This window comes from Megalobrama amblycephala, linkage group LG2, assembly GCF_018812025.1.
Source record: "Megalobrama amblycephala isolate DHTTF-2021 linkage group LG2, ASM1881202v1, whole genome shotgun sequence".
Classification (NCBI taxonomy): domain Eukaryota; kingdom Metazoa; phylum Chordata; class Actinopteri; order Cypriniformes; family Xenocyprididae; genus Megalobrama; species Megalobrama amblycephala.
This window is the reverse complement of record NC_063045.1, coordinates 37940457-38012545: the sequence shown is the minus strand read 5'-3', so window position 1 is coordinate 38012545 and position 72089 is coordinate 37940457. Positions and strand designations below refer to the sequence as shown.

At 36.7% G+C, this 72089-nt stretch overlaps 2 protein-coding genes across 10 annotated transcripts in view; one reads left to right on the top strand and one right to left on the bottom strand.

The window, feature by feature from the left end:
* The window catches only part of ptbp3 (polypyrimidine tract binding protein 3), an 82634-nt gene extending 62330 nt beyond the window's left edge, over positions 1-20304 (top strand). For 8 of the 9 annotated variants that reach the window (XM_048174567.1, XM_048174598.1, XM_048174599.1 and 5 more), the window contains 7 exons: positions 6949-7023; positions 8543-8691; positions 11530-11563; positions 12009-12101; positions 12641-12857; positions 13396-13473; positions 14406-20304. In XM_048174567.1, coding sequence (XP_048030524.1) covers positions 6949-7023; positions 8543-8691; positions 11530-11563; positions 12009-12101; positions 12641-12857; positions 13396-13473; positions 14406-14538 — 779 coding nt within the window. In that variant the 3' untranslated portion in view covers positions 14539-20304. The remainder of the gene's footprint in view (positions 1-6948; positions 7024-8542; positions 8692-11529; positions 11564-12008; positions 12102-12640; positions 12858-13395; positions 13474-14405) is intronic. The other variant, XM_048174577.1, reaches the window with a different exon arrangement.
* Positions 20305-39664: 19360 nt separating this feature from the next.
* ugcg (UDP-glucose ceramide glucosyltransferase) lies at positions 39665-71036 on the bottom strand. The gene is made up of 9 exons (XM_048174491.1): positions 70813-71036; positions 61012-61153; positions 48066-48168; positions 46294-46395; positions 45984-46096; positions 45222-45400; positions 44092-44178; positions 43569-43755; positions 39665-43263 (listed from the first exon to the last, which is right to left on the bottom strand). Exons 1-9 carry the CDS (start codon positions 70908-70910, stop codon positions 43093-43095), a joined length of 1182 nt encoding a protein of 393 aa, XP_048030448.1. The 5' UTR covers positions 70911-71036; the 3' UTR covers positions 39665-43092.
* Between the last annotated feature and the right edge of the window lie 1053 nt (positions 71037-72089).

Here is a 72089-nt window from a genome sequence, read left to right as displayed (position 1 = left end):
ACTTTACAGTGTTGCAATGACCATTTTTTTGTCAGTGCTTCACCTCTCAAAAGTTTAATGAGGGGGGGGAGGGGTAAGGGGCATACAGCGTCGTATATGGTTATTTTCAGACTTGCTGATGATCACAACATGTAATTTCCAGGAATTACTTCAGTTTATTGCTGTTGTTGTGGCAGTTAACAACAGCACAGCTTAACCATGCACTCATTTTCATTTTAAGTACTGTTCAAAAAGATTTGATTAATTTAGTCACTTTTCTTACCATGTTTTAAAGGGTTAGTTCACCCAAAAATGAAAATAATGTCATTAATTACTCACCCTCATGTCGTTCTACACCCATAAGGCCTTCATTCATCTTCAGAACACAAATTAAGATATTAAATCTGATGGCTCAGTGAGGCCTGCATTCAAAGCAATGACATTTCCTCTCTCAAGATCCATAAAGGTACTAAAAACATTTTTAAAATAGTTCATGTGAGTTCAGTGGTTCTACCTTAATATTATAAAGCAACAAGAATATTTTTTGTGCACCAAAAAAAAAAAAAAAAAAGACTTTTCAACAATATAGTGATGGGCGATTTCAAAACACTGCTTCAGAGCTTTACAAATCGAATCTGTGACTTGGAGCGCCAAAGTCACGTGATTTCAGCAGTTTAGCCGTTTGATAGGAGATCCGAATCACTGATTTGATTCGTAAAGCTCCAAAGCAGTGTTTTGAAATCACCCATCACTATATTGTTGAAAAGTCGTTACTTTGTTTCTTTGGCGCACAAAAAAACTGTATAATATTAAGGTAGAACCACTATACTCACATGAACAATTTTAAATATGTTTTTAGTATCTTTATGGATCGAGAGAGGAAGTGTCATTGCCTTGAATGCAGGCCTCACTGAGCCATCAGATTTAATATCTTAATTTGTGTTCTGAAGATGAATGAAGGCCTTATGGGTGTAGAACGACATGAGGGTGAGTAATAAATGACATTATTTTCATTTTTGGGTGAACTAACCCTTTAACAATGGGTTCCTATGGAGACAGGAACAGGACAGCATCCTAACGGAAGTTAGAATCCATCATGGCGACGCTCATCATTTACTCAGGAAAAAGGTTCTATATAGAACATTAAAGTTTCTGTCAGGTGCTTCATACTGTATATAAGATTTTAGGGCTTCCCATCATTTTATGCATTTAATTTTAATCAATTTTGTTTTAATTAATTTTTATTTTTGTTACATTTTATAAATGAAAATGTATCACTATAAAAAATTTAAATAAGCCATTATACATGGAAGTATGCAGTCATACAAGACATTTCTCCTTATATAGACCTTATTCAGAGCAGCGCCACGACAGATATGAAAGCGAGGCTATGAGGGATAGACTTACAATGTTTTCAATGGCATCTGCTGTAAAAGCTGTATAAACCTCCTAAATCACTTATAATTTTCCTCAGCTCATGTTGTTTTTTTTGTCTACTGATTTTTTGGAAAGATATTTTTTGCAGTGTTTCATCAGCAGAACAATTAAAAAACACATTAAATAACAGTACAACCCACTGAAGAGATGTATGTCTATCCATCACAGCCTCGTTTTCATTCCCCTTAAAAAAAAAATGGCGCTGCTGTGAATGAGGTCTATAGAACCTTTTTTTGCATAAAGTGTTCTTTAAAATAGTCAAGAACCTAACCTTAGAGTTCTATATAGAAGCCCACTATAGCTTTTTTCTAAAAGGAAAATACTATGTTGAGTTTTGAAGATGTTGAAAAATATATTTGTAATAATTTAGTATTAATGTCAATAATATGTAATTTTTTAAAATAATAATCAATACTTTCCTCAATACTGCTGTCATTACAATGTAAGACTGAAATATGTTATTACTAGGGATGCCACAATTCTCAATATAATATTGAACCGTTCGGTACGACATCCACGGTTCAATACGCGCTTGTGAATTGCGTTTTTTTCGGTTTTACGTTTAAATAATTTATGTGCGTTTTATTTCTCTCCGAATTGACTGTTTGTGTGTGCCTGTAAGTCTACGAGTACTCCTCCCCGCGAGTAAATATTCAATCACTGTGCTCTAAAGTTAGGGGGTGCTGAACCATCATTCCACACTTTAACATGGCGAGCGGCGGGGAAGTGAGGCTACAGTACGAGGAAGCGCCGGCGTCTTTCAAATCCGTGGTGTGGAGACATTTCGGTTTTGCCGTTGAGTATAATCAAAGACTATAGAATAACACAAGACGCGTCACTCGTATTGTTTTGAATGGGAGAAAGTGAAACGCGCAATATGGTGGAATAAGTCCCGCCTTCTAAATAAGAGCCAATCGCTGACTGATAAAGTCATCGCGTCACTGCAGCGGCCGTTAGAAGCACCGGTTTCTATAGAAACAGCCAGACGAGTGTCTCCGAAATGAGGCACAAGAGACGCGCATTTAGGTCTGCGCATGCGCATTAGCTTGATCCAGCCTGAAAAGTACAGATTTTTTGTCATGATTCCAGCGTTTGAGAAAAAATAAAAAATAAAATGAGGCAGTTGTTGTCAGATTTTATTGGTGATTTCAAATATTAAATTTAATCGAAAGCTTGGTAAACAGCTTTGGAGAATTTGTTTGTACAGTTTGTACATGGGCTACCAACAGTTGTGAGATGTCAGTGTTAATTTTAAAATAAAAAATTATTTTATATTATACAATACACTAGAAACTAGTGGACTTTTCTTTGCTTTTAAATAAAATAAAGGAGTATTGCAATAAATCGTTTTTACTTTTTCTACTAACCTCTTACTGTTCCTATTGCCTAAGCATAGAATAACAAACTGAACCGAACCGAACCGAAAACCGTGGTTAAAAAACTGAGGTATGTATTGAACCGTGGGCTAACTGTATTGTTGCATCCCTAGTTATTACCATCACGCACAATACCAAAATACACAATATCCCACAATATACCAAAATTCACTTGATCAAGGCCACATGATCATAGACGACATATTTTAAATGATTTTATTTTTTCAATAAAAAATTATATTGGTCAAAAAGGTATATTCTGGGTTAAAAACACCTTAACAATGGCATGAAATGAAAGTTGTGATACTCTTTTCTTCTCTATTGTGACGTATATATCTGAGTGAAACGGCTTCTCAGTCAAGAAGAAATGTAGGGCGGAACTTGAAATTGTCCATGACGAATTGATTGGATGGTTGTGGTTTGCGATTGGTGGATCTCATGTGAGTGACAGGTTGTCCCACCCTCAAGCCGGTAAACACATCATCAGAGAAGGGTGAGAGGAACTTATTTTGATGAAAGATTACGGGGCACATGAATTTAAAAACATAATGATGAGCGCACGGAAATCATTTATAACAAATACTGCAATATTCCATATAAAAATAAGAATTGTCGATTTTGATTTCATGGTGACTTTATGCTTTGTTGATATTTTAACCCGGAATATCCCATTAATTTTTGTCCGTGTGTATACTGACATTTAGTTTTTTAATCAAACATGTCCATTCATCTAATAAATTTCTATAAGAAAAGATTGAAATCCCAGTGTAACCCAGATATTTTCCTCACTTCCTCATTACCTGTGCGATCCTTGTGTGTTTGCGTGTGTGTTTTATTATAATGCTATCTATTCTTTGCTTGCACACTATCAAAGGGCACACCTTATCGCACATGCACACAAAGTTATGTGGGCCGGACAGCATTTGCAGAGCAGATTTATTGTGTGTGTGATTGTCAGAGAGGGCAGCAGATAACTCTGACTACCCATCCACGCATCTAGTTGTCTCAGGCTCGGTAAATCACTTGTGCTGTTTAGAGCAAGAGGCAGTGTGGATACTGATAAGCCGAGTGTGTGTTCTTGTGTGTGTGTTTGTAAATCAGAGCTGATGAATTGTTTCTGGGTGCGGGCAGGAATCTCAGGGGCGCTCTGTGACGTCTTCAGACACCCGCTAAAACAATAAAAGGAGTTAAAATGGCAGCTTTTATTAGACCACTGCCCTTTTGTCGGTCTTCTACCGCAACACCCCTCGTGAAAAATGTTTTATTGTTGTCAATATGGCTGTTTTAAAATGTATGCACCCAGCTTGTTTTGAGCTCTATTCTGGTTTACATCTCAAATAGGCTGAATAAATCCATTTTAAACAATGGTGTCACACTTAAGCCCGTCCCACTTGGGAATTCGAGATATTAGGCGAGAAAATTGTGCATTACTTGAACGTGCATGTCTCAGCAAGCCATATTCAGCTTGAAATCAGCTGATGGTGATAAAACAGTGATTCATATAGGGAGAACAAATCAAATGTGCGTGCCCCTTTTTTATTGATTGTGCTGCTATATAATTTATTTCAGGCTCATACAGGGTTAGTGATTTTATGGTATGTTATTTTATAAAGCAAATTTATTAAGTGGATCAATGACAAATAGAGTGTCTACTACAGGAAAGAAAAGGAAACATATTTAAAAAATCTAGTTTAAAACACGTGCCAAGTTCTTATAAATGTATTGTTTGTGTTCACGTTTGTTTTGTATGCTTTTGAAAAACTTTTGTGCCATTTTCAAGAAAAGTTATTATTTAATGACTCAAAGGCCCTGTTTACACCTGGTATTAAGATGTGTTTTGGTCGAGGGAGACACGTTCCTGTTTACATCTGGTGTTTTAATCCCTCTTTTGTCCACTTCTGTCCTGGTTTCTTCGAGGACAAGGTCTATGAGCAGGTAAATGTATGGGCTTTTTCAGATCTTTCGAATCTAATGGACGAAATAAGCTCATGCAATTTGCATATGAATACAATAAGAGAGCAGCAGCTTTCGTTTTTGCTCTGATAGCCTCAAGCCCACGCCAAACACTGCGAGTGTGTGTTAGAACATTGTGCTTGGTACATTTTTCATCTTCAAACCAAACTTGGGTCTCAGCCAACAAAGTTTCAATCCCGCCTGGCTAACGCACTTTCCATAATGTTTACGCAGTAGGTCAGTAGCAGAGAGTAGGTGGTCTTTTGTGGCTGTTCGAATGTATTCGACACATAAACATTACACTACTACACTACATACACTACGAAAGAAATCCAGTCGAATGCGTTTTCGATTAACTCTAGAAGAGGTTGAAAATGGGCAAGCTCAAAACGATTTGGAGCCCATTTACACCTGTATTTAGCATCGTCCACTTGTGATCCAATCGACCAAAACGCATCTTAATACCAGGTGCCTAAAATGTCATGTGGTGTAACCATCAAATACAAATAAAAAGTAATAATAAAGTAATAATTTCCTTTACGCCTTGAATATATGCAAGTTGTTATTATTATTTGAAAAAATACATATATTTTCAAGGTAAAAAGTAGTTTTTATGAATACATTTATTAATTTATAAATTGTGTTTTTGGGGAGTTGCACCACATGACAAAATGCAGTAACCTTGCCATGTCATAACTGTCATAAATTTTCTGAAATTTTAAGAGACTTACGGTATGTCATGAGGTCATTGGATCTTCTCTATGAAATCATTTCCTGTATGTTTTTTTTTTTTTTTTTAATATGAATCTGTTGGTCACACCATATGATATGACATTTTTCAAATATTAATAATATTAATATTAACAAAATAGGTTTTTTAATTCTTATATTTGTTATATTTTTTCCATGAAATGATAATAAAAGATTGTGTAAAACTACTTAAAGGTGCCCTCGAATGAAAAATTTAATTTATCTTGGCATAGTTGAATAACAAGAGTTCAGTACATGGAAATGACATACAGTGAGACTCAAACTCTATTGTTTCCTCCTTCTTATATAAATCTCATTTGTTTAAAAGACCTCCGGAAAACAGGCGAATCTCAACATAACACCGACTGTTACGTAACAGTCGGGGTGTACGCCCCCAATATTTGCATATGCCAGCCCACGTTCCCAACATTATCATTATGAAAGGCATTAGACAAGGGCAGAACGTCTGGATGTGCACAGCTGAATCAACAAACTAGGTAAGCAAGCAAGAACAACAGCGAAAAATGGCAGATGGAGCAATAATAACTGACATGATCCATGATATCATGATATTTTTAGTGATATTTGTAAACTGTCTTTCTAAATGTTTCGTTAGCATGTTGCTAATGTACTGTTAAATGTGGTTAAAGTTACCATCAGTTATTACTGTATTCACGGAGACAAGAGAGCCGTCGCTATTTTCATTTGCAGTCTGTATAATGCATAAACACAACTTCATTCTTTATAAATCTCTCCAACAGTGTGTAATGTTAGCTTTAGCCACGCAGCATAGCCTCAAACTCATTCAAAATCAAATGTAAACATCCAAATAAATGCAATACTCACATAATCTGACGCATGCATGACGAACACTTTGTAAAGATCCATTTTGAGGGTTATATTAGCTGTGTAAACTTTGTTAAGGCACTGTTTAAGGCAAGCACGAGCTCTGTGGGCGGAGAGCACGGGATTTAAAGGGGCCACAGCATAAATCGGCGCGTTTATAATGATGCCCCAAAATAGGCAGTTAAAAAAATTAATAAAAAAAAATCTATGGGTATTTTGAGCTGAAACTTCACAGACACATTCAGGGGACACCTTAGACTTATATTACATCTTTTAAAAACATAATCTAGGGCACCTTTAATGATGTTTATTTTTCATGAATTTCATCTTTGTAATGAGGCTTTTATCTTCATTATGATATCGGAACAGATGTATAACCATGACATGTACAGTATCATTTTATACCCCCAAAGAAATTCACATCTTTTGCCTCACGAATAGGTGTTTCAAGTCATTTTATGAATCATAAATACTAGACTTTTCTTTTTTTAGTTGGGCAGATACACACACACACACACACACACTGCTATCAGTATCCTGTTATGTGGTTGTGGTCTCATCTTTTAAATCATTTGTTCATTGTTGGCGACCTTGTGTGTGTGTGCAGGGGCTCCTGGGATCATTTCCTCTCCATACCCCGGGGCGGCTGGTTTCGCCCCCGCTATCGGTTTTCCTCAGGCAGGTAAGCTTTCAGTCACATTCACACTCACAACACATCTCAGTAATGGAGGCAGTGTCGTGCGGCTCATGCCAGCATTCAGACTGAATAATTGGAGGTATTACGGTGTCATCACCCGAGCCACTTGCAAGACACATCTTTAGATTGACACCAGCAAAGTGAGCAAAGTGAAGAGGGAATGAACACAAACACAGAAGTATTGACTTCACATTAGAACAGATTGAGCATTGTGCGCAGTTAAAAAGCTTTGCATTTTGAATTGGCTACTGATTAGTTTGCAACCTGTTTTGATCTATATGATCAGTTAATCGAATTTAAGTGTTCCTGGTGTCATACTGCTCTTCAGTTACTTATTTCATCACTGAAATACTATTTAGTAGCTAAAGGTTACTGTATTTAGAGCTTCTTATAGACAATGTGGAATATTATTTACATAATATAAGAGAAATATGTTGAATATTATTTATATTTAACATTTTAATGTTAAATAACATGTACACTACTTTTAAATAGTTTTTGAAAAAAATTTCTCTTCTGCTCATCAAGGATGCATTGATATGATCAGAAATACATTAAAAACATTAATATTGTGAAATATTACTACAATTTAAAATAACTGTTTTCTATTTTAATATATATTATAATGTAATTTATTCCTGTGATCAAAGCTGAACTATCAGCTTCATTACTCCAGTCTTCAGTGTCACATGATCCTTCAGAAATCAATTCTAATATGCTGAGCTGATGCTATATCTTTTTATTTGAAATCGATATAAATACATTATAAATGTCTTTACTGTCTTTTGATCAATTTAATGTCCTTGCCGAATAAACTTTTTAATTTCTTTCTGAAAAAAAATAATAATTTATAAACAGTAGTGTATTATTTAACATTTATTTTCTTAAAGGAATAGTATACATAAAAGTGGTAATGTCATCATTTACTCACCCTCATGTTGTTCCAATAGAAATAATTTTCTCCACCTCTGACACAACAGTTATTTTCTGGTAAAATAATCAAAGCCTCGCAGTCAAATAATAGTACCATTTAATATTATTATAGCAAATATATCAATATTTTAAAATCAAATCTCAGTGTACAAAGGTCCCGCCCTACGTTACTTTGCGCAGATTTTTTAAAAACATTTTGTTCTTCACATATTAAGTGTGTTTTGAATGCTGTTTCATGTTGTCTTTAACTCCCAAGCTTGGGCTTTGTTTTCACACTCCTGACCCTAATCTTCTGTGCTGGCTTTATTTAAACCTCTTACTACCCTGACCATCCAATTCAATGTTCATTTGAACTAAAATTACCCAGCATGCCTGAACATGTTTAATAAGCTATTACAAGAAGACCTTACATAGTTTATTTGAAAAAAAGAAAAAAAAAAAAAAGAAAAAAAACATCAACAGGTTGTAAAAATAGATGATTGTTCTAGAGCATTCCCTTCCTTTCTCTTACTTTCCTCTCTGTTACTTCCTGTCTCCCGTCTACCCATCCCATCTGCCCTCTTCCCACCGGTCTGGTCAGGTCTGTCTATGCAGGCGATGCCTGGTGCTCTGGGACCTCTCACCATCCCTTCATCAGCAATGACAGGACGGATGACCATCCACGGCATGACCCCCACTACCATCCACTCCGTGCTCCTCGTCTCCAACCTCAACCCCGACGTGAGTTTCCACCCCTACCCTCAATACCACCTTCCCATGAGGGCCAAGCCACTCATCTTGCAACCAAACTGTCAACATTAGTGACTAATCTCTGTGATCTAGGCATCTACAACAAATATACAATTGATTTGGCATAAAATTGATGATGTCTGTAGGAAATAGTTCAAATTTAAATAAATTTCAGGATGCCTACATGCAAGTACATACACTTAATATGAAGTGGGTCCGAATTTACATTTCCAAGTGCCCTTCAAAATGCATTTGCCCTTTTTTAGACCATAGTGGATTTTCAAAATCAAGAGTCTGAGCCTCAGACCATTTCACAGAGTATTTTCAAGGGTGGTCTATTATTGTGATATCCTTGATTTCCAGTAAACGGCATGAAAAAATGAACTGGACAAATATGCTGCAGGATAAACCAGACTTTAAATCGATTAATTCTGCTCTGCGAGACCTTTGCATCCCTACTTAATAGTATTATAACTAAAACAAATTGTTTTGTTTTTTTTCCCTCCACAAAAGAAGGGTTTTTATATGTTGACTTCAGTATGATAATGAGTATGATTTAGCTGATACTGAAAATGGTTGTGTGACACTATGAATTTAAAGCACCACATTACTTATTAGGGTTTTGGGGACTGTATAGTGCAGCTTCATATAACATGGTGAAATTTTAAGGGTTTAGGTTTTTATTTTTTTTAGGGGGCTCAAGCATGTAGCGCCGAAACACTTTTGTAATTGTTTGAATTTCCAAGGATCAGCATTCTCCCCTAAAAGTGATTGGGCAGACCAAAACGTAAGTTGTAGAGACTTGAAACTTTAAGGGATGGTAGTATCCATCCCTGGAGTCAATAATATATATATATTATATTGTATATGTGAATCGAAATTTTATAAAGTCAAAATTTCGATTCACGTCCACCACGGGACACCAAAACGTTTGAAGTGGGCATGGCCACTTTTACTAAAACTGGGGGGGATCCAACCCAACCCTGTCTATTGACTTTGTATTGCGTGAAGCTGCCTCCTTGTCATTTCTTGCTTCTAACTAAAGACAGAAAAATACCTAAAAGCTGCTGTCTGACAGGGTGTACAACAAACAAGCTAAAAAACCCCGAACTAAGTTTTTATAAGCTATGGAACCGTAAAAGCCAGCTTTTAAGGAGACAAAAGTGGATACAGGCAATAAGACATGAAGCATCAGCAGGAAGAATGGGTAAATGTGGGTAAATTTTAGTTTCTCAATATATCTCCTCCTCTCAGGTTCACATAGGGTGTGGTGAAATAATCCTTTGACATGGTTAAAAATAAGTTATGTTTTTATTTATTTATTTTTTTTAGCATATCCTGTCACCGATTTTGTTCCCTCCAGTGGGCGTAGTTCTCAGAGTAATATGACACGTTGCGCTCTGTCTCAATTGCTTATAAAAACTTAGTTCTAGTTTTTTTAGCTTGTTTGCTGTACACCCTGTCACATAGCAGCTTTTACACATTGTTCTGTTTTTTGTTATAAGTCAGAAATGACAAGGAGGCAGCACAATACAAAGTCAAGCCCTAGAGGCCTGTGAGAAATTCAAAAGAAATCGGCCACCGGGGGGCACCTTCGCGTTTTTCACGTGCGTAAAGGATTGTATATTGCGCCATTTTTCACACGTTCACAAAATTCATACCACATGCTAGAACTCCTCACTCCTCATATTGGAGATTATTTCAAAAACCTACTTTCATGAACTAGTCCTAGGTTTTTGGCTCAATCTAACTGTTAAAAAGCTTTAAAACGCATATTTCCTTAGTAAATTGCCTGTTTTGTCTGTAAATGGGCTTTGTAAATGATCTGTAAATGATCTAGGTGGTTACCCGCTTGCTAAATAAAACATAATACATTTTTACACATGCTTAAAGGCCTTCCCCGTTAATTGCTGTATATTTGTGTTTACTCTTTGTTGTGTCTGAGCTACTAATTAACCCACAATGATTTTTGATAGTAGGCCTATAGTTGCTGATCTAAACATTGGCATCCAGAAAAAAGTATATATAAAAATTCTAATATATATCTTATGGGTCATATTTCTTTCCTAGCCATCTACAAATCATTTTTCCAATTATAATATTGATTATTATGAAATGCTCTTTACATGTATATATTAATAATGTTAAATGTTGATGGAAAAAAACGTCGTTACAAACCTGGTTTGAACGTTCAGAGACATATAGGTATAACAGAGAAAACTATATTTGCTGCTTTCACGATTTCTACTGAAAGTATCAATCTATGTTGCTGCTCTACTGTTGTTAAAACGCTTTACGTCTTTAGCGGGAGAGAGAAGCAACATGCACGGCGTGAAAAGGGCTTGAAAGCATGTTTGGCTCTACATAAAAATATTAGAGGATGTTGCTCCAAAAGACCCTGGTCTGGTTGGAACCAAGCCAGGGTCAGGAATCGGACCGCGGTCTGCAATTTGAGGATGCCTGATATATATTTGGTCTGCTATTTGAGGATGCCAGATATATATGCATACACTGATGTGTAATAGCATTGGCCTCATACTGTATATCAGTGCTGTCTTTAAAATGATTCTTTTCAGTCCTTTGTTTAAGCCGTATGAGCTAATCCAGAGCTATAATCATGCTTCTTTATTCAGTCAGTCTCAGCAGCTGATGTCACAAGATACTTTCTTCATTTAATTCTGCAGCATTAGTGGTCAGCATGTAATGTTGAAGTGTATCAATCTGTTTTCGTTTCTTGATACATTTTACACTTACTCATTTAACCTTATTCCAGCGCTTTTTACATTTTAGTACTGAGTCATGTCTTTGATAATGTTTCATCTCTTGCAGAGTATATCACCACACGAACTCTTCATTTTATTCGGTAAGGACAAATTTATTACTCCTCCTGTAGATTAGATGTGCAGACGGCTGTTTTCATGAAGGCAGTAGAGGATAGAGGGTGAGCGATGAGGCCATTTCCTTACAAATACACAGTCGGGAGATTATTTTCAGATTGTGTGTTGTGTTTCCTATCATACGAATGGTAGAAATTTTCAGTATTACACACACGCGCGCGCACTCAGTGTGTGTCATCGCTATTGTCCTCACAATTTAATAACTGTCAACATCAGAGACAGACCTTAGTGTGACTGATATGCTTTAAAATCACTATGTTTGCCCACTCTATGAGCATGTGAGGGGTTACTGACGCCCTCTGCCTTCAATAATGAAACACTGAGATCTGCAGATAACGTATTATTTGCTGTAAATTGTGTTCACACCATGTTTTAGCACAAAAAAAATATACATCTCTTTTATCCCGGCAGGAGTCTACGGAGATGTTCACAGAGTCAAGATTCTGTTCAACAAGAAAGAGAATGCCCTAATACAGATGGCAGATGCCACGCAAGCCCAGCTCGGTACGTCAGGCATTACACAGAAATCCTTTTCATCTTGATATATCGTCTTCATCCTTTGATCAGTTCCCTTTATCTGTGTATTCTGTGTTTGTATTAGACTTACATACTTATCTTTGGTGGATGTAGCTGGTAACATGAATGAAATATTTATAAAGATAACGTTTTTCTGCCTCATAATGTCTCATAATAATTCCTTTTGTAGATACGCAGAACTATTCTGATGAAATTTTTGCAGCATTTTATAATAGATTGTGAAATAGAGCGAGGAGAAATAAAAAGAAACTTTGAAGGGACACTTCGCACTGCTTGTTACATAAATGATACAAAATGTGTGTACAAAATGCACTCAGAAAATGAGTGACATATTTAGAGGCAGTGGGCATGTGCGCAAAATTTGTTTGTTGAAAAACTGAATAAAAAAATCTTATGCTTGAGGTTTTGTTGTTCAAATGTAAGAGAAAGATTTGTTCAGTGTAAGAGTGTAATATGATGTGTCTCAGCTTATCTTTAACACATTATATCATGGTTTATTTGTTAAGCGATGAGCCATTTGAACGGTCAGCGTCTGTATGGTAAGGTGATCCGTGTGACCATCTCAAAGCACCAGACGGTGCAGCTCCCCAGGGAGGGTCAGGAGGACCAGGGCCTGACCAAAGACTTCAGTGGGAGCCCGTTGCACCGCTTCAAAAAGCCCGGCTCCAAGAACTTCCAGAACATCTTCCCCCCCTCCGCCACCCTGCACCTCTCAAATATCCCGTGAGTGACTGGCAAACACCCAGTTTGTTACAAAAAATACACGGTTTGGTCAGATGTTGCAACAAAAAACTGACCCCATTTTTCTAATTTCTCACTATTAAAACGTAGAAAGAATCATTGCTTATTTATATTATTTAATTTTATTAAATTAAACTATATTAAATAGTTGTTTTAATTAATTTTTGAAATAAAAACTTTATTTAAGCTACTCCAGTTGTCACTTGAAAAATAAACATTGATGTGGTCATATAAAACTATATGATATGTATTATATTAGTTATAGTATTAAATTGCATATGTTTATTTTCCAGAAAAAGAAACCGTATTGTGATGCATATTATTAGAGTGATGTAAAATTACTCATACCATGATATATGATTATTATTCATATCAACCCACCATTGTTATATGATATATCGGTTGTTTCACTCCATGAGAAGTCTTCCATTATTCTTTGAATTATTGTTGGCATCAGATAAGGTGCTATTTTTTGTCCTTTGTAAACGTTATATTTTTGTTCCTTTCCTTCCACCCCCAGTCCCTCCACCACAGATGATTTTCTGAAAGACCTGTTTGCCAGTTCTGGATACACAGTCAAGGCCTTCAAGTTTTTCCAGTGAGTTCTCTTCACATTTGTTTATTTTGTTATCACATAGGGAATAGTCTGCTTGTACCTTTCTTCCAAGACAACATGGCCGATAAGGAAAACACAAAACTCATGTGTTATAAACTATGTCTATACCATCTGCTAGAAAGAGGCAGAACCTGATTTCACCAAGTACAACATGTTCCAGGATCAACAAAGATGTTGATCCAGGAACATGTTGTACTTGGTGAAATCAGGTTCTGCCTCTTTCTAGCAGATGGTACAGACATTCCAGTCAACCAATCAGATTTGAGGGACAAGCTTATAGTCTATGTCAAGTTGCATCTAATTCAGCAAAATCAGGACATGCTAGAAAGAGAACAAGGATTTTAAATTTACATTGAATAAAATGTGAACATATGTGTAGCTAAACTCTGGAAGAAGGTGGCCCTCTAGAAGTAGGAAAGGATGCCCTCCATTTTACATTGACTGAAGTTGTGTCTTTTGTAAAGAAATTATGAGATATACACTGCCGTTCAAAAGTTTGGGATTACTGCTGTTTTTTCTTTTTTCTTTTTTTTTTTTTTTATCAAATAAATGCAGCCTTGGTGAGCAGAAGAGACTTCTTTTAAAAACATTCAAAATGTTACCAATCCCAAACTTTTGAATGGCAGTGTATATACTTCATAGTTAAATCACATAACATTTTTAGAGTCATTAAACTTTAAACTTTTGTTGTATAAATATTTTTCAAAACCATATGAAACCAACATGAATACAAAGAGTACATCTCTAAGGACTTGGCACCTGTGTTTTAAGCTAGTTTCTCTAAATATTTTTGAACTATTTATGTCATTGTCCTTATGTCCAGCTGATCCTAAATCAGGGCTTGCGATTTGGCACTTGATCTTGTTTCATGATCACCCAGTGTCTGATTTTCACTATCCATATGTGATTAACAGAAAGGACCGCAAGATGGCGCTGATCCAGCTGGGTTCGGTGGAAGAAGCCATTCAGGCTCTTATCGTCCTCCACAACCACGACCTGGGAGAGAACCACCATTTGCGAGTGTCCTTCTCCAAATCCACCATTTAGCATCCCCTTCACTACAAATGCACCCTTTCCCCATCCTCCCCGTTCCAGCCCTTCTACCTTCAGCAGTCTGACTGTTTCATTCAGAGAAAAAGACTGACTGACAAACTCAAAAAAAAAAAAAAAAATTACAGATATTCATGGGGTAGTTTTAGAAATTTTCCCAAAAAACAAAAAAAACAAAAACAAAAAAAAACAAGCAAATAAGAGACTACTGCAGAACCTTTAGACAGTCTGAGAGTGTGTTTTACTCTCACGACACCAGGGCTGGAGACACATGGGATATCCATGACAATGTGACGTTTCTGGGAACTTCCGTGTCGAGGAAGTAGGACTCCCTCTATGGTCTATTGGTGAGGACTTTGTTGATGTGAAACGCAAACTAACATGAGGTGAACATTCTCAAAAAAAAAGTCAATGCTGAGGAAGTTTCTTCACCGCACACTTGCCGATTACATTGGAGACTGACACTCCTGTAGCCCAATGGCCTTGTTACCCCAGACCCCAGTGAGGGCGGAGTCTCTTCTGTGCCTCCCCCAAAACCCACACCTTCATTCTCATTTGCTGTTTTAATGGAGAGCCCCATTTCCTGTGGGATGTTTTGGACGCACGGTCACCGTCGTTGAATGTCGCTGACATCATCATTAAGGTGCTGCTGGAAAAAAAAAAAATCTGTAGCGATGGCCTCAAACAATAGGCTTGTGCTTTTCTTCTGAGTAGCATTAAAATAAGACTGCTATGGATTCAAGAATGGGTGCATTTAAAATTCAATTGCAGCTGTTTCGGCTTACAAACCTTTTGTTTCTCGGCACTTTGATTGATTTGAATTGAAGACAGGCACCGTGGGGAATGTTTGGCATCCTCATATCTGTTTACTGTGCAAAGATGTATAGCCAGATGGTAGGCATCTGTGAATAGATAGTGAATGGCGTGATGTTTTTTTTTTTTTCTTGTATAATGGAAATTTTTTATTGGACAGACCAGCCTTTCGTGGGCTCTCTGCACCTGCAAAGCTGTCAGAGAACATCTGCGTGCAATGGCGCACAATGTCGTTGTCCAGTCGATCGGGTTCCTCTGAACCGGGGCGACTGTTTTCAAACATGCACGATCATTCCGGAACACTTACGGCCAGCTGTCAACCCTACTGGAACGCTCCAATCAGCAACGCCCAGCCTGATAGGAGGCTCCGCCTCCTCCTAAGTGAAATTCTCAATGTGAATGGTATAGCCCGTGATCTCGATGGGAAATTGACGATTTCCTCCATTCTGTTCCCCTTCTTGCTCTTAGTTGAGTCTTTTCTTTTCGTTCTACTTATTTTCTATCTTTCCACACAGGGGCAGAAGGTTCTATCCTCTGTTCTTTCACTCCTCGGCTCTGTCCACAGGTGTGAGAGTTTGCAGCAATGGGCACTGTAGAAACCGTAGTGAAGCCCATTTAGTCACAGCAAAAAAAGAGGGCGGCACTCTCTTTTGCCTTGCAGTCCCTTACTAAATGCCTCTGCATCTGAGCAAACCAAATATTAACGGATTGAGTGAGTCGAATGACACGGAGATACCACCTAGTTCCCAAAACCTAGTGAGCTGCTACTTAGGCAGCTGCCTTCTAAGGCAGTATCCTAATCGCCATCAAAGCCCACAAGTGACTGATCTGTAATGCTCTAGAACTGACTAATAGCACAGAGGTCCACAGGATAATCGGCTCCAATAGAGTCCAGACCAGAGGTTTTCTTCTAGAGGTGGAGATTGGAGAAGGTAAACTCTGAGTCTGTATCATTGAAAAAAACTGTCAATGTGAGTCTTGTAAGCCAATAATACAAAGACCCTGATATCATGGAAATACTCACTCCAAAACTGGCATCTCCTCCAGGAGGAGGCATTCTGATTTTAGTAGAGTTAGATGTTAGCATGTTGTTAAGGTAACTCCAATTGTAGAAATACATTGCACACGCCAATATTGGCTTTCCTTGAGCTCATTACAGTGATAGAGTTCGAGGTTAGCATGTTGCTAAGCTAATAATGCGGTAGTCTAACACTGTGTCTAAACTGGACACAAAGTGAACCCATTATAATTGGTTATACAGTCTATGCTGGATGCAGTGTGACACAACACAGACAGTAAACAGATGCCTGTTCTGTTTCTAAGGCACTCCATGTGCTTGTGCTACTTCTGACAACTTTCGCTTTGATGTTCGTTGTAGAAAACCTCATGCTGTAATAAATGTAAAAATTCATAGCGCATACTTAATATTTGCTTGTGCTATGTATTGCATAGACTGTCTCAACATTAGCTTAGCAACATGCTAATAGCAAACTCACTTTAGTGGAATCAGTTGATTCATATAATTGATTAATTTTAGTGTTTTTAGCCTGATTCAAACTCTAGTTAAATTAATCAGTTTTTAATTAAACAATATTATAGATTTTTTCAGTATTGAAAGAATTCAAAGTATATTCATAATCTTAATCATAATCGACATTTGTGTTGATTCGCCCTCCATTATGAATTTGAAGGAGCTTATCAGAGTACATTCTGGGATTGCCTTATCCACAAAAGATACATGCAATGCTGCCTTAGAGTTTGGCCAAAATTAGATATCTTAGAAGGCTGGAACAGCCTTTGTGTCGGGATCGCGCCTGTGATGCCTTAAAATGTTGTCTAAGTAAGCAGCTTACTAGGTTTTGGAACATGGCAATGGTGAGCACATACAGAAGCTGATCCTGTACATGTATGTGATTAACCGGCTGTATCAGGACGCTCTAGGATATATGATGTCTCCCTTGTGCGTACGAGCGAGGTGCTGTCTCATTTACTGAAAATCTGGCCTTAACATTCCAAGGAGGGTCACCGTAGACCCATTGAGTAGCATCTAAAGGGAGCAGCTTCTGTGCCTGTGCGCTATATCCTCTGTCGAAGTTCGTTTGAATCACAGTTATGAAACAAATCAACAATCTTCATGTTCATGCAAGGCAAGGGACAGTGACTTTTTTTGTCTTTGACTGATTTCACCTGAAGCGATTCGAAACTTCGCTTTCACTTCTCAAAAGAAATTGAATTTTGTTGAAGTTTACAGTCTTAAAGCAAAACTATTCAGGTCTATATATCTTAAGGATTGTCAAGATTTTTTGAGAAAAAAAAAAAGTTACTTATTTTTGGTAATTTGTTCTTTTTTATGGAAGAGAAAAAAAAATCAAATTTGAAACCTCATCGGGTTTTTGTACCACTATAATCATTCAAGAAATCATGGTGAAAAAAAAAAAAATCATATTTACTGTGTATTTACCTAATTTCTTATTACGTGCCTTATTATGTGTTCATAATCAAATAGGTTTTAGAAATTTTACCTGAAATATCTTATGTACTATTTTGTGGGATTGGTGAGAGGGTTGATTTATTTTGATCTTGATTTTTCTTTCATTTTTTTGTTGTGTAGCTCTTATAGATGTGCATTTTGTGGGGACTCAGTACCATGTGGTCTTAATATGATATGAGATGTAAGTTATGATGTATGGTGCTGTGAATGCTCTTATTAGACAAATGAACGGTGAACTCAACAATGTTCAGAGCGTGCTGTGGGTCTCTATTCTCCCTTGCAGATGTGTACATATGTGTGCTAGACCAGCGTACCATTGTTACAAACAGCCTTTCTAGGCCAAGTCCCTCCATCTCTGATATAAATATTTCACAATCAGAAACCAAAGTTGCTGTAAAATTGCATATTGTTCTGATTAAATAGTATACATTTCTGAGCACATCTGTAAAGTTTTTTTTTCTTTTCTAAGTGATCACACACCTGGCGAACGACAAAAACGGGTGACTTGCATTGATGGAGGCACCCATTGGAGTTGGGCTCATTTTTTTTTTTTTTTTTTTTTTTACTTTGGGCCAGTAAGTAACCACATCAGGACACCATAGCAATGCATTAAAACCACTCCGAACATCTTTGCAACCATATAGCAACACTCTAATGTGATGTTGGCGAGTTTTTCAGTGAAAACCCGTGGACTATGAGGCTCGATGTCCTCTTCTAATATGATTACGATCCGTGTAAATTTGCCTCACGGAGACCCAGAAGCCCACAGCATTCCCTCTGAGTGTTCAGGTCTGCCTTCCGTTTTGCTATGGAGTGATGCTGATGTCTGAGACCTCCACCTGTGTGTGTGTGTGTTTTGGAGTATCTTATTTACTGTACCTTATAATTGATTCATTTTAGGGGTTTTGGCCTGTTTCGTTCTTGCTCTGTTGTGATACTTTTTGTTCTTTTTTGGGGGTTTGTTGATTTTCTTTATTAAGAGTGTGAAAACTGGTTCAAGATTGTTGTCTGTCACTCTGCCTCTTCACAACAGCAGTTCTGGGTCCGTAACGTCCACTGATGTGTGCGAGCGGGAGCGATCGCTAGAGGTCGGGTCCGTCGGAAGCGTTCGGAAGGTGAAAAAAATATATAGCGGCCGTGTAGCGGAGCGTCGATCTGCTCCCGGCCGCGATGCTTTTTATTTATCAACAGGAGAAAAGCCAGACTCCATAAACGTGTCACAGAAGTCATTCGATTTTGTTTCTCAAAGCAAAATGTTTCCAACCACGTCTTGACTCAGGCAACAACGTTCCGCTGTGTTGTAAGACATTTTCTCGTCGATATCCGCGCTCATTCGAACAGTTCCACACGTGTATGGTTTTTTCCAGGTTTTTTACTGAAAAAGTCACAAATAATGCAGGACCAAAGTTTATGTGCCTTTCATCTAGCTTATTTGTAACTTATTTCCTGGCTGTATATCAGAAACCGACAAACTTCTTGTATTTTCCACTCTCGATCATGTTACGAGTCTGTTTTCCACGTGTCTCGCAGTCTGTTCTCGGTTTGTTTCCCTCAGAAAGGTCAAGCCATATCCTTTCCCCCCCTCGAACTAGACTCATTTACGATTGTGAATGTGTTACCGGGCCCTTACGACTTCATTCGAACAGCCTTATGCTTTCAGTATTTCATGAATAGCTCCGGATAGTCGCCACCATCTGGATAAGCGGTTACACTTTTTGTCTTATTTCGTCATCAGTTCCATTAAAAAGCTTTACTCTAAAACGTACGAGACCATAAAGATAAACCAACCACTGAAACCAAAGGACTTGATTGAATTGGAAATGATGCAGCACTGTTCAGACTGAGATATTTTATTGCTTTATTACGATGCAATTGACCCTTACAATCTCAACTTCAAATTTCAGCCATAATGCTTTCTATTTTCTTCTCGAGACTAAATTTATGGGCTACGAATATGCTAATTGACCTGTATAATTTGCATAAAAGGGAGGGGCTAGACTAAATTAGCTAACTGAGGTGTCGCTCAAGCACAGCGCACATACAGAAGTGCCTGAGTTGATCTCAGGATGCTTTGAAATACATAATTTATAGTTTTTATGAATGTTTCACTACCAAAAGGAAACAAATGCTGTACATATGTGTTCCCTAATTTTATTTTATTGTTTTTTTTTTTTTTTAACCTGGCCAAAAAAAAAAAAGAAAAAAGAAGAAAAAAAAAAAGGTTTTAGGGAACAAGATACAAACACAACAATATGAACTGGTTTTTATATTTATGGAAATTAACATTAAAAACACAATTTGTCTTCTGTATTTTGATATCATACCAGTAACAGCTTTCATTTGTAAAGCAGTTTATGTGACTTGTGGGAATTGGGGAGAGACATGAGCGTATCCAGTTTATGAGTTTGATGTAATAAATGCAAATAGAAGATAAACTATTAAAGAAACATATTTTCTAATTTTTGCAGTGCATGATTGAGTGGAGATTTTATTTGTATTTTTTGTAGAAAGCATTTCTTTTTTTTTTTTCTGTTTATGAATGGCTTATTATTATGCATAATCATTATTAGAGTTATTATTCTTATTCTTATTACCCACCCTGCTGACGTTTTTCCTAATCAACTTTAATTGTAGCATGCCTTGAATAAATGTCATGACATCTGTACTTTCCTATGTCCTCTGCGTCTTCATGTCTTTCCTTCTGGATTTGTCCTTAATTCAGCAGACTTCCTTCCATGTTCAATGCTCTGCAAACTCAGCTTCTTCCGTGCCTGTATTTGAAGAGAGAATATGATTTGTGTTTGTAAGAGTATTGGAATGGTTGTAACCTTCCTCTTCCTATTCCTCTAACCTCTTCTGTTTATGACTAACTATCACTCCGCTATCTGTTACTCTGCCTAAACCTGCTGGACAGAAAAGAATTTCATTTAAACAAATGGTTCACCCAAAAATTTAAATTTCAGCACTGACATTTTTAAACATCTCTTCTTTTGTTTGAGTTTATATCTCACAATCATGACTTTTTTCTCAGAGACAGAGATAACTATTTACCTTTTTTATTATTATTATTCCATGACAGAAACAAGCTTCCATACTTTTGTGTTCCACAGAAGAAAGAAAGTCTCAAACAGGTCAGGGCAAATGATGACACTTTTGGGTGAACTATCCCTTTAAGGCGTTTAGCAAAACGGCTTTAGCATTGTTGTGATAAACGGTTGGCAAGCCTGTCATTTGGAACGCTACCTGGTAAGAAAGAAGTGCATTATTACACCCTGATGTAACCTCTCTAGACTTGTTTACTTCCGTATAAGAAAATAGCTTTGAGATCAGGAAGCAGGCTGATGTTTTAGAGGCCATTAAAATGAGTAATGAATGTGTAACAAAACATGATGGTTATATTAGAGTTGATTATGAATACAGTCCTAATTTTTAGAAGAGCACAGAAATAAATGTCAGACAATCATCAAAAGGACAAACTCGCTTGTTAATTAATATTTCACTGTGGTAAATGACAGTTTACAACCACAAATTTACTTTGACTCAGCCTATTATTCAGTGGACCGCAAAAACTGCCTAAGCGAAATTCTCTCTCTCTCTCTCTCACACACACACACACACACACACACACACACACAAAATCATTAAGAATAAAAAATAACCATACGAAATAACGAAGGCATTCGCCCAAATGAGCTTGCAACGCAGGCCTAATTATCATTACAACAAAGTAGCTTACTGTTTGAAACGTTAGCGTTTCATGTAACTTATCGATTAAATAGCGTGCGTAGGAGATATTCTTAAATATAATTTTATATAATTTAATTTCAGTAAATAAACAATGTATGTCAGGCTACAAGAGCCACTCACGTCAGGTCATGAAGAAACGTTTCATTAGACCACTAGAGGGCAGCACACACACACACAAAGTTCAGCAGGGAACATGAATGAAATAAATTACACAAATATATTTTAAAATACATATTTGCATTTTGCACAAAATTATATTTGGTATATATGCTTAAGCTATCTGCAAATTCAGTTAAATGATGCGTTACACCAATCGCATTGTTTCTCACAGGATAGCCTACCTATAAAGAAGAAATATTCTTTCTTTCTTTATGTCCCCAAAGGGCAATTAGTTTTGCAACAAGACCAGCATACATGCATACAATACAGTTTACAAAACATTAGAAACACATAAAAACAACACAAGACAGCAGCCAACACAAACATCTACTTCCCACAGCTCCCCTATACCCAAATTTAACAAAGAAATAGCAGTGGGAATAAATGAATGTTTATATTGAATAGGCCTATGACGTTTTCAGCTCCAACTTAAATGTCAAAACGACCTGCAGAGATGCAATAAACAACCTTTAGTTTGGATAAAACATAACTCCCTTGAGATTAAAAAAAAAAAAAATGCTCATGGCAGTACACTGAAGGCGCGCAAGTGAAATATCTCTCATGCTCATTTAAAGAAGCTTCATATTAATATATTACAGCTGGCATATAGGCTAGTAATTTTCCACATCAGCAACTGCCGAAAGATGAAAGAAACTAGATACACTAATGAATGCTTTGATAAAAGTTTCATTTCCTTTAAGATTAATTTTCTCCAAATTGGCCTCCTCCATCTCTGCCACTGTACGCTTATTTTTAAAAGACAAGCTGATAAAGACCATCTCAAATCCCTCATGCCAGTCCTGTTCGGCCCTGATGTTTGTAAAATATAATAGATAAAACTAATTTAACATAATATGTTATTATTTGTTAGAAAATAAAAAATATATATATTTTTAAAATATATACTACCATTCAAAATTTTGTGGTGAGTGAGATTTTTTTTTATTTTTTTTTTATAATTTTATCCAGCAAAGGATATTGAATTGATTCAGAAGTAACAGTAAAGACATTTACTTTGTTACAAGAAAATTCTATTTCAAACATTTCCACAAATAAAATAAAAAATTAAGCAGGTCAACTATTTTCAGCATTTATAATAACAATAATTGTTTCTTGGTCATCAGATCATCATATTAGATTAGATTAGATTTCTGAATGATCATGTGACACTGAAGACTGGATTATTATACCCTGATGTAACCTCTTTAGATTTGTTTACTTCCTTATAGGAGAATAGCTTTGAGATCAGGAAGCAGGCTGCTGTATTAGAGGCCATTAAAAGACAGAGAATGTCAATGAATGAATGAATAAACAAACACAAAACATGATGGTTATATTAGAGTTGATTATGAATACAGTGCTAATTTTTAGAAGAGCACAGAAATAAATGTCAGACAATCATCAAAAGGACAAACTCGCTTGTTAATTAATATTTCACTGTGGCAAATGACAGTTTACAGGCACAAATTTACTTTGACTCAGCCTATTATTCAGTGGACCGCAAAAACTGCCTAAGCAACATTTTCTCTCTCTCTCTCTCTCACACAAACACACACATGTTTGTTTTTGTGAATTGTGGGGACATTCCATAGGTGTAATGGTTTTTATACTGTACAAACTGTATTTTCTATCCCCCTACACCTAAACCTACCCATCACAGAAAAATTTGCACATTTTTACTTTCTCACAAAAACTCATTCTGTATGATTTATAAGCCTTTTGAAAAGTGGGGACATGGGGTAATGTCCTCATAAGTCACCCTCTCCTTGTAATACCTATGTCATGCCCATGTCATTATACAAATCTGTGTCCTGATATGTCACAAAAACACGCGCACAATGCTGAAATTTAAACTTTACAAAAGTTATATTTTAAAATATATTTCAATAGAAAACAGTTATTTAAATTGTAATAATATTTCATAATATTACTGTTTTACTATATTTTTATCAAATAAAATCAGACTTGGTGAGCAGAAAAGACCTTTTTTAAATGGTGTTTTTAAAAATATTTTAACAAAACGTGATGTTAATAAATTAATATTTAATAATATATTAATTATTATTTATTAGTAGTTATATATATAACTACTAATATATATATATATATACAGTGCCCTCCACAGTTATTGGCACCCTTAGTAATTTTGAGCAAAAGTAGCTGTGAAAATAAATCTGCATTGTTTATCCTTTTGATCTTTTATTAAAAAAATTCACAAAATTATAACATTTAATTTAAAGAAAATAATTGAAAGTGGGGGGAAACTTACATTATGAAATAAATTTTTTTCTCCAAAACACGTTGGCCACAATTATTGGCACCCTTTTATTCAAAACTTTTTGCAACCTCCTTTTGCCAAGATAACAGCTCTGAGTCTTCACCTATAATGCCTGAGTTTGGAGAACACCTGACAAGAGATCAGAGACCATTCCTTCATACAGAATCTCTCCAGATCCTTCAGATTCCAGCTCCATGTTGGTGCTTCTTCTCTTCACTCCACTCAATTTCTTTAGAGTTCAGGTCAGGAGGCTGAGATGGCCATGGCAGAAGCTTCATTTTGTGCTCAGTGACACATTTTTGTGTTGGTTTTGATGTTTGTTTTGGATCATTGTCCTGATGGAAGATCCAACCACAGCCCATTATTGGATTTCTAGCAGAAGCGGTCAGGTTTAGATTTTTTTTATCTGTTGGTATTTGATAGAATCCATGATACCATGTATCTGAACAAGATGTCCAGGACCTCCAGCAGAAAAATAGGCCCACAACATTAAAGATCCAGCAGTAGATTTAACCATGGGTATGGGGTACTTTTTATCCATGTGTGCACCAAACCCATCTGGTGGGTTTGCTGCCAAAAAGCTCTTCTTTTAGTTTCATCTGACCATAGAAGCCAGTCCTGTTTGAAGTTCCAGTCTTGTCTGACAACTGAATGTGCTGGAGATTGATTCTGGATGAGAGCAGAGGATTTTTCTTGAAACCTTCCCGAACCTTGTGGGGATGTAGGTTCTGTTTGACTCAAGACTCAACTAATCTCTGCAATTCTCCATCTGTGATCCTTGGAGAGTCTTTGTCCACTCAAACTTTCCTCCTCACCGTGCATTAGGACGATTTAGACACACATCCTCTTCCAGGCAGATTTGTAACATGTTTAGTTGATTGGAACTTCTTAATTATTGCTCTGATGGTGGAAATGGGGATTTTCAATGTTTTAGGTATTTTCTTACAGCCACTTTCTATTTTGTGAAGCTCAACAATCTTTTGCTGCACATCAGAATTATATTCTGTGGTTTCGCTCATTGTGATGAATGATTAAGGGAATTTGGCATTTGTGTTTCCTCATGTTTATATTCCTGTGGAACAGGAAGTCATGGCTGGACAATTTTATGTTCATGATCACCCTGGTGTGCTAAAAAATGTAAATATGAATGGGAATATACTTCAGAGATATTTTACTCATAAAAAAAAAAAAAACTAGGGGTGCCAATAATTGTGGCCAACATGTATTGGAGAAAAACATTTATTTCATAATGTGAGTTTCCCCCCACTTTCAACTGTTTTCTTCAATGAAAGGTTAGAATTTTGTGAATTTTTTGAATGAAAGATCGAAAGGATAAATAATGCAGATTTATTTTCACATCCACCTTTGCTCATATTTACTAAGGGTGCCAATAATTGTGGAGGGCACTGTATATATAATATATGATTAAAACTTTTTTCATTTTTTAATTTAATTTTATCCACCAAATCAAAGTCACATGGTCCAGAAAATTTTATATATATATATATATATATATATATATATATATATATATATATATATATATACCGAAATATATATATATATATATATATAATGTTGAATAAGGTTTTTAAAAGTGTAAAAAACATAATGGATACATAATTTTAAGTTTTATTAAGTGTTAACAATGAGATTGTGTTTTTTATAATCAATTAACACTGCTTTTGTCATTTTGTCCACAAGATGGACAAAATTTGTCACCAAAAAAGTCATTCGTTTTAACCGAATGACACTTTTGGTTATACCGAATGACGATATTTTCAAACAATGCTAACAGGCAGATAGCTAGCTAGCTAGCAAAAGGACAATCAAACATTTTATAAAATTTTTAAAATATTACAACATTTTCCATGTTTTACAGAATGACCTGATGTTTCGGGACATGCGTATGAGCAAGTGAAAACATTAATTTTTCAAATAGTTAAGAGAGAGTTAGTTGCTTTGCTTCATGACCATGTGGTCCTTTGCAGGTGTCTGAATGATGTCACATCCTGTCACATGATATTGACCACATGACTTGATCCAAAATGGTCCCTTTATATTGGTTACTACAAATGACATCAATGAAATTCATTTTTCCGGACATTCTCTCTCGTAACAAAGCAACAACTTCTACACATAATTTCAATACAGTTTTGCATGTTATGTTAATATATGATGTTATACAATCATGCCAGAATAAAAAATATGTACATTACTTAAATTTTAAGATATTTTAATCACAAATGAAATGGCTGTATTGGCCTTTGGACGGTTAAACCGAATGACCTTCTGACACTTCGAAATCTTTAAAATAGCTTTATATGTAGAAATTATAATTAAAACCTTTTGGATTCAATAAAAGAGATCCAGTTGTACTACCTTAATTACTTTGGATGTCATGTCTTTGTTTTTTATTATTATTAAGGACAAAAAAAAAATGACCCATCACTTCATTAACCCATATATATATATACACACACACATAAATAATAAATAAAAGTGATTTATTATTTAAGATGTGTGTCAAGATCAATAAATCATTATAATTGTTGTGATATGGCTCTTTTTTTGTTCTTAAAGCTTGGAAGAGCCATCCACTTTCATTGTATGGAAAAGACCGGCTAAGACATTCTTCTAAACTTCTCCTTTTGTATAAAAGTGTGAGTAAATCATGACAAAATAGGTAATTTGTGGGTGAACTATTGCTTCAGTATGGCAGAGTTTATGTGTGAATGGAATCAATCATTCCAAGTCAATCATTAACATCTACTGATGCGATAATTCATAATAAGAGTAGAAATTACGATTCTATCTGCAATGAGATCCATTTACTCACTGGACAGAAGTGTGCGTGTGTGTGTGTGTGTGGCCGGCCGGCAGTCATCCGTTGTTCAGTTCATAGCATCTGCAGCTGCAGGAGACACGAGCTGTAAAGGAGCAGTCTTATCTGACACAAGCCATCCAGCCCTAATTACAGTGACACATTGCTACAGCAGATGGCTCAGTGGGACTGCCAGTATCCAACACATACACACATGCCATCTCAGATTTCTCACTCCCCACTGGAGACAGTCACTAGATGAGACAAAGATACCTCTGTGTGTGCGAGAACGATGGATGCCACACCCAGATTACATTACCTCTAACTCTGCCTGATGCCTTACATGCTCTTATCCACACTGAGATCCAAACACAGGCACCCAGCCTACTAATGGCAAGGTGCAGGCAGAATATGACGCTTATGAGAAAAAATGAGAACAATGCAAAAAGGAATTTGGACACGAGTTTTGTGTTCAAGTAGACAACATGAGCTAGTCACAAAATCAGATAATTGCAAAAATAAAAAGTACATTTTTAGAAGTGCGTAAATATAATAATAAGAAGAACATTTACATTAAAAATAACATTAAATTGCAAAAATAAAAAGTAGATTTTACAAGTCTTTTCAGCAAAAAAGTAAATAAATCTAAATAATGTATAAATGTATAAAAGATTTAACTTAAGAGTTTATTCAATTAAAAATACATTTTAAAAATCTCCACTAACTTACAGTAACTTTTAAAACAAAAATGTTTAAATTGAAATTACTAGGTAAAATATATATATTTTTTTCAATGTTTAAAACATTATCTGAGCATTCCAACCAGCCTGACACACCAATGTTGACTCAGCCAATCACGTGAGTTCAGGGTGGGGTTATCTGTTTGTTAACCAATGGCGGATGAGAGCGTGTTCAGTATTATTTATTTAATTATTTTTGTAATTCTGTTTGGTGATGCTAGTGACTTTCGAACTGCCATACTAGGATGGCATACTTAATGCATACACCCTTTTTTAAATAATAAAATTATGTGAAAAGAATGCATGATACAAGTGTTTCTCAACTGGTGGGTCACGCAGTGTGTAGTCACAGAAACAACAACAAAAAAAAAACATAATTCTAAATGTTCTTCTGATGCCAGACTTATATTTTGAAAGACATGTGAACGCTTTAGAGCCTTTTGTTAGACGCAGTTTAAGTAAAATGTGTCCGAGAAAAATGCTGTCCTGATTGAGTATCAGTGGTTGGATGAGATGTTGTAAGTGTAATTATTCTAAACATTATTTTCATAACTTGTTACAAAATAAAAAGTCTCTCACCTCATAAAAACTAACTTTCCTGTCCTGTCAGAGATTATTATTATAAGACAATATGCTATTTACACTAAGTGAAAGTAGCATATTTTCTTAGCAATATATTCTATTTACACTAAGTGAGACAGCATTTTCTTAGCGATATGCTACCTACACTGAAAATATCAATAGATTCTATTTACACCATGTAAATGTATCAGTTCTTTGCAAAAAGAGTAAATAGTAATTAGATGTTATCTATACTTTATATTGGCAGATACTATTTGCACCTCAGGATGCAATAATATCATAGAGTGTAAATGATTATATTTATTAAAATATTAAATGGATGCTGCCCTCCCTACACCTTCCCCTAACCCTACCCAATAAACACTTTTAATTTTATTAAACATCGTTCAAAGTTTATATCCGCTTTTAGAACATTATTTTCATTTTTATTGAAAATAAATGCGAGCTCTGTAAAAGGTGGATTCAAACCCTCATCGACTGCGTTAAAAACTTGAGTGGCCAAACCAGACATTGCTGGGCCGGAGCTAGTGCAAATAGTGTTTGCCAACAAGGGATGGGGCAGAGCAAATGAAATTACGAGCAATGTTCTAGTTACGTTGTCAATTAGCTAGTAAGTCATGGAATTACCCAAATGTACCAATAAATTATGTAACTGGTATGTCATGTGTTAGCTGGGAAGGATTTACATGTTCATTCTATTCATCAGGATCAGTGTTCATGTGTTTTATTAACAGTTCCTGTTACTGTTGTGTATTTACAATGGTAATAACCTTAACCCAAAATACCACTTTATTTTAACTTTGTGTCATTTTATATATTTTTGATGACTGTTGTGGCTCATACAAACTTACTAACTTTATTATATTAACAAAAACTAGTTTGGGACTGCTATTAAATAGCCTTAACTTATACTGTTATTCATCCGTGTTTGTGATATTCTTACAATTTTTGTGTATGTTAAGTTAAAAGGGAAAGTTCTTGTGTGAGAAATAAATTTGCTTTGTACAATTTGCAAAGTACAGGTATACATACTGTATACTGTAGAAATAGCCATTGCGTAATCTTGCAAAAACAGGGTTAATCCTCATACCAATGAAGCTAAGGCGACATGTGAGCTTGTAGGCCTGGATTCCTTACATTTTTATTCCGGTAAAAGGCAGGGGAAAACTACTAGTGCCATACGTCCCATGACCTCCATAAGCTCTAAGGACATCATGTGAAAGTCATCCCCTCTGGACTTGTAGCAGCAGCAGCCAAAACCCAAAACCCCATTCATTCACATTACACAAGTACTCCAAAGCATTTGTTGCATACTCTCGCATCAGTGGAAACCAAACATGCATAAATTAGAGTAGTAAAGGACTCTGTATGTGCTCTTTTACAGATTTTAAAGCTCAATTTGATAGAGTAGATAAAGTTTAGGCACATTAATATTCATTTGTATAAAACATCACAAATCATTAAAGCATTTTGCCCTCTGTCAATGGAGAGTAAAACATCCCAGAATTGCTTTTTAACACATCAATGCTATAAATCAATGCGTATCCCTGTAACTCACAAGAAGCCCTTGAATGTGGAGTGTTTCTGCTGGAGGTGATGTTGCACTGGTGTGCCAGTGATATGCTGCTGTTAATTAGGTCTGTATTTCAAGGGTGTGTGGGTGAGGAGAAATTGGTTTGAAATGAGACCTACCCCTGCACAAGCGCTCCAAACACTTACGGTCTGTGAAAACTGATCCAACCTTCTGGAATGTAATTTAACCCACTGACTCAAGAGCAGTTGATGATGGGGTTTTATGCTTTGGCACACGTCTGTCATTGAACACGAGTGAATCTCTGGTCACATTAATACTTGTGACACATACACAATTGAATACATGACAATATTTCTGAATTGCTGATAGATAGGCAGGCAGGAAAACAGATCTTTCTTTCTGTATGACAGATAGTACAACAGACTGGATGGATGGATGGATGGATGGATGGATGGATGGATGGATGGATGGATGGATGGATGGATGGATGGATGGATGGATGGATGGATGGATGGATGGATGGATGGATGTTAGACAGACAGATGGAAATACAGACCGGTAGATAGACAAATTGGTGTTTCCGTCTGTACGATAGATAGATAGATCTTTCCTTCTGTACGACGGATGGACGGACAGATAGATAGATCTTTTGTTCTGTATGACAGACAGTTAGATAGATAGATAGATAGATAGATAGATCTTTCCTTCTGTACGACGGACGGACAGATAGATCTTTTGTTCTGTATGACAGACAGTTAGATAGATAGATAGATAGATAGATAGATAGATAGATAGATAGATAGATAGATAGATAGATAGATAGATAGATAGATAGATAGATAGATAGATCTTTCCTTCTGTACGACGGACGGACGGATAGATAGATCTTTTGTTTTGTACGATAGACAAACAGACAAGACAGACAGATAGATATTTCTTTCTGTACGACAGATGGATGGATAGATAGATAGATAGATCTTTCCTTCTGTACGACAGACAGACAGATAGATAGATAGATAGATAGATCTTTCCTTCTGTACGACAGACAGATAGATAGATAGATAGATAGATAGATAGATAGATAGATAGATAGATAGATCTTTCCTTCTGTACGACGGACGGACAGATAGATAGATCTTTTGTTCTGTATGACAGACAGTTAGATAGATAGATAGATAGATAGATAGATAGATAGATAGATAGATCTTTCCTTCTGTACGACGGACGGACGGACAGATAGATAGATCTTTTGTTCTGTATGACAGACAGTTAGATAGATAGATAGATAGATAGATAGATCTTTCCTTCTGTACGACGGACGGACAGATAGATCTTTTGTTCTGTATGACAGACAGTTAGATAGATAGATAGATAGATAGATAGATAGATAGATAGATAGATAGATAGATAGATAGATAGATAGATAGATAGATAGATCTTTCCTTCTGTACGACGGACGGACGGATAGATAGATCTTTTGTTTTGTACGATAGACAAACAGACAAGACAGACAGATAGATATTTCTTTCTGTACGACAGATGGATGGATAGATAGATAGATAGATCTTTCCTTCTGTACGACAGACAGACAGATAGATAGATAGATAGATAGATAGATAGATAGATAGATAGATAGATAGATAGATAGATAGATAGATCTTTCCTTCTGTACGACGGACGGACAGATAGATAGATCTTTTGTTCTGTATGACAGACAGTTAGATAGATAGATAGATAGATAGATCTTTCCTTCTGTACGACAGACAGACAGATAGATAGATAGATAGATAGATAGATAGATAGATAGATAGATAGATCTTTCCTTCTGTACGACAGACAGACAGACAGACAGACAGACAGATAGATAGATAGATAGATAGATAGATCTTTCCTTCTGTGCGACAGACAGACAGATAGATAGATAGATAGATAGATAGATAGATAGATAGATAGATAGATAGATAGATCTTTCCTTCTGTACGACAGACAGACAGACAGACAGACAGACAGATAGACAGATAGATAGATAGATAGATCTTTCCTTCTGTACGACAGACAGACAGATAGATAGATAGATAGATAGATAGATAGATAGATAGATAGATAGATAGATAGATAGATAGATAGATAGATAGATAGATAGATAGATAGATAGATAGATAGATCTTTCCTTCTGTACGACGGACGGACAGATAGATAGATCTTTTGTTCTGTATGACAGACAGTTAGATAGATAGATAGATAGATAGATAGATAGATAGATAGATAGATAGATAGATAGATAGATAGATAGATAGATAGATAGATAGATCTTTCTTTCTGTACGACAGACAGACAGATAGATAGATAGATAGATAGATAGATAGATAGATAGATAGATAGATAGATAGATAGATAGATAGATCTTTCCTTCTGTACGACGGACGGACAGATAGATAGATCTTTTGTTCTGTATGACAGACAGTTAGATAGATAGATAGATAGATAGATAGATAGATAGATAGATCTTTCCTTCTGTACGACAGACAGACAGATAGATAGATAGATAGATAGATAGATCTTTCCTTCTGTACGACAGACAGACAGATAGATAGATAGATAGATAGATAGATCTTTCCTTCTGTACGACAGACAGACAGACAGACAGACAGATAGATAGATAGATAGATAGATCTTTCCTTCTGTGCGACAGACAGACAGACAGATAGATAGATAGATAGATAGATAGATAGATAGATAGATAGATAGATCTTTCCTTCTGTACGACAGACAGACAGACAGACAGACAGACAGATAGACAGATAGATAGATAGATAGATAGATCTTTCCTTCTGTGCGACAGACAGACAGATAGATAGATAGATAGATAGATAGATAGATCTTTCCTTCTGTACGACAGACAGACAGACAGACAGACAGACAGATAGACAGATAGATAGATAGATAGATAGATCTTTCCTTCTGTACGACAGACAGACAGATAGATAGATAGATAGATAGATAGATAGATAGATAGATAGATAGATAGATAGATAGATAGATCTTTCTTTCTGTACGACAGACAGACAGACAGACAGACAGATAGATAGATAGATAGATAGATAGATAGATAGATAGATAGATAGATAGATAGATAGATAGATCTTTCCTTCTGTACGACGGACGGACAGATAGATAGATCTTTTGTTCTGTATGACAGATAGATAGATAGATAGATAGATAGATAGATAGATAGATAGATCTTTCCTTCTGTACGACAGACAGACAGACAGACAGATAGATAGATAGATAGATAGATAGATAGATAGATAGATAGATAGATAGATAGATAGATAGATAGATAGATCTTTCCTTCTGTACGACGGACGGACAGATAGATAGATCTTTTGTTCTGTATGACAGACAGTTAGATAGATAGATAGATAGATAGATAGATAGATAGATAGATAGATAGATAGATAGATAGATAGATAGATAGATCTTTCCTTCTGCACGACGGACGGACAGATAGATCTTTTGTACGATAGATGAACAGACAAGACAGATAGATATTTCTTTCTGTATGACAGACGGATGGATGGATGGATGGATGGATGGATGGATGGATGGATGGATTGATTTGATTGATTGATTACTACATAGTACATTGCTACATTATAATGTGATCTCATGAATAATCAAATTATTTAGCGGGTTGAATGGCATAAATGTTTCAAAACTCCTCTTCCGTTCAGAGTTAGACAGTAAATTTCTTAGCCAGAGAGCAGCTGGGATTTTCTGGATCATGTCCCTTAATCTTAAGAGTGTGTTGATTGCATGATGGGACTAGTCCAACAAAGAGAAGCATTCATGGGGAGAGGAAGCTGTCGAGCAGGCGGCAGTCCTGCCTGTAGAGCTGTACTCAAGCACTTCAGTTTTACCAGCGCCTCTCTGTGCCCTGGCACTGGCCCAGAGACTCTGGCAACTTAGAGGAGACGCCACTGCCTCTCTCATACTGTAACAACTAATAGTCCAGCCCTCAGATATCTATTATCTAGCATACTGACAGACTTTCTGTGATTTTTCATAAAACAGCTACTTTCTTTCAGCAAACAGTCAAGACAGGGTGTGTTTATCAACCATTGCTAAGAGGAGAGTTGTTCTGTTTTTATGTTTGTCAGATCACAGTAAATTATGCAATAACCAGTTTAGTGAACAATTACACACCCTCAGATGTATTTAGAGAGAAATTACAGGGACAAAGACCATAAGATAACATTGATAGTTTTTTTTGTTGTAGTTAGCTATTGCATTAGGTGCGTTCTTGAGATATACTTTGGACCCAGTGAAAGCGGAGTGGACAGCTTTTAGCAGAATCATCTTTGAGTTATTTATAGAAATCATCTAGATGTCTTTGGTTAGTGAATAACTGAGGGTGGCCATTGTAATTGTTGGCCTTCTGTCAGTGATCTGAAGTGTTTATTCATGGGGCTAAACACAACTGCCTTGACACCACAATGAGTAAGCCTATCATTCACTGTTAATGGAGAAGATAAATCTGTGGGAAAATATGATGTACAACTCAACTGAAACACTACACACCTTTACACACAGCCGACAATAGTTGAAGGAGGACTCAAGCCATATCTGGAGACCAGAATTTCACAGAAACTAAGGCGGGACTCTTTTGGGCTTGTAAGCAACCATTTAGCAGCCACCCAGAACTCCCTAGCAACCAACTTGCAACTGCTTAGCAACACCTTCCTAATGCAGCCATTCAGTACAACAACTGCATAGAAACACTTTGAAAGCTACACACAACACCCTAGCTACTCTGTACCAACAATTAAGAGCACCTTAGCAACTTCATAGCAATGGCCTACCATTCAGAACACCTATATATGTTACTGTTTATCCTGACATGACCACGGAGGTCACCACTGAACTCATTGCCTGTGCTGATACGACCACTGAGGTCACCTTTGAACCCTCTGTCTGTCCTGTTACAACCAAGGAGGCCGCCTTCGAACTTGGTTTGCCCTAACACGGTCATTGAGGCCCTGTTTACACAAGTACGTTTTCGTTTTAACATGGCGTTTTAAAATGAAAACGATCCTAGTCCATACTGGCGTTTCCACTGCGTTTTAAGAAAAGATCGGCATCCACACGGCCGAAAATATGTCACATGACCATTCATGCAACAGCTTGCCTCGTGCACATGTAGGCAGGTGCAGTATTATAAAATGCAGAGTTTAACTGCACAGTATAGTTTACACGGTGGTCGAGGTTGGTCTGTTACTGAGCTGTTGAGAGAGGCGGCTCTGGTCTGTTATTGTCTTGTTCCGGTAGCATAATGTAGGCAGCCACACCTTCATTTTCAAAGGTCTCCGTTTTGGCCATTTACACTGAAACACAACCCCAGAGTTTTCTAACTGAAACGGGGTCTGCAGCGTTTCCAAAAGTCTCCATTTTCGAGGGTCGAAAACGCCGGAGTAGTGTAGAAACCAGGTGTAACCGCAGCAAAAGTTATGCATTTTAAAACGAAAACACACTAGTGTAAACTGGGCTTGAGGCAGTCTATGAACTCCCTCCCTGCCAGTCCAGTTTGGGCTAAAGAGGCCATTCCATCTGCTCCGCCTTTGTGGTCTCCAGGTCCACCTGATCTGCCGTGGTGGTCTTCTGCATTGCCGGCTCCGCCCTGGCTCTCTGATCCTCCTCAGTCTCCAGTTCCACCACACTGGCCCGGCCCCCCATCCCTCCCCCGATGCACCTACGCTTCAACTCCCTCCTGGACTTGTGTTTGTTTGTTGAGGAGCCTCTGGAATCTGCTCCTTAAGGGGAGGGGGGTGGGGTGGCTCTGTCATGATTATGGTCTTGTGTTTCTCTGTCTTTTGTTTAAGGACTTTCATGTTGAAGTGTTTTTAGTTCCTGTTTTTAGTGTCGTGTTTTAGTTCCTGTTGTTCCCTTGTATTCATTATCTTGTTGACTCTTGTGTTCTCTGCCTGGATTTACCTCTGTTGTTTTATTTAAATAAACTCTTAAACTGCATCTGGATCCAAGGTGCTATTTTCTAAAATGGCCACTTTACAAGTAACACCTTATTAATAGTGTAACAACCTTTTAAACCAATTTGGCAATGGCATATGGCTCACTCTGACAACCACCGTCAGCACTGTACCAATGTTGTAACAACCGTTGAGAATGCCTTAGAAATTGCATAGAAACACCCTGTTAACAACCCACAACACCCTAGTAATGGTGTAAAAACCTTTTTAAAACAGCTAAGCGGCTGCCCAGAAACACCTTGGCAACCACCCACAACACCCTACCAATGTGGTAACAACCACTGACAATGCCTTAGCAACTGCATTGCAACCACCTAAAACACCCTACTAATGTGGTAACAACCATTCAGGGGTGTGTTTCCCAAAGCGAACTATGGTCGCAAGTTCCGTCGTTACCAATAGAGTTAAATGGGACTCACGACCATAGTTGACTAATGATGCTTTTGGGAAACGCATCCCAGAATGCCTTAAAAATGCATAGCAACACCTTGTTAACAGCCTACAACACCCTAGTAATGCTGTATCAAACTTTTAAAACAGCTAAGCAGCTGCCCAGCAACACCTTGGCAACCACCCACAACACCCTACCGATGTGGTAATAGTCATTCTTAATCCCTTAAAAATGCATATCAACAACCTGGTAATAGTGTAACAATCTTACAGATTACTTCTAGATTTAGATTTCCTTGTCTGGGGAAGAACCACATGGCTTGAAATGTCACATTTGGCAAGAACATGCAATGCAATAAAAAATAAAAAATAAATTAGTAATTGTTTTTCTGGTTTCAGGCCATACACTTTCATTAAGCTTTTGGCCTGCTGGAAAACACTATTAATCTAGGTTCTTAGTAATTTCACAACTACATGGTTTAAAAAATAAATATTACATGAATAAATAAGAAAACAAATGGCATTTAAGAGGCAGATTACAGATCACTCATTTACAGTCCTTAATGGGCCACAACACAAAGGTTGTTTGTACCAGCCTAAACAAACATTTTTGTGCAAATATGCTCCTGGCAAATGTCAGATGGTTTTTAGATTAGCCTTACACATTAAAATGATGTTAGCAATGCCTATAGGAAATTGCATTGAGCTCAACACTGAGTTTTCAGCAGGATGGCATTTTCTTCTTGTGGTGCTAGATCTCCATCCATGCCCTGTTCCTCTAATAATGGGCTGCTATCTAACAGAGAGCTGAGATAAGCACTGACAGGCCTCCTGCAGGCAAGAACACAGACCAGATAATACAGCAGATATCACAAAGAGACACAACAGTGGGACATGAACTACATAAACACAGCTCCGGCCTCAGGATGCTGGAATATTTGTGCTTATGCTTTCGGGTCAGTAAAACACAGACCGGGGACTGGGAGACCAGATGGTTGGTAACAGAGTTAGTAGTGCTGGGAGAGAGTAGTGCACATAACCTGAAGTGAATCACACACCTCAGCAAACACAGAGCACTGACCTGCAGCACACTGACATCCCTGTGCCTGTTGTGATGCCATTATGTACACAGATACGCACCGAAACTACTGGTCTGAATAGCTGACTGAAATCAAAATTGATGGGATCAACAGGAAATTATGTAATAGACAATAGCAGCCAAATACCAAGCATAATCTACTGAAACACAACAATGTACTGTTCTGAAAAAAAAACAAAAAACTGAAAATCATTTTCTCACCCTCGTGTCATTCCAAACCTGTACAACCTTTTCTTCTGTCGAACACAAATGAAGATATTTTGAAGAACTTTTTTGTTCATGCAATGGAAGTCAATAGGGCCCAAAACCATATTTTATACCCCATTGAGTTTCAGTGTATTCTCAAAAAACAAACAAACAAAACCTTTGTGTTGCACTTTTGGTGAACTATCCCATTAATAACAACAAATCCCTTATGATTAACTTAATTAACTATGGTTTTACTACAAATAAAGGTCCCACTTTAAATTAAGTGGCCTTAACTACTATGTACTTACATCAAAAAATAAGTACAATGTACTAATTGGTTCATATTGAATTGCAAAACACTTTTTCTGCTATTGTATTGGGATATGGGTAAGGTTAGGGAAAGCTTTGGTGGTATGGGTAGGTTTAAGGGTGGGGGTAAGGTGTAAGGGATGGGTCAACAGTGTAATTCTAAATGTAATTACAGAAATTAATTACAGATGTAATTACATGCAGGTGTTTTTCAAATATAAGTACAATGTAAAAACATGTATGTACACAATAAGTGCATTGTATCAAATTATTAATTTAAATGTACATAGTAGTTAAGGCCACTTAATATAAAGTGGGACCCAAATGAAACAAAAAAACTATGGTTATTGTAGTTAAACCATGGTAACCACAAATTAGCCATGTTTTTGCTACACTAACCATAGTTTGTAGTAAAACTGTGGTTATACAAATGGTAATCAATACGAATACACTTTAACTATAATAAAACCATGGTTAAACCATGGGATGTTTTCATAATGCTGAACAGATCATACCTTCTGATAGAAATGTCATGAAATTTTGCTTTATACTCTACCATTTTCCTTTGCAGTGTTGTCTCCATATTTACGATTCTTTGCTGCTTTAGCCGCTGCCTATAATGCGCTGGATCCTTCACTGGAAACCAAAAGTAACTCACTCCCGCTATATGTTTACTCTTTGAATTCTTGCACCTGGGAACAGTACAAGTGGACACCATTATGACTAAAAGTTTGCTAAGAAGTATTTCCTACTAAAGCAAGGCGCTATCTGGCATCCATATCAGACTTGGCCCAATGCATTATGGGTGTTAAAAAAAGGGAAGACAGCAGCCTTTTTTCTCAGCTTTCTCTAGTCACCGATTTGAATTTTTTTTCTCTTGCCTTTATACTGTACAGGCAACCGAGTTTTGTTGAAAGCCCATTTTGCCAGTGGTGAGGTACCCCTTTAAACAGAACCATGAATATTTCTATTCTGGTGTCACCATTACCCTGTGCGTGAAGGAGAAGAACCAAGTCCAAGCCTTTTCCAGTCCACCTCTGATGTACCAAATACAGCATTTTAATGAACAGTACTTTTGCCATATGCGTTACAAGTAATAATTAAGAAAACTTACCAATTTAACAATTTTGAATGTATTGTTACACCCCTAATGTTTATCATCGCTAAGCTGTTCTGAGTGGGTTTTAGCACATTGACAATTAAGCAACCGCAAAAACTTCTCACTGATATTCTGATCTCAGGTCCTTCCTTCATTCCAACCTGGGTAACAGTGCAGGCAAAGTTCAACTCTAAATGCCTCATTTTTATGGTCAGGAGTTTTAGAAAGCACAACTCAATGTCTAACTTCAAATGATATACCAAGTATTAAGGTCATGCCTAGATCCTGTGGGTGATATTGCATTTTACAGTTTTAAACATGTGATATGGTGCATGAATGGTGGCACACAAACTCAAACACACAGGAAGTCAGAAAGAGGGCAGGGAACTAACTTGCATCAGCTTGAAGAGAACTATTGTATTTCTACTGCGGCTAAAGGCCCGTTCACACCAAGAACAATAACTATAATGGTAACGTTAAAGATATAGTTCTAAAAAAATATAAAAAGAATAGCAGAGTCCGCACCACAAATAGAATGATAACGGCACAGTGAAATTTTTTCCCCAGCTGATGAATGATTAAAACATCGACAGCCAATCAGAATCCATTCTCGAGAACTCAAGCTTTTAAAGAGGCAGACGACAAAACTGCAGCGCGCTTAAAATAAACAGAACAATATCGTCCGCTGGTGTGGACACTAATATAGTTCTCATTCTTGGTGTAAACGGGCCTTAAACCAGACATGGGTCTAGTAAAACAACTCTAAAGGTCACAATGAGGATCATACAGAAGAGATTCAGGTATAAAAACAGAGGAAACATGCACTTTTTATATTGCTTGATAAAGCTTTAATTTATCTGTAATTTCACAGTTTCCAGCTGTGGATTACGCATTCAGCATCAAGAGTACAGTACACAACACCTACAAAATAACATAAAAGATTCAAAAACTGAAGTCTGTCCAGCCATACCTTTACACTGCCAGAAAAAAACAAAACAGAACAAAACTCATAGGGAAAAACAAAAATGTACAACTTGATGATAAATTAAGCCTCAGGAAGCAGTGTATGTAATGGTTATCAACCAAACTTCATAAATAAACTGTACATACTCTTTAAAAAAAAAGTTAAAAGCTTTTTCTTTGCACTTTTGTCAATTTACAGCACATAAAATAAAAGCGGTGGATCACAACTAGACTTTTTTTCTACTCTGATTGATGACCATATGGTAAAAACGTAGCAGTAGTTTTTCTTGGTCGCTTTGTTCAACCTTGAGTCCAGGGCTGTAGTAAAGAATGATCATGAGTGAAATGTAGTAATGTTACAATCATACCACAGGATGAGACACTTTTTTTTTTTTGACTGTAGTTGTGAGTAAACAGCTGCTGGTACTCAGGTTGACAAGTGCAGAACAGCCAGACATTTTCTCATGTCCACATGGCACCATACAGGTCACCAGTCTTCTACAAAACATGTTAAATCAGACAAACATACAACTGTACACTTATTGGAAAAAAAAAAAAAAAAAAAAAAAAAAGTCCAGTTCCCCACAGAACTTTACGATAATACAATCCTTTCAGAATTGACATATCAAAAAAGGCCATAAACAGCATATTTCCACAAACACACTCAGCATTCTCTCACAGCCACACAAAGAGGAAAAGTCTAAACAGGAAATTTACAGTGCATTGTAGACTTTTCGTAAATGAGGTGAATTTACAAGTTACTTTTTGACACAATATTTCACATATATAAAATAAGAGCCAGCAGATATGGTTGAAAGTAAAGAGCAGAACTTGGATAGTTGCAGAAAAAGCCAGATTTCCCCTTTTCTAAATAAAATGTTATGGTTTCTACAGTGGCGTTTCAAGTGTTACCAAAAAAAAACAAAAAACAAAATGCATGTTCATGCAAACGTACATTCAATTTTAACAATGTTGCAGATCAACAACACATTGGGTCTTATTCAAGAGCAGAATTCATTTTAGTTATTCTTAAGTAAAAACTTTACCTAAAACCTTTAAACTGTTCTACTGAATTCTTATAAATTGTCACCTTCAAGTGAATAATTTGTAAAATCAATTCCATTGGATTTACAAACTATTAATTCCATGTAACAATTTAAGAATGCTTTTTTTCTACGATTTCATGAAATTTGTTCAGGTTTCATGAATGAGGCCCATTATTTGTATGAGGAACAATTCATGTGAAACGATCAACAAAATATGAAATGTTTATTATACCACAACTGGACAAAGAAATGGGTTTGGAAGCTTGCTTTTGTTTCACAGCCTGAATACAGTATTACAGTTTATAATGTATATGGTTATTGCAAACTGATATATCCCCGACTGTTAATACTTCAGCTGCCATGTTACGAAAAAAATGGCATTAATTTTGTGGCCTCATGCACAAAACACAAGTTTAAGTATATTTCCAATAGTCAGCCCAAGTGTTCAGTAGAACAAACTTAGATGCATTCGAATTAGATTTAATAAACCAACACCAAAAACACAAACAATGGAAGGTTTGGCATTGGGCTAAAACAGTGTTTGTAACTTCCCAAATGGCAGCTGATGGACTATGAAGACACACGCACACGGCTCACATCAGCGTGTTTTCCTGAATCACATATTATGGTTTTAGAATAACAATAAGGGTTGAACGGTCCAGGTAAATGAGTAGATTATCTGTATACCAATACTGCCAGTGCTGGCATGGGTACTTCACGATCAGCGCCATGATTCATGAACACACAGCAGCACATGAAGGCGGGCAAGTCAAGAAATGAGGAAAATGCAGAAAGAGCGGTTTAACAGCAAAGTGCTGGCAGTACAATACAGAAACAAGCAGTTCCTCAAGATACAACTGTGGAGGAAAAAAATAAGAAAAAAGGAAGAGAAGAATGTCAATTGTTTCGTGATTACTGTTTGACTTAGTGTAGATCAGGGGGTTTACATTGTTGGGGAACGAAAAAAGCCAACAAGCACACTGTGCGACTGAAAATTTTGAAATGTCCCAGAGCGTAAAAGCAGATGTTTGCCAACAGTTTTTTTATAATTTTGCACGATAACTCAAAAAAATGAGTGTATATAACTTGAACTTCTCAAATTCTTAATAGAATTTGGTTTAATTGGATAAATGAAATGGCGTGGGATGAAATGTTCGGACAATTTAAAAGGTAAATCTGAGCATTTATATCCAGTCAAACATTTACAGGAAAATACTGACAGAACTTCTCAAACAAACAGCGGCACGGGAAGAAATGTTTTAGCAAACCCTGATTCTGGTATGAGAGCAAATAGTGCAGAGAATGAAGCACAGGAAGATAAAGACCTTGAAGAAAAACCATGGTGTTGGCTTTGAAGAAGCCAAAATTATAACGATAAAAACGTTTTCTCTTCAAATGGCACTAAATTTCATAAGATATGCAATTAAATCGGCAGATGTTGAGGATAACTTAGGCTCAAACTAGGCCTTTATACCTCTTGTTCGAATACTGCAGGGTGGCTGCAAAGACTGTACAAGCATGTACAAGCGTTGCGTTCGTTTCAGGATAGATCAACAGTAACTGTATACGAACATCTGCCACAATTCCCTATGTATATGAAGATATTGCTCTGTCCAGTAAACATAAAATGGACCTGAGTGGATCCGTTTTGAGCATTCAAAAGTCCAAAAATGTATAAAATATGGCAAGAGTGCTGTATGTTGAGAGCAACACTGTGATAAGCAAGTGATCCATTCATGCACTAGTGCCATTTTAAAAGGCTTCAGTCATTCACTACCCCACTTTCGTGTCACTATAATGTTTAAAAACTGTACCGCTCATCCGAACACGATACAACGTATATGTCGCGATACACAGTTGTTTAACTACCACTAAACATGTTGCAAGGACCTTAAAAATAAAAAAAAAAAGTTGAATTTAGATGCGTTTTAATCAGGGTTCTGATGCCTGCTGAAGTGCCGCCTCGTCGCCAGACATCCTTTTCTCTTCTTTACCACTCCGTAACTTTTGGCTCATCTCAAATTGTCAAGAGACCTCACAGGAAAAACAAAAAAGCACCAAGGACATAAATAATCTATTCAAGCTTGCTAAAGTACCAGGATAAAAACTATCAGAAGTTGGAATAAAACCCAGAAAAAAAAAAAAAAAAAAAGTTGCAGTTCATTTGTCCATCTGCGCCCACATCTTCTCACAGTTCTGTTTCCATGTTTACACCAGTGCATAGTCCTTGGCACACGGTGCCATTTAAACATCCAAGATTTCTTCTGCTGTACCTCCGCAACGTAATCGGTAGCGTCCTGCCCTCCAGCTGATGGTCGGGTCCCAAAGAGCAGACAAGAAAATCTGAATTGTCATGGACTCCCTGATGAACCAGGCCACTGCATAGTCCAGCTTAGAGAAGGATGGAGGGCCGCCCTTTGAGGAAAAAAAAAAAAGGGTAGAAAGACAATTACAAAAAGGACTGACGAATACAGCAATTCAATAATAAAATGGCTGCGAGGAATATGATTTTGCTTGTAAGGGTTGTTAAAAATGAAAACCGTGTCCGTTTATAGACTTTCCTTGGAAAATCAAGAAAAATCCAACCAATGTTCTTTCAGTAATGTGACATTTCTGAGTGGAATGAGTTTAGGGTTAGGATTTAAACCCAGAAAATAAGAGCCAGAGCTGAAATGCAGATTTGTTGTGCATTGTTTGTTTTGCAGAACCTAGAATCTTACCTGTACTCCTCTGAGCTGAATGTAATCAGAAATGAACCAGGCCAGGCAATGGCATAGGAAAAACACCATGATGTCCCAGCGAAACACATGGTGGGCAGCCCAGCCGATGATAAGGCTTGCCACAAAGCACTCTGAGATGGGCTCAATGATGGTGGCTGGCAACATGTTGATTCTCAGCTTGGCCCATCTATTAAGAGTGGATAACAATGAGATGTTTATGAGAAGTTTAGCAGATTTTATCCACCACAAAATGGGAAATGATACCATCTAAAGCCATGTGAAAACCTCATGAATGATACTGGATTGCATATCCCTTAAAAAAACACCTATCTTTTAAAAAAGTTGGACAAATCTAAATATTCAAGATATGATCCTAACAATGCTGCGATTTAAAAAAGGCAGAAAATTGCAAACAACAACAAAAAAATAACCCAGTCTCATTACTACGCCGGAGGTGGTCCCATCAGGAAAACAGATTGGTTTCACTACCGAACATAAAAAGCTAATTGAACAACTGCCGTACCTGATCATGCGAGACTGGAATTGTGCGATGGAGTATGAGCCAGAATTCTGCATGGCTACCTGCGTTGCCATGGAAAATTTCCATCCTCTGCAAAAGAAACACCATATCATTGAACCAGCAAATAAAGGACATTTTTGCTGAGACTGATGGTAAAAAAGGCATGAGATATACAATTCTGAACACACATTAATTCAAAACTAAACATTTTGTCATCCTTTACTCTCCCTCATGGTGTTCCACATCCATATGACCTTGAGATGTTGTTTTCCACACAATAAAAGCATAGGAAGACCAGACTGTCAAGCTCTAAAAAGCCGTATTAAAGCACCATAAAATTGTGCATACACAATTAATGCAATCTTTTGAAGCCATACAATTTAAGGAAAAGATCAAAACTGAAACTAAAATCTTGATTTTTCATGATTTGATGTTTCTTGATTGATGACTGAAGCTCATTAAGGACGATAAATGTAACGATGACGATACAGATAGTGTTAGAAAAAATTAATTCCAAATATAAAAGAATAGCACTCCACACCACAATTATAACGATAATGGCACAGAGAATCACTAACAGAATGATTTCTTCCAGCTGATGAGTGTTAAAAACACTAACAGCCAATCAGAAGCCTGAGCATTTAAATCAGCAGACGTCAAAACTGCAGCATGAGCTTATTATAAACAGAACAATATCGTCCGCTGGTGTGAACGCCAATATAGTTATCGTTATAGTTATCATTCTTGGTGTGAACAGGCTTTTAGTCACACAAAGCTAAAGATGGCTTCAGAAGATTTGGTATATATTTTGTCTGGACAGCTTATATAATACATTTATGATTTTTTTTGTGATTGCTGGAGCTTAACAGCCTCAAACACATTCATTTTTATTGAATGGAAAAGAGCAGAGTGAACATTCTGCTAAACATCTCCTTTTGTGTGTCATTGAAGAAATAAAGTCAGAGTTTGGGAACTACATGAGGGTGAGTTCATTACAGAATTTAAATTTATTTATCCCTTTAAGGAAAATGTAATTCTTTATCAGCACGCTTCATTCACTGACACAGGAATATATAAAAATATGATATCGTAAGCCATTAGCACTGTACTGATATTTAAATAGTCTGGCTAACCTGTCTGCGATGGCCTTGGCCATGAAGTAATCTTCAGCGATGTACTGAGCAAACGCAATCAGCCCGCCGGCCTGGTCCAGGACGTCCTTCCTCATGAGACACGACATCCCTGTGACGCACTTGATTCCCGTTACATTGGCTGAGATGTAGGAACGAGGATGTGACGTTCCAAAATAAACCTGCAGGATTTCACATGGGACATGTTTAAATGTTTATATTTCACATAATTAATCTCTAAAGATTTGATGCGCAAAGAATCGCATTACGTATGTAAACACATCTGGCAATTATTTATTTATATGCTTGTCAATTTAACCTGCTAATATATTGACTTCAAAGCCTGTTTTTTTAATGTATATTTCATTTAATTGCTCACTGATAATCATCAGAGAGATATTTAATAAGGAGAATTTACTTTTGAGCTAAAAAACAAAACAAAAAAAAAAATAGCTGTTGATGAAATTAAATATTGCATTAATTTGGCAAAAGAGCTATAAAGTCCAGAGGCACAGAGGAGCTCCACCATATGGTGTCCCATTTCAATTTGGTGTCTACTAGCAACAGAGCCACAACTCAGCAGTTCTGTTGCAGTGTGACAGGACAGAACACAGCCCTTCCTCATACACATAATACACGGGTACAATAAGAAATGATGTAGGTTCACAAGCAGTCTAATAAAACCAAAGCTTCCCAAAGCAAGACAAAGGTCTACAACACTGTTCCGACAAAGAATGTAGAAGGTTAGATGTGAAGGCTCCTGACCTGCTCCAATGTAGCGGCAAATCCTTGTCTGTCTGCCACGTAAGGAAGGCCGTGAACCAGTCCAACCTTCTCCGTCATCTGATTAGCCATATCAGTTAGAGTGTCTGGCTTCACTGTTGAATATTAGTTCATGATTAGCACTGACAGCGTCTCCGAGTTGTTCAAGGGTGAACCTCTTGAAAACATATCCTGCTAATTTTTCACCCCATTATTATTATTTTTTTTTCCACAAGAAAAAAGTAATAGTAAAGAATAGGCATTTTGTACAATATTCACCCTTAAGGCTAGATCATAAGATGGGCAAACTTACCTCGAATGCCGCTGTCACAGATCCAGACAAGTTCATACCTTGCCCCTTCATAAGCTGGCATGAGGTTATTTATTTTCGGATTGATGCCAACTTTCTTACCTCCTAAAACAAGATAAAAGAGATATAGTGTCAAAAATAATGACCTCCACGAGGGACTGAATAAAACGATTATAACCGGTAAACTTTGATTTGTTAAAAGAAATAATTGTGGTCATCAATTTAGTGCCAATCAAAGTCACTCATGGGTCATTTTTTATGCTCTCTTATATACAAGTGTCTATAACTTCAAAACGAAATGAGATATTTTCACCAAATTTGGCACACATATGTATGGGCACACTCTGAGGACACCCAAAACAACTGGTGGAGATCGGGCAATAGGTGGCACTTTAACTGTCAAAAAACCTTTAAAAAACATTTTTTTTTTTTCTTAGTAAATTGCCTGTATTGACTGTAAATGGTCTTTTCCATCTGTGCTCCAAGTGCTTAGATGTTTGATAAGTAAAATATAATACTTTTTATGTGCTTAAAAGCCTTAAAGTGCTTGAACCCCGATAACTGCTGCTCGCAGCTATACTCAATTTAATTGTAACTGTCAGTTACAGATGTTTTCATAGTAAGAATGGCATGAATAATATTTTAGATACTGAAATATATTAGAAAACATTTTAAATGTTAAAATATTTCTCATTTGGTCTAGTTTAGTTATGATAGGGTCCACATTCTAATTCCCAGTCCACCTGAATATTATAGTAATGAAAATAATGATTATTCCTTTTGCAGTTTTATAACGCAATCCTTGTCTCAGGTCTAGATAAATTCTGGTATCAGTGCTGTTTTAGTATTTATAGCTTTATTTTTATATTTTCAGTTTTCATTTTAGTTCAAGTTTTAGTATTTCTGTTATGTGCTTCTATATTTTTATAAATATTTTATACAAGGCAATATTTGTTTTTTTGTTTTTTTTAGGTTTTTCCATCTAATATTTATATTTCAATCAGTGAAAACTATTTTTAATACTGAATTATGTTCATACCATTTGAATTTATGGTATTGATAACAGTTATATTTAATGACATAATAACATATATATATATATATATATATATATATATATATATATATATATATATATATATATATATATATATATATATATATATATATATATATATATATATATATATATGTCAATCAATATCAATCAATAAATAATCAATCAATAATGAAGATGTTCTTTTGTGGATCGAACGCCTGAAGATCATTTGATGATGAGGCCTCAGAGAGCACTATTGCGCAGCACGCTTTTCTGCCATCTGAGTGGCTGGTTTGGTAAACAACAAAACCTTGCAAACGTTACATGTTTTCTAACATTGCTTCAGGTTGATACAAAGCAGTGGATGACATCTCCAGGACCAATCTCACTTGACTGCTTGTGCAGTAACAGACTGGCTGAGGCAGCGGGGCGGATAACAGGACCCCGGAGAGACACAAGCCCCAGTCACCAGCTGTTCCTAATGAGCAAGAATCAATATCCACTCCAAAAGCTGCATTTGCATATACACAGCTGAGTTGTGGTGCACACGCGGGTCTCCGCGTTCCTCTTAAGGGACTCCTCAGAGACCCTGCCTTTTCCCTGCGCACGACTAAACATAACTGCCAAAGAGAAACCAATCCATGAGGGACAAGATGTACCTCAGCATGAAACTGCCTGATTTTTCTCCATTACTGTCTTCACTTAACATAAAAAGAGATAATTATCAAAGACTTACCTATAAATAACCTGGCATCAACATTCGGATATTTGCCCAGAAGCTTCTTACAAACATCAATGGCTGGATCGTCATGGTCTTGAACACAGAGCAGAATTTCATACTGTGGGCAAAAAAAGGCAGAAACAATTTTGAGCAACTCAGTCCATTTGTCAAAGAGAACATATCATTAATGTGATTATGGAACAATAATACACTTGGAGGCTGAGGTAAACCGAAACAGTTCAGACACGCTGGTGGTTTTTAAGGTGCTGTTCAATTCCCCACAATACAGCACAACATCATGTTGGTTTAAATTAAAAATTGCCAAATACGACAGTCTATCACTACAGTTAAATGAGCTATATCATGGAAAAACATTATATTCATTTCACAAAGAGCAAAGTGGTTAGCCAATCGTAACAAAAGTTATCTGCATTACCGTTCAAAAGTTTGGGCTTGATAACATTTTAATGTTTTTAAAAAGAAGTCTACTGCTCACCAAGGCTGCATTTATTGACCACAAATACAGAAGAAAAAAAAAATGTAAATATTGTGAAATGTTACAATTTAAAAGCCTATTGCCTATTTTCTGTTGGAAAAGATTTTAAAAATAAAATTTGTTCCAGTAATCAAAGCTGAATTTTCAGTATTATTACCCCAAATCATTCTTATAAGCTGATTTGCTACTCAAGAAACATTTCTTACTATCAATATGTTATTGAATAATTCATTCAAGAGATTCATTCATCCAGTTATGAAACAAGTGAAGTGTTTATGAGCGAGTCATTGAATCATTCATTCAAACCGATTTTTTAAAATGTAATTTATTCAGATTCATTAAAACATTTTAAATAGACTGCAGCAATTAACATTTGTAAGAACCTCTAGTAAATGACGTTATTTTGTTTAGTTGTCTGTTCAGAATCGTCAGCGAATCGTGATATCCATTTTAAACAAACAAAAACAAACAAAAAAAAGATTCAATTTATCCAGATATCTCACCTACGCTCACTATTTTCACAGAAATGTAAAAAGAACAGAATAATGATGCGCCCAAAATAGTAATAAACACTGGGATGCAAACAGCATCTGCCAAAAATATAATGAAAAAAAGTGTTAAAGAGAATCTGTCGCTTATAAAGCATCAGAAAATTCAAAGAATCCACAAGCCTGCTCTGAAATAGTCACTCGATTTTCTATTGATCTTGCTCGCTGCATCTGAGCTGACAACACTGAACTTCCAGCACTCTATTGAATGTACCAGTAAAGAAAGCGTGGCAGGCCACATAACAAAAGCTTTCAGGAAAGGCTGTTTGAGGCTTGGAGTCGTACCAGGGCTAAAGTGAGAAAGAACAGGCCTGCGCTCTGAAAAGAGACACCAGTCCCCCCTCTAGCCATCTCATAACACTCCATAGCGACCATGTTGCCATGGCTATGGTGCCGGACACGGGAGCAGAAAGACAAAGGGCCTTTTCTGTGTGTCCAGAGATGCGGGTATGCGACAGTAACCTCAAGCGGGGTAATAGTGCTGCACTGAAAGAGTGGGAGGCTTTTATTCAATCATTTATAGACCCGTCTGGGAGCAGCCCATCCAACTTAGATGCAGCGTAAGGAATCTGATGAACTGTGCCGAGATCAGCCGATTCGCTACGCCTGTTTTGGCTGAATGAGGGAGCTTGTTAGACTAAACAACAGGTTGTGAAACAATATAACAGATGATAGCAAGTGGAATACTAACGTCAGAGAGTGTGAGATGGAAAATCAGGGAAAATCAAGTGTGCAATATATGCTTCAGATCCTCATAGATCTTGAAGACAGCAAAATCCAAGTGCTTGTGTTTCAGGAAGTTGCATTATTATATAAAGCACATAAATACTATTAAATATCTTACAAATGCAATTCACATGATCAATGGCTTGACACCTTTTGTATGATGAACATGTTTTTCATTTCTGAATTAATCCATTTTGATATTTTTTTGGTGCAAAAACGTCACCATCCTGTTAATATGGTTTGTTAATACAATTAATTTATTAAAATCTTAATATTTGAAAACATTTGAAACCTTGAAAAAAAATGAAAGGTATACACAACACATATGCAGGCAAGGTTTAAATTAAAATCATGTGGTATAACAATGAAGGAAAATGTACGACTTCACTTTCAAGACATTATATTTAAATTTTGTTACAAAAACAAAAAACAAAAAAATGCATTTTAAACTAGATTTTAAAGAGATCTTTCCCTTTCCTCTTATTTATCATTGACCTGTATATTAATATAAAAAATATATAAATAACCTTTAAAAAAAGAAGTGTGTTCATTAGCAAATTAGTTTTTGCTGTGGTATGAAAACTGTTACAAAGAATACAATTTGCTGATATTTGGCACAGCAAAAACCCTTGTTGTGCTATTTCAATTGGCAATAAGAGAACAGAAGTCTTACAATCTCAGTCAAACACAAAAATGGTAATAAAGAAGAGGAAGACCAAGGTTTCTAAATTTAACGGAGTAATCACACTAGAAAAGGTACAGGTCACCTACGGCCATTTTCCTGACCCCCACTGTCTGTTATAATCAGCGTTTCTCCCTTTAAAAAGCCCAGAGCTAATGTCCCTCCTGGCATTATTAATTTAGAGGTCTAGGTGTCTATTCCTGGAAAGTTAATTGCCAAAAGAACACTGTTATTTCCTGCTTTCTAAGGAAGTTGAATGCCAAACGGGGAGTGGATTGGGTGGGTGGACATGGCAGGCAACATACAATATACTGTCGGTGAGGTGTGTCCGTCAACAGAATACAAAGACAAACACTGAACTAGGCAAACCACCATGACACACAATAATCCTGGCTGCTGTAATGCAAAATGAAACGGCCACTCAAACCGGCAGATGACAAAACCTACTGCAAACATAATGTTCTTACTTCAATGAGCCATATTGTAAGAGAAGCATGTTCCTGAATTCAGAAATGTCCTTAAAACATGCATCTAATCCGAGGACTTTGAGGATATTGAGCAGACCTCTCTATGAACATTAGCATGGGAATAGATTATGTTTGTTTGTTTAAGAACAAGTTCGTATGCACAAGTAAATGGTATTAATCAGCACATCTGGCCCTCATGATGTTCAGATCCAGATCTCATTCCACTGTGTTGGGTGCGTCATTTACTAAATTCCTGGGAGCCTAGACTGACCAGCATGTTTATTCAACAGATTTTTCTCAGACTTTCACAGACTCATTCAGAAGTTGATTTTGTTCAATTCAGCTGGATTTAAACATGGCAAAAATGTTTTTAACTCAACTGAGAGTAATACACTCATATTGGTAGCTGAAAGCATAATCAATCATAATCAAAAACTACTGTTTTGGTGCTCTTTAAAGGGTTAGTTCACCCCAAAATGAAAATTCTGTCATTACTCACCCTCATGTCATTCCAAACCTTCAGAACACAAATTAAAATATTTGATGAAATCCAAGCGCTCTCTGACTCCTCAATAGACCGCAGTTTACTTACCACTGTCAAGGACCAGAAAGGTACTAAATGCATCGTTAAAATAGTCAACGTGGCTACAGTGGTTCAACCTTAATTTTATGAAGCGGCGAGAATACATTTTGTGCGCAAAAAAAAAAAAAAAAAAAACATTGAACAATCTCTACTCTGTCATTATCCTTACGCAGTAAGCACAGTGCAGGCTTCCGTGTTTACGTCAGAACGCGACTCATTATTGGCCGGCTCCTGCATCAGCATCACACGTACGTGTCGTGCTTCTCACATGATCAGCTTTAGCCAATACGGAGTCAGCGTTTGGACGTAAACATGGAAGCCTTCACTGTGCTTACTGCATCAGCTGCGTAAGGATAATGACATTGAAGAGAAGAGATTGTTGAATAAAGTTGTTTTAGCGCACAAAAAGTATTCTCGCCGCTTCATAAAATTAAGGTTGAACCACTGTAGTCACGTTGACCATTTTAACGATGCATTTAGTACCTTTCTGGACCTTGACAGTGGTTATTAAACTGCTGTCTATTGAGGAGTCAGAGAGTGCTTGGATTTCATCAAAATGTCTTAATTTGTGTTCTGCAAGAGAAATATTCGTATGTGTGTTCAATCAATGTTGTTGCTTATACATGATTAATTTTGTTAATCTTACATGAGTTACATAGATTTCCTTACATGATTTTTGCATAACCTTTAAATCATGAGAAAATGTAATTTGTTTGTTGACATATAGATATGTGTGTAACCATTGCATGTGTAAAACAGATTTCCTATCTTTTATTGTTTTTAAGATATATTGTTTCTGACAGAGGGAGATTTCAAAAAGTGCTAACCATCTAAGAATGTAAGGGGATGATCTGAAGGTTTCAAGCAGGTCGCTGCCCAAAAGAGGTTATGCCATACATGTAAGGGATAGATTTTGATTGATGAGCACGGAGATATACATGTTACTTTTTATTTTTATGTCTAAGTATTGGGTAACTTTTCTGTCTTAGATTTGGTAAAGACTGAGATATATTGTTTTGTATGCCTTTCCATCTTTCTTTGATGTTCTAAAGCTAATCTACAGTTTCTGTAGTCAAGGTCAGTTAGACCGAGAAGAAGTTAGGGAGTTAGATAAGATGTTCCAATTAAAAATTATTTACACACATCAGGTGGACACAACTATTATGGGATGTTGGGGATTATTATGGGATGTTGATGAACCGGAATATGTACTTATATGATAAAGGGGAGTAGGGTGGCCTTATAATTTTCTCAATTGTTTATCCAATCAATTTTGAAAGTCTTTGTTTGCTGAAAAAATAATTTGTATGATTTGACTGAATAAATACTCTTTTATTGGAGCTCTCTTGGTAGCTCTGTGAGGTATGTTTTAGTTGTAGTTACGAAGATAAACAAAGGTCTTACGGGTTTGGAACGACATGAGGGTGAGTAATTAATGACAGAATTTTCATTTTTGGGTGAACTAACCCTTTAATGTGACGTGACATCGCTGTTGCCGTCTCAGATCAAGCGAAGTGGCAGCACAGAGAGCAAGTAAAAGGATCATCTCTTCCCCTTTACTACTTGTTACAGCATGAAATAAACATGGATGATGAACATCAGAAAGTATGTTGAAAGATTTAGTACAACTTACCGAAATCTGTATCATGTCTCATGTCAATCGCTCAACCACGGTTTCAACCACCGAAAAATGTCAATAAAACAGCTTGTAAACAATTTGCCACACAATGTTACATTTACCTCAGAAAAGCCATTCAAAATTTGTTAATCAGCTATATTGCATATTCAGTTCTTCAATTTTTATATATAAAAACATCTTTCAATATAGAAACAAATTATATTAAAACTGAATGCCCAGCCCTACAAAACACCATGGCATTTTGCATTAAGCACAACAAAAGGTCTGACCAACATAGCCCTTGACATTCCAATGGAATTGTGAAGTTTAAACTTTAATCAGTCATTTCGCGTGCGGACCTGCATGTGTGCATAAGGCCCCATCTTTCAGCAGTTGTTCTGCGTTTCCTCGCAGCACTTAATAAAACAATGTCCAACAGCACAAATAACTCTCTCCGAAGTAATGGGCTCCATCATGATAAGTTTCCTCAAGATATAATGTGTAATAACCATGTTAACGTGCTCAGCTAGAACTTGAAAAAGCCGGCTCTGCAAGCAAAGATTTGAAGAGGATTCAAATGTGAAAATATCCATAGCATCTTGCAAAAGTTTCAGAAAACCACTTCACACATAACAGAAGTGCATCAAAGTTCATATACATTCTCTATACTTTACTTGTCATGCATTGGAAAGGCGAATAGTGGTCAAACCCAATAAATCATTGCCAAAACATGGCATGGACCAATTTGTAGCTACATTTCTTCCACTAATTTTTTTTTTTTTTATATATATATATAAATTTAACATAGTAAGATAAGAACAATATCATTATTATAGTTTATGTAATATGTACATATTTACACAGCATATGTACACAGGTCATAAATATCTTTCAGTGATGTATGAGATCCCCCAAATGAATCCAGGTCTGGCTTGTTCCGGCACAAATCAAGCCCTGCCTAGGAATCGCAAAATTGCAATAAATCATTATTAATAATTATCTTTTCATACCTTACATGCCAAATTATGGCAAAAAAAAAAGAGATTAAATGAGAAAGATTGAACTAATATTCAAACAAAAATCATTTTTTCCATTTTAATTGAAATGTTTCTAGGTTCAATGTTGCCTGGTAGATGAAGGGATTTTTAACCTAATTTATTTTGTGCATTATCTTGGTGGGAGGAAAAAGGAAAAAAAAAAGTCATTAATTATACCACTGGTATGACCATGTTTAGGCAAGACGGAGTGATGGCGGTGCTTGACGTACAGTAAAAGATAAGAACGAGTGCATTAAACAACTGCCCTAGAGATAGCGGATATGTTCTGACAGATGCAATCTTGGGGACCAAATTTCACAGCATATGCCCTGAAATGCTAAAATTGTGTCCTGAGTATTACATTTTAATAGCTATGATGCTCAACTGTTGAATCACAAATCTTGCAAGACTTGTAAACACAAAAGATAACCATCCATCATCCACAGAAGGGTTAAAAATAAATATGTAAATTGTAGTTCTGTGGAATGCCTGTAATGCCCAGGATTTAAGTCAGGAACAAACATGCTGGGAAGGAAGAGACTTGCTGGCATGTCTGTTGAAGGCAATTCATTATTTTTAATTTTTCCTTCCTAATGCACTTGAATTTGAGAGTCTTGGAACGATTCAATAGGACATGAAGCATTTTTTTAAAGCTAGAATTGGCTGAAAATTTTAATTCCTCTTGTAAATGCATAAGGCAAGAGCTTCATGCCATCTGCTTAAAAGAGGGAAGCTATTTAATGTCTCTGAAGAGAAATTAAAGATGCATTTGCACTTGTTTTGATTTGATTAGGCCTGAATTAAAGAACTGGAGAAATCTGTCTGTATATGGACTCATCTAGTAATGCTGATGCAGTATTGGCTTGTGTGGTCTAGAAGAGATATTTCACTTTACACTATTAGTACATAGTATGTACATGGGAAGCAGGACTGTAAAATAAATTGCAACAAAATTATCCTGAAACCTACTTCAAAAAATACTTCAATTCATAAGGCCAGCACAGCTGACTTTTAATAGTAAACTTTAATACCAAAATTTAACAAGCCAATGACATTTTTCATGTTACAGCCAATACTAAAAATCTATCATATTTTGTACAAATAATTTGAAACTAAATAAAAAAACTAAACTAAAATCAATCGTTTAAAATGCTACAAATGAATTTTGGCGGCATAACATTATAATGTACAGTACAAGATAACATTACGTTTCCAGTATGAAAAATAGATATTCACTTGCTTAAGATTACATTTAACAGTGTTATTAAATAAACATTTGTTTTTAAAGATTCAAGTGGCTTCTGCCATAATCTAAAATAGGAGAAATAGGCATGCGCAAATATCCAACATTATACCAATAAAATCATACATAAATATTGGCTGATAATATAAATGGTACCGAATTATTATGCTTCCATATCTACATATCTACAAAAAAGTTCCAAACAAAGTCAAAGCAGGATCAATCGTTGCATGTCTCTGAGAATTATACAGACTGTCTGGAACACCACGAACACAGATAAGGAATAAGTCATCAGAACATTGCTTGTCCAATCAGATAATTAGACTGAAACTAACTGTTGAATCAAAAACATCTGATTGGTTGCGATTGTGTGGCGTCAGTAGTAGTTTCACATGCAGTGTGTACAGGGAAATAGCTTGTTTTGCAATGTGATTAAGAGGAAATTATTTAAAAGGGAAATTTTCTGGATGTCTTGACCATTTAGATGACTAGATCTGCTTCTTTCGCAGTGGGTTCCTTAAAAAAAAAAAAAAATCATTTTCACCTCCTGTTGTTCATTTGGGGAAAAAAAGAAAGAAGAAAAAAAAATAATATCTCAAGGAATGCTGCTAAACAGGGGACGCAATTCCCCAATCCAACAAGGAGGAGCAGCAGAAGGAGGAATCAACATCTGGGCTGTTCAAACAGCTGTGTGATGGGAAGTAGAGCAGAATATCCCATCTGCAGAGCTGCACGTCTGAATGCATCACTGCAGAAATAACGTACCCCGTCATGTCTGTTCACAACACATCGTCCCCAAATCCCTTGAGTGGAGCACAGGGAGAGCAGTGAAGGTTTATCCACCTCTATCAACACTAGAGTCTTCATTAAACTTTGATCGGTAGAACGAACTAAAGAAAGTCTCAACCTTCATTCACACATGACTCAATAATACCCATGTTTTTTCAGGCATTTCAGAATTATCAAACCAACATTTGAGATGCTGTGCAATGCAATTGGTTCGCTGGTTAGTCCAGTTATCCAATCATATCCACTGTTGAGGCAAAGTCACATGAGCGTTTTGTTGTGCTTATAGGGATTTATTCGTAAATGCGTTTCCATAGTTTATGCGTGTCTTCTTACTGGACAAATTTATCTGCCTCAATTGAGCACATTTTGTATGCACATTTTTAGAATTTATGCGCATCTCGGCATTTCCATCCAACGTTTTTTTATGCGATATCCCAAAATGTGCATAAAAATAGGTAGATGGCAGCACAGCTATTAATAAAGTCTATTGTTTTGTAGTAATAAAGAGAATGAATTCTCACATAGGTTTCTGCTTTTAACTTTTTTCCCCACCAGCGTTTTTTTGTTGTTGTTGTTGTTTTTGTTTTTTTGTTTTTTTAAAAGCTGTCAGCCACCACCAGTATTTTTCATTTTTTTGATCATTTTCAACAAAAAAATAAAAATAAAATTGTGTTGTATAAATATCTGAACATGCAATATATCAAAAGAAAGAACAGGGCCTCTGCTTTTAAACAAACAAATAAATAAATAAAAAAGTTTTATTCTATCTTCAAGTATTATTTAACGCTTGAATGTGGGTAAGTTTAATTAAAAAAAAGCAACATTCAACAAAGCTTTTAATCACTTGTTTCTGCTCCTTTTTTGCCTGTGTTTTGATTTGTTAATTGGCATAAATAAAGTTGGGATAAAGTAGAGACCGATATAAACTGACCCAAAAATCAAAGTGCAAAGATTTATAATAGTATTTGTAGTACTGTTTTTAAATGTATGCTGCAGTTTTTTTTTTTTTACTTTACAATAAAGGTCTTTTTTTTTTTAAACTAAAGATGCAACTCATTTCTCTCTTCATTAAAAATATATAAAACATTTCCAGAACCAAAGCCACTGAAAAACCTGACAAAACCTGAAAAACATTCTCTGTTATATTGGACTGACGTAAGAATTCAGATTAGATTCAGGTTCATACAACAAATGCAGTGCAGTTGTAAAGGCATCACTAACAATCAAGTTTGTACTACCATTTCAAACCCTGCTGTCATCAAAAGAGATTGAGGAAACTGGAGTTTCTGGTCAGGGTAGGTCATTGCATTGCATATTATACACCAGATCTATTTCATTTTTAATTTAGGAGCACTGACAGATGGCTTACACCTAAGCACGATCATCCAAGGGGAAATCGGTTATTTCTCAGAGTCGTCCCAACTGGAAAAGCTCCTCATTAGAAAAGCATCAGTGATTTATCCAAAGCTTTGTGTTCAAGTCAGGATGCAAAATAGAAACACTGTAATTAGATGGTGGCAGTGCTCAGCAACAAAGATACGTATTACCAGGGGACGCACCCTGCACGTTTCCATCATGTCTACGGTAACCTCTTCATTACTGAAGAACAGAGTCACTGCCTTTAGCGAAACCTTAATGAACTTCCTAGATGGGTGAACCTCATGAAACTTGACAACAACATATCCAGATCATATTTCACGCAAAAAAGTAATGATATATTTTGCTTTTAATTTTTTTTTACCCTACTTTACAATTATTATACAATATAAATTTTTTACAGTTCATGGTTTTCATAAAAATATTAAGCAGTACAACTGTTGATAATAATGCTAAATGTTTCTTGAGCATTAAATCATTATATTAGAAGGAATAAATGACATTTTACAAAGAAATTGTTCAAAGAAATTATATTTTAAATTGTAATAATATATTACAGTTTTTACAGCATTTTCTTTTCTTTTTACTGCCAAAATGCTATAAGTAGGCTTTAGTTTCTTTATGCAAAATACAATGTCTTATTTTTGCATAACTATTGGGTAAAATGTGACCTGGACATGCTTTTGTGAGAGCCTGAAGTGATTTTTGGGATGGGCTTCAGATACATAAATTTGCCAGAAAAACAAAAACAAAACAAAAAAACAATAATCGAACATCTATTCAAAAATCTGATATCTACTCTCCAGTGCCTTAAGAATGTAAAATAGGAATATCCTGTAAACTGAGAACAAACTTTATCTACATAAATGCAAAGCAGTGGTAGTTGTGGGAATTTACAACCCGAATTCTGGAAATGTTGGGACATTTTTTAAATTTGAATGAAATGTAAACTAAAAGACTTTCAAATCACATGAGCCAATGTTTTATTCACAATAAAACATAGATAATGTTTGTTTGTTTGTTTGTTTACAAAATGAGCTCATTTCAAATTTGATACCTGCTACAGGTCTCAAAATATTTGGGACGGGGGCATGTTTACCATGGTGTAGCATCTCTTCTTTTCAAAACAGTGTGAAAACGTCTGGGCATCGAGGTTATGAGGTTATTATACACAAGGCCTTCCCTGAAATAGACATCATCTGGAGGGGAGCATTTGTTGCTCTAAAACCTTTTATACCTTTCAGCATTCATAGTCCCTTCCAAAACATGCAAGATGCCCATACCTTATGCACTTATGCACCCCCATACCATCGGAGATGCTGGCTTTTGAACTGAATGCTGATAAGACGCTGGAAGGTCTCCCTCCTCTTTAACATGAAGGACACAGTGTCCGTGATTTCCAACAAGAAGGTCAAAGACTCGTCTGGCACTTTTCCACTCTGAAACAGTCCATTTCAAATGAGCCTTGGCTCACAGGACATGATAGCACTTCTGGACCATGTTCATATATGGCTTCCTTTTTGCATGAGAGAGTTTTAGTTGGCATCTGCAGATGGCACGGCGGATTGTGTTTACCGACAGTGGTTTCTGGAAGTGTTCCAGGGCCCATTTAGTAATGTCATTGACACAATCACACCGATGAGTGATGCAGTGTTGTCTGAGGGCCCAAAGACCACAGGCTTCCAATAAAGGTCTTCGGCCTTGTCCCTTATGCACAGATTTCTCCAGTTTCTCTGAATCATTATGCACTGTAGATGATGAGATTTGCAAAGCCTTTGCAATTTGACATTGAGGAACATTGTTTCCACAATCTTTTTACGCACTCTTTCACAGCTTTGCCCATCATTACTTCTGAGAGACTCTGCCTCTCTAAGACATCCCTTTTATAGCTAATCATGTTACAGACCTGATATCAGTTAATCAGTTGCTAGATGTTCTCCCAGCTGAATCTTTTCTGAATGCTTTTTCAGCATTTTGTTGCCCCCGTACTTTTTTGAGACCTGTAGCAGGCATCAAATTTGAAATGAGCTCATTTAGTGGATAAAGGTGTGAAATTTCTCAGTTTAAAAATTTATGTTATCCATGTTCTATTGTGAATAAAATATTGGCTCATGTGATTTGAAAGTGTTTGAGTTTTCATTTTATTCAAATTTAAAAAACGTCCCAACATTTCCAGAATTCAGGTTGTAGTTTTGATTAGTGTTTCAACTTTGTTTCATGTACTTTCTATGTAGGTGTCTTGGTACGATTCAAGCTTTTTCATGTTTCAAATCATACCACCAACACTTTCTGACTGTGACCGCAAGAAAAGGAAAGTATTAATAAGTAATGTTAAACATAATGAGAATTAAATTTTTTTCCAACTGGTTTTGTTTTGCGATAATATCCGGCGGACTGTACATATCCTTTACAGGGGAATAAACAACTGTATTTATCTATATACATTTTCACAAAAACATGTATTTTCATGAACATGAACAATGGAAAGACTTAACCGAACTACATGAAATGTTAAAATACCAATTTGAACTACTCCGATTGTGTTTCATGAATTAAGAGGCAGGAAGCTTTTGCAGCATTCCTTAAAAGGTCACTATGAACACAATCTGACAAAAGGACATGTCAGTGGTTTTCACAGGATGTGCTCAAGAATGAAGGTGTGAAAATTGGCTTCTCAAAAACAGATATAGTACAAATATAAACGGAAGTATAGTCATCTAGTAACATCATTCACATCTTTAACAACCACATCTTATAAACAAACTGAAGTATGAGACATTTACTTCATTGAAATTTAATCTTTAAAAGGTAAGATCATCCATTCTTTCATTGTCTTGTTGTTTTCAAAATGCTATTCAATTTGGAATCGGATCAAAACACAGGCGGAAAAGAAGCAGAAACAAGTGATATAAGCATCACTTATGCAAATGTAAAAAAGCGCAATCACCAAACAATGAACAGCATATAAATCAAAACTGCCTAATGTTACCAAATGAAATGTCAAACCCAGGAGGAGGTACAGGACTGTGAAGCTTTGGGGGTGTTAATGAACTTGATCTACTCATCTATGTTTTGATCATCGTTCTGAATACCATTTTTTTTTCTATTAAACTTACCCACATTCAAGTGTATGAAGCTAAAAGCAGACACTATCTTTCTTTTGATATACTGCACGTGCAGATTTTTACACAAAATATTCTTGGGGCCATGAAATTCATCAAAAATGCTGGCGAGTAGCAGGCAACTTTTTAAAACACAACACTGGCGGGGAAAGAATTATGGTTGTTTCAAACACATAATAGCAAACGGATATAATAATAACTTGGACTTGACTGTCAGCAACTCGAAACAGCAGGGTAAGAAACATCAGGGTCAAAGAGCTTAGAGGATGGTACCTTGGGATAGTCCAGCTCAAAAAACGTCTCAAGATTGTTTATTAGATTGGGGTCCACACCCTTGAGGGGCTTCAGCAGCGAGACACCAGCCAGTTTGCTGTACGGCACCTTGTCTGGGGTCTTCTTGTTGAGATGCAGACGGCTGAAAAAAAAGAAAGATACATGTCAGCTTTTAATAATTACATTGTGTGCATTTCATAAATCCATCAAGGATCTTATGCTCATTCCTTTGCCTTGGATAGTGAATCTCAGGTGGAAGATTTCTGGGTTTTCTGTGGCCTAATTCAGCAGTAGCAAATACTTCTAAGCATTTATTCTATGATTATTCTAGGACACTCCCGTGTTTATCTGTGTAAGTGCTCGGTGAAGAGCATCAAAGATGTCTAATTACAACATGTTTTTTTTAAGTTGATCAAATTTGGCATTTCACAGACATATCTGTTGAGCGCGTGAACATAATGGCTAATCAGAGGTGTTTACGAATCCACTCAAAATGCTACAGGGACATTTTGACAACACTAGTTTGCTGTGATGCAATCATGAAATTTCAAAGAGAATTAAACTACAACAAGAACAAGGTCTATTTTGCACACATTGAGTCAAATACTGGTTACTCGACTACAGGTTGCAAATAGTTGTTTGCAAATAACCAAATGAAGGCTGCAGCACATGCACATATGCATGTAGTAGGACTTTGTATTATTTCAAACAGCGATCTACTGTTTTGTTTGCAGTTTGACTGGCAGCTGATAATTCATTATAGCAAGGCAGCTGATCCAACTGGTTTAGTTTCCAAAGTTGCAGCAGTTTCACTTTTACGGATATTTGTCACATTCACACACTTGTCATACTTAGAAAAAAAAAAGAAAAAAAAAAAAAGCACCCCCATGGACTTTATGAGCCCCTCTCTGGCATTCATGTTCTGGTCTTGCTTTGATGGAAAAATTCTCAGGTAATGTTGAGTTAACCATGTCAGTGTTCATAGAGGCGTTTCTTGGGCAATTTGAATAGCTATCCCGGCACCCTCTGCCTCTCTGGAAAGGCACTTGTGCCCTTCATGTCTGTTCCTGTCTGAAGGGTCTGGAGTCTTTCCTGACACACTTGCCAGCACTCCACAGAACGAGCGGAGAAGCTTTCAAGACTGCCACAGCCATTAAAAGCTGTCTGAGCATGTTTGCTTCTAAGAGGTAAGTTTGCCTATCTTGACTGCCAAAACATCACTGTTGGAGGAGCTGTTGGCACTTTCTTATGAATGTCAAACAACATGTCAAGCTCCATGTAATGGAAGGACTGAACGATGGGTAAAAAAAAAAAAGATAATAAAATGGGAGATAAACCACCATCAATTTGTGTTTCTATTAGTCAGTCAAGTCAAGTCATCTTTATTTATATAGTGCTTTTTACAATGCAGATTGTGTCAAAGCAGCTTTACATTGATAACTGGTACATAATTTTTGCTGCGCAGCAGCTCTTAAAGAATAGTGTCAATGCAGGCAGATCAAAGCACTGTTGAAAAAATGTCAAGAATACTGCTGAATATCAAAAGTCAAGTAAAATGTCAAGTGTCCCCAACTAAGCAAGCCAAAGGCGACAGCAGAAAGGAACCCAAACTCCAACAGGTGACATCAGGTGGCAAACAAGTGGCAAATAGGTGTTAAAATGGAGGGAAAAAAAACCTTGGGAGAAACCAGGCTTAGTCGGGGGGCCAGTTCTCCTCTGGCGAACAGTGCTTTGTTATGAATCAGGTTGCTATCAATCAAAGTATTTATTTCAGTTCCATCCGGTTGAGGATCGTATTCATCACACCGGTATGGACGGTTTGTTGAGGAACTGTGCTACTGGCTGTCGTGTCGATGAGGCCTTCACAGTGGATGATCTAGTTGACTCGATCTCTGCTGATACTTCAGGGCTGCGTTGTTGGTCGTGTCCAATTGAGGATCGTATTCATCACGCTGGTATGGACGGTTTGTTGAGGAACTGTGGCACTGGCTGTCGTGTCGATGAGGCCTTCACAATGGATGATCTAGCTGACTCGATCTCTGCTGATACTTCAGGGCTGCGTTGTGGTCGTGTCCAGTTGAGGATCATATTCATCACGCCGGTATGGTCGGTCTGTGTTAATGTTGAGTTTATGAATTATACAGACTGCAAGCGTTTAAAAAATGAAAATAGCGACAGCTCTTGTCTCCGTGAATACAGTAAGTAACGATGGTAACCACATTTAACAGTACATTAGCAACATGCTAACGAAACATTTAGAAAGACAATTTACAAATATCACTAAAAATATGTTATCATGGATCATGTCAGTTATTATTGCTCCATCTGCCATTTTTTGCTATTGTCCTTGCTTGTTTACCTAGTCTGATGATTCAGCTGTGCACAGATCCATACGTTAATACTGGCTGCCCTTGTGTAATGCCTTGAACATGAGCTGGCATATGCAAATATTGGGGACGTACATATTAATGATCCCGACTGTTGCGTCACAGTCGGTGTTATGTTGAGATCCGCCTGTTCTTCGGAGGTCTTTTAAACAAATGAGATTTATATAAGAAGGAGGAAACAATGGAGTTTGAGACTCACTGTATGTCATTTCCATGTACTGAACTCTTGTTATTCAACTATACCAAGATGAATTTAATTTTTAATTCTAGGGCACCTTTAACAATTAAACATACCTCAAAACGATATAAATTCAATAAAAATATAATGGCAATATTTTTATTATTATTTTCATCATTAATTATTATTATTGTTGCTGTTGATTATATTATTTTATTATCACTATTATTTTCATAATGTTGCGCCCCAAAAAAAAAAAAAAGTTACCAAACGCTTAAACATAAAAATAATCAGTATCAGTCATATATTCAAAACACACACACACACTAGGGCTGTCAAAATGGCTGAAAAGCTAAATTCAAAATTCTTTCTGAAATATTAGCATAATTCCAATTATATTTGAATTCTAAAGGCAATACTTAATGTTAGAGGAAAAAGTACTTTTGTCTGCTATGCTCACAAGAGAGCGCAATAAGCAAATATACACCAAAACAAACATCGCATCTTTTATTAAAATGAAATGACATTCACTTTTTTTTTTTTCAAACAACTGTTTTTAAATAAAAGATGTCATTAATGTGCATGCAAGGTAACAAAAAGTGCATAAAAACTGTAAGTACATCACGACACTAACCTGAGAAAACACGCTTCAACAGACAGCGTAATGTTTGTACTACATGAACACAAAATAGCGACCTGCCATTTAGAAACAATCCGCTCACTGCACATATTGCTCGTCAAAACACCAGGTGGTGTTTTTTTTTTTTTTTTGACAATGTTTCCAGCCGATGAAAACACGCGCTCAGCTCTGGGGTGTGTTTCCCGAAAGCATCGTTAGTCAACTATGGCCGTAAGTCCCACTGAACTCTCTTGGTAATGACGGAACTTGCGACCATAGTTCCCTTTGGTAAACGCACCCCTGACCGATGTGGCAGGTATGGTCAAGTATGTCTTTGCCAGCTGCGCAATGTGTGGAAACAAACATACCGCACGGTTTTTGCCACCAACTGAGAGGGTTTTCGTCAGCGGGTAGCGTAGCTTCTCTTTCATACATACCCATCTGCTCCAAAGGCCTGATGCCTTCAGCACTGCTTAGGGTCTGACTACATATGCCGTCGAACTGGTTGGCCATAGCAGACAGCGCAGTCTTTTTTTCTTGCGTCAACATCAGCGCGCTCACTTTTTGACTCCATTATATTCATCACATTAATGCACCCTGCACCACGCTGTACTGGATAACATAAACAAGCCGCGTCAGTTACGTCATCATGGCTTGCGTTCCTCTTGACACTGCAAAAATTCGAATGCACGGGTTTTGCATTCGAATGTGCCTTTTTTTTTTTAAAAGTTCGACGAATATTCGAAATTCGATTTTTTTTTTTTTTGACAGCCCTAACACACACACACCCCTAACCTAAATGTTAATTTCCTTTTATTGTGACCACTCGCATAATTTCCTGATCCCATCCCTCCCTACTCTCCCTATAATTCCATTGGATTACCATCAATAAAATGGCAAAAACATTACTAGCCCTTCCTTCCTTTGATGACCTACAAAATCATATGATGTATCAGTAAAGGAAATGCCTCTTATTCATGCATGTGTAATGTGTTTACTCAGCTCCGCACACGAGGGAATCAGTAAGGGAATTTCTAAAAGCTCTGAGAGCAGCTCTTCCCATAGTTCATGTAAGAGACGCTCCTGCTGGAGGTGTCGGCCTCTCTTACGCTCTATTAAATATGGGGGGCAACACGGCCTCATCTCACTGCCTCAGACCATTAGTGGAATGGGAATGTAACACAGCCCACCGCCAGCCCAGCGCTCCAAAACTTCAGTAAAAAGACCATATGCCTAAACAATGGCAAAATTTTAATGAACCATTGGGAATTCATTTCCTTTGATTACTCATGGTACACGCATGCCCCAAAGGCTGAAACTCGTCTTTAAAAATAAAGCATTATTTCCTTTATACAAAGAATGAGATTTGTATGTGGGAGGCACATTTCCGAAGTACAGCGTAACAAAAGATGGCATGTTAGTTAAAATGAGATGCAACAACTGACAGCATTCAAAAGCGCTCTAGAAATATGCATCGGCTATACTTATTTCAGTTTTATAAATGGTGTTTTCTAAGCCATACATAACCTTTACTATTGCTTCTGCTACTTACATTTGAACAAACCTCTTAGTATTAAACTTAGACATGAAAATGAACCTTGCATCGTTTGTGCCACAATTTATGAATGACAACTTGTGCCACTCAAGGAGGCATAGAGCTAATATAATAAATAAATAATAAGCTATAAAAAATAAAGCTTACTAATAATTTATAATAATTTAATAAAACTAAATTATATTAAATTCATATGTAACTGTACCAGTTATTATTAAACTATTAAAACCAAATCAGTTATTTGTTTTCTAACTTTTTTGTAAAGAAAAATGTGTGTAATGAAAAAAAAATAAAAAAACATTTTTTGACTTTTGAAAATACTGAAATATCGGGAAGAACAAATCTAAACTACAAGCATTAAAAATTCTTATTGAGACTTTAAAAGGTGTGTTTTTAAGTAACCTGAACTTACTACTTACATTTACCATGTTTTGCTGAATTATTGTGGGTAAAATCCAATCAACAGACAGTTTGTGTTAGGGTGAAAGATTTCCTCATGCAGATTTCACAACTGATTTTGTCTTGAGCAGATAAGTGAAAATCTGGAAAAACCTTGGTTAGGAAGCTAACAGAACTTTCTCTTTGTGGCAATCTTATGTGAGCATGACATGCACAACTTTCCCTCTTTATGCAAAGAGGAAAGGATTACATAAAGATTTTACTAAACAGATCCTATCACACTGGGTCAAACGTCACATACCACATGAGAAGAACTGGATCTGAGGAACCAGGAAATGCGTCACATAAATAAGGATTCCACTTGGGCGAGGTCCCCACAGGACGAGCCTCACACGATCCCCACACCTGACTACTGAAACTAGGTGTCATCTCAGTTCTCAAAGACAATCTCAATTACATCACTGAACCTGTATTTCTTCAACCTAACGTCTCTCTGTCGCTGCCGTTAAAGAATTACCCAACCAGATAAACAATATAATAGAACATTAAGGTGTTATAACTTTTCTTTTTGATTAAAATCACCCCATTTAATTTAATGTTCCATGTGCACATTCAAAAAAAGGGTTGCAAATACATTTCTAATGTAAATCTGATGCATTAAAATCTCTTTAAATCCAATTATATAAAGGAAAACACTAACAGACTACTGACCACTTATGAAAAGATATCATCATTAGGGATGGGTACTGAAACCCGGTATTAAACAGGACACAGGGCTTAAATTTTAAAGACGGTAGTAGTATCAATAAGCACCAATGTTATCGGTTTTGCATTTGGTACTGGAGAAATTAAAGTCGGCACGAAACGAAGGTTGCGATAAAGGCCCCCATATAGTTCAAACGAAATTGAAGAACGAACTGATGTGATGTCATTTTGAACAAAATCAGGCCAAAACGAAGTTCGTTTTGTAAGTTCGAAAACAAAACTCTCAGGTAAAGTTCACTCCAGCTGCAAAACACCTTCGTACTACCAGCGGTCCGTGACGATAACGTAATAGGAGTTGTGCGCTGAGGCTCCGCCTTCTTTCACGCAGAACTCCTGTATGACTCATTTCATCTGTTGAGGTAAGATCTCCGTGGGTGAAAACATGAACACACCGGATAGCCGCTTTATAGTACAAAATGAAGTTGTGCGTCTGATGAAATGAAGCACTGACACGGTTTTTCGTGTTTGATACTGTAAAGCTGCTTGCTTTTAAGCAATCTATTGAATAAAGTGCTATAAAATAAACATGACGTGACTGGAGTGCTAATTTGCAGAGCTTATGCTAACATACAATTTCATGGTGACTTTATCTCACCTACCGTTTATAATTTGCGATAATATTAAGACATTCGTCGACGATGCATGTTTGCTATTCGCAATCTAGAAGAAAGATCTCTCTGGCGTGGAGTCTGTGTCTATCACATTCAAAACGAAAGCCCCTGCTTAATTAGTGACGAAGGCAGAGAGAGTGAAATGCCAAAAGCGCGGTTACACTTCACTAGAGTCTATGCAGAAAAAGCTCTTTGCCACAGTTGCAACAAGAGGAAACACACAAAATCTGTCCAAACATCTCTCTGTGCAGACAGAGAAATGTTTTTCTGACTGCCTAGCTAGTTCACCTTTGGTTGCCCGATCTACATCAGGTATCTAAATTTGCAGCCTTTCCAGATAGCATTGGCATATAATCATCACGTAATCAAGGTCTCTCACGGCATCGAAACAATGTTGATCTCTGACATTGGTCCAACATCTTGAATCAACTCTGTTCTTGCCATTTAAAACAAATGTAAAAATCGACCCATTTGGGTTATTTACTTTACATTAAAACTCATATAAGTTCATCTAAAGTTGGGTGAAACATTTTCTACTTGTTTTTTTAAAATCCCTTACTTAAAACAACAACAACAACAAAAAACAGTATGTAATAATTTATTAAAAACACAAATCACATTTAGTTTCCTTTTACTTTACAAAAATTTACAAATATAAATCTTTAGAGTAGGTTTGTCACAGTACCAAAGTTTCAGTAGTCTGTACCAATACCAGTAAAATTGTGCAGTTTTCGGTACCAGTTGACCCTTCGCCGGGAGTTTGATTGACAAGCAATCTAACCAATCAGAACGCAGAATCTGCCATTTTGTCCGACAAAGCAGTCAGGAGTTAGAAGATTAACCTCGGTGGACTTAAACTTGAAAAATGTGTGTGTATTTATGTGTGTGTATTTACGTCTTTACGTGTTTGAAACATATAAATTAACTAGTAAAAAGATGATTGGTTCATGAGCCGCTTGAGCTGAAGCGCTACAGCGATCTGTCATGATACATTAAAGAGCCACAAAATGGGTTTTATTGTTCCAATTTATTAAAAAATTACACCATTTGAAAGCTGGGACTTTGTTTAAAGTCATAAGTAACCTGCTCTGTCTTGTCTGTCGACGTGTTGTCAGTGTCCTCTTTGCTCCGTGATGCATTTTTCACTGTGTGTGGCGTGACAGCGCCATGGCTTGTCGGACAAAGCAACAGTAATGAAGGGGGGCGGGTCTTTGCAAAGTGTCAATTTAAATTCAATTAAAAGAACTGTTAAATCAAGTACTTTAAGAAAAAAAAAAAAAAAATCACTTATTTACATTGCGTTTACACTTTGTCAGTTGTAATGAAAGGATTTGCTGTTGCACAAAACAAAACCTTGTGTGTTTTCAGCAGTGTCAAGCAGATTCTGACTAACTTACTGACTAGCACCTCTAAAAGGCCATTGCATTCACACACTCAACAGATATGATATTGTGATTGCTACAATGCTCAACACTTCAAGCGGTTCATAAAAAAAAAATAAAAAAAATATCAGATTAAACTACCAGATCAATAAGCAGTATTGGTAATAGTAGCAGTACTGGATCAGTGGCAACAAGTGAACTACTTTCAATTAGAAAGGAAGCAGTTGACCCCAGTGTATAACCTGATCATGGAATTCAGTCCTTTTATTCTAGTCGCACAACAGATCAATGTGAGTGACCTCATGAATGACTCGTGGTTGTGGACTCGTGACCAGCTGTGTGGCATTATGTGGTCAAAGGCAGAACATAATGATGCAAAGAAATAACAGACCCACATTTAAAAAAAAAAAAAAAAAAAAAAAGTCACAATCATCTTTCGGGCCAGAATCCATTTATAAATTGAATATATCCAATTAAAATATCTGCAATTTCAAAAGTGCTCTTCATTCCAAAGCTTTACTGAAAACACACACTCATTTATGTGTGCATGATGTCTGCATATGGTTGGCACAAAAAATTGACAGACCTCAAAACCACTGAGCTTGTTCAAAGGTAAAAATGAACAGCAACACAAAATCTCATGATCAGAGCAGTCAAACAGCCTTCCTGAAAAATATTACAGTATTTCAAAGAGACACAAACAAAGAGAGCTGACTTCTCGAGACTCGTTTGAATGAGTCGTATGACCCGTGATGACCTTCTCCCGAACCCTGGCATTTTTGCATTGGTGGGTAAATATGAACACATCATTTGGGAGCTTGCAAATGTCAAAAAATATCCTGTAAGACAGACACGACCTAGAAGAGTCTGACACAGATCAGATAAAGTCGATGTTTTTTTGTTTTTTGTTTTTTTTTTCACACAAAATCTTGTTTCTGAAAGAGCATGATAGAGGCAAAGCCAACTCACATGACACATTGTTACAGGTGAAGGAAACTCCCGACCCAAAGTTCCTTAGTTACCATTACCAAAGTTCAGTTCATTAAAGTTCATTAAGTAGTATCATATGATATACACTACCAGTCAGAGGTTCAGACACACTTGACTGAATTTATTTGAATTTGAAATATGTGTGTGTGTGTGTGTGTGTGTGTGTGTGTGTGTGTGATATATAAGGATAGGTAGATCTATATGATACAAAATTATTAGGAGACAATACGTTATGAATAATGAACAATAATAACTTTACAGGAAACTGATTATTTTAACAATGGAAATCAAAAGCGTCTGTGAGCGATAAGCTTTCAAAACATGACCTGCCTAAACAAAACCATATAATATGTAAATATATTCCATTTAAACCATGAAAGCCGGTTGTCTGGTGAGGCTAACTGAAGTAGCTTCGACTCCCACCACTGAGAATTAATAAAAGACCCTTGAGAAACGAAGCCCACAAGTGATTTAAAACCAATTAGACTTCGCAAACTAACGTTAACGAATAAAATAACACGGACAGTGCGCAGTAGCTATGCTAACGATCATCGCTAGCGATAAGAAACGAGATTATTGAAGGACAAGCCAGAGGCTAATGTGTGTATGATTGACATATTATTAATAGGAGTTCTTCCCCCACCAACTATATTAGCAATATGAACATTTTTATATAAATAAATATGTTTTCACGCGGAAACAGAGAGACGCTGAAGAGGAAACCCGTGTTCCTGTTAGCCAGACACATACTACACCCATCTGCAGCGCGCCGCGTCAGACTACAACGCTCCCGTTACAATCAACTAAATCTGTCTACACTGCAAGCTCGCGATCAGCGTCGTTGAATATAACGGAAGCGTTCTGAGCGTCGCGTTTCATGGTCTCTTTCAAATCAATGATGCCGCATTTACTTACACGTAGATGATGGACACGAGGTGCATGAGCCATAGGACGATAAACAAGAGAAATCCGAAGATGGAAAACCCTTGCAAAGCTAGATCGAGCAGGGCCATGGCTGTCCTGTGTCCGGATGCGCTGACACCTCAGTGTTCGGCCCTTATGCTGGAAGCTCTCTCACACACTCATACACACATTCAGATGGCTGAGCTGAGCGGGCGGGTCTGCAGGGAATCAGCGCATAGCAGAGGTGGGTGGAGCATGATGACGCAGGCAAATGGGTGCAGTGGTGCCGTTTTTTTTTTTGTTGTTGTTTTTTTTTAATTACTGAGAACGGGGACATACAGAAAAATAAGCATACAGCATATTATATCTACAACAACACTAATAAAATAAACAACAACAAAAAGTAAAACAAGATAAAAAGATTTTTATTTTTTTAAATAAAAAAAATAATAGGCTATATAAGAGGGCCATTATATCAAATAAAGCTGATCACATGAAGAAAAGAAGAGCAAATTCTAACAGTCCTTATAGCAGTGGTCTCAAACTCAGTTCCTGGAGGGCCACAGTTCTGCACAGTTTAGCTTCAACTCACAACTTCTTGGAAGTTTCTAGTAATCCTGAAGACCTTGATTAACCTGATCAGGTGTGTTTGATTAGGGTTGGAGCAAAACTGTGCCGAGCTGTGGCCCTCCAGGAATTGAGTTTGAGACCACTGCCTTATAGCTTTCTTATTAGCAGATACTGGGATCACAGAAGCCTGGCAAAAACACTTGCCAAAAAAAAGTGGCATGACCAAAGTGTACCACTGTTTCACCAGAGTTCAGAAAGATAGAGTATGTTAGCTTAATGTCAGCTCTAAACTTTTGTATAAATTCCTTAACAGGGTAAAACCTGTGTATCAGCTTAAAGACGCACACTGAACAGAGTAGACGCAGAGAGATGTGTGACTGCAGGGAGAAAGCAAGACCTCGCACTCACAGGACAGTGCTGCTGAGTCAACATTACTGAGGTTTCTCCAAAAAGTCGCTTGGCGCTTTCAGAGAAAAAAACAGTCCTAAATTGCAACACTGAATAAGTGGGCATAGAAATTACTGTGGTCGTCGCGGTGGGTGGAGTCCGCGTGATTGCGCCAAACAGTACAGTGAGTCGTTTGCCATATATTTAAAACAAAAATATCTTTGTCTAAACCTAAAGTTATAGTGACAAGCGATCATTTGAAATCTTAAAATCTCTAGTTTTCATAGTTGGTTTCAATACAAATTACAGAGGAAGAGTAATTTATTAATTTG

What these genes read in the sequence shown, in the direction of transcription:
- ugcg (XM_048174491.1), bottom strand. Translation starts at nt 70,910, where the DNA reads ATGGCCCTGCTCGATCTAGCTTTGCAAGGGTTTTCCATCTTCGGATTT. An exon ending in TTGCCGCTACATTGGAGCAG is followed by an intron (nt 45,401 to 45,983) that starts GTCAGGAGCCTT and finishes GAAATCCTGCAG; the next exon opens with GTTTATTTTGGAACGTCACA. An exon ending in GCCAAGGCCATCGCAGACAG is followed by an intron (nt 44,179 to 45,221) that starts GTTAGCCAGACT and finishes TTTCTTTTGCAG; the next exon opens with AGGATGGAAATTTTCCATGG.